Here is a 71,862-nt window from a genome sequence, read left to right as displayed (position 1 = left end):
CTATAAAACGTGTTCATCATTTCGCACGATCACTCACGATCGGTACCGCCCTGGTCTTGACCAGCCCGGGGACGCTGAACACCCGCACCCACAGCACGACCACAGCGCCAAAGGATGCAACGTTGCAGCTTTCGATCCACCGTGCTAGTGCTGACGGTCCTTTGGCTTACCACCCGGCCCGAGCAGGTGGCTAGTAATGGAGACTTTAGCTATTTCTACGGCACGATCGCACCGACGGACACGCTCTGCGCAAAGAAAGTGGTCGGCATCGGGACCAAGACGCCCGTACAGGTGGATTACAGCAGTCAGGTAGGTAGCAGCACGGAAAAGATCCCCCCCTTCTCCCCCCCCCATCACCATTAATAATAGTAATAATGTCTGTGCGTGCGTGACAGCGCCCGATAACAGCTGTCAGTCTGGATGCGTCGAACGTGGCGTACCAGGGCTTCAATGCGCTCGTCACCCGCGGTGCCATCGGCCAACGGGGCATCACGTTCAGCCTGAACGGGCCCTGGGTGTTGCCGTACTACATCGAGCTGGACTACTACTGCCGGGCGCCGGACCAACCCTGACCGACCTCAACGAACACCCTCGCGTCCGGCACACAAAGCGGCGATGGGCAAAAAGGGGGTCCGGATGGATGGCGAGTTTTTTCTGCGAGGATTTTATGCATATCCCTCATTGCTGCACCAGAAGACAATAAAAGGATGCCATAAATAAATCGCTCAACTGCAGATGCAATTGTTAGTTAAAGTCCGGCCGTTCGTGCGTCGTGCCGTCGTGGTCGCTGCAGTCTTCTGTCGTCCATTATTTGCAGTCCCTCACAGACTATCTGGGGCAGCAGGATGTTTGCTCCCACCCGACGGTGTTTTCTGGGAGGCGCTTTTTTTTTCTCTCTCTCTCCCATCCGCATTTCCTTCCTATCGTATGCAGATGCAGTTTCCCTTGAATGTGCGTGGTTTGCTTTTGTTATTTCCCTTCGATCCCAATGGCTGGTGTCCTGCATTATGTAATCCCGTTTTAATGAATACCGATCAACTTTGACCCCGATTCAGGTGCACTCGTTGCACATTAAGCTGGGGCCGTGGAATGGATGGGGGTTGATCCTGACCGGTAGCCGGTGACCGATGGTCAGATTTAATTGAATTGTGGTTGGCCTGTAAGTGGTGATGGTTGCTGCAATTCGCGTTAGAGTAGCATTGGCTTTGGTTGGTGCGATTGATCTTGGTAATTAGATGAATTAATCTTGTTTAGGTACAGGTGGATTGAATATTAATTGACTTACGAATGGAATGGCTGGCGGCTGGAATGGATGAATGGGAAGGAATTTCACCGCTAAGCGAATCTATTGGGCTTGTGATATGTGTTGGGTTAAGTTGTCTGATGTGATGTTTGCGATTGTTTTATTAATGGATGTATCGTATTGTCATAAAAAGCTGTCATAATTTATTCGTTTATTTATTTACTTAATTGCTATGTTAAATATATTTTTGAGAAAATACCGATCCCTTCTTAGCGGGGGGGGGGGGGGGGGGGGGGGCTGAATATCCAACATTGCTGTATCAATAAGTCCAGTAAGCCAGAAATGGCAGGCATAACCTAAGTAAGAAGTCGTTTGGCAAAATAGAGAGAGAGAGAGAGAGAGAGAGAGAAGTCATAATGATATACACAATTACAGTATAAAATATAAAATAGATAAACAAAAGCTGTAGCAACAAAAGATAAAAAATCATAAGACATAGAAGTTGAAAACTCCATTAGAGTTTGAAATCAAAATTGAAAATCAAGAAATTTAGAAGAATGTATTTAATGTCCATAAAAGCAAATATAAGCATAAACAAACGACTAAAAAACGATTAACTGAACTGAATGAGAAAACTGATTTTACTAGTGGAATATTTCTAAAATTTCTCAATTATTCAAAAAATTATTTATACTTCGCATTCCATCTCATGTGAACAAAAAATGAACAAAACTAAATTCGATGTTAAAATGTTTGTAATTTTGTACTCTAAACAGTACACAAATTATTTTGATTTTCGAAAACAAATACAACGCACAAAAAAAGAAAGGAAAATCATTTGCAACAGTGTGCATCGCGCTCTGGTGTGTTTGTGTGCGTGTTAATGCATTGAAGGGGAATTTTAAACTTCCCCTTGCAAACTGGGGCGAAACAGATGAGTTACCGTGTGTTTCGAACATGCTCAAACTTCAAACCAACCCTTATTTTGCTAGCTATGAAGGGGTAACTTCAAATCGAATGCTGAGTGCCAAGGGTGCTGTTGGTGATAGTGTGAGTACCCGTCAAAAGATGGCGCTGGCAGGCTGTGTAGAACCTTCGCTCACCACTGTGGTATGATAAGATGGAAGATACAAAATTAATAAAAGAAGCTGTACAAAATTAATTTATTTATTTACCCGTACTATTTTAATAATAATTCAAATGTACTCGGAATGTGTAAGCGGAATCAGTTACCCGCATACGCTACTCTTCCGGAACGGTCAACCGAAACGGCCGGACCCGAAGCACTCCAGCGCTCTCCAGCGTGTCTCCATCGTTCGTCAAGTGTGCTCCTTGACACCCCGGTTTTGGGTGCCCATCGGCACAACATCGTAAAAGTTGGAATACATTAGCATTAAACCCTACTTTGTGGGTTTCGCTGACGTTGCTGCTGCTGCTGCTGGTGCATAAAAATAAATTACACCCGGTTTGAGGCAGGCCAAAAAACCTGCCGATCGGTGGCAGCCGTCCAGCGAAGAAATATCACCCGTGTATCGTTAAAAAAGCATTAATACACCGATCGTTCGTCGTCGTATTGTTTCGCGTTTTATGTCTTCATTTAGAGGCGCACTAATTGAAAGCATATCCCACAGATGATGGTATGCGCAGCACGGCACGGATCTTTCGGCGTGTTAAAGTGCAACGCCGCAGAACACGCTTCGGTTTCGGGCAGGCAAACACCAAGCGGCTAATCTGGTTTTAATGAGGTGATCGTTTCTTGGAGCCGCCGCCGCCGTGTGGGACATAAATCGAACCAGGCAGAGCGATAAGCGATCAATATGTTGCGCTATTAAGCGGTATTAATGGGAGGTCAGCATGTGTAGTGCGACGTGCGCGTGCTGCATTTGGCGACCAACGGCGAGAAGGTTAATGAATATTGAAACGACTCTATAAAACTTGCGTGTAAAAGGGTATGACATGATCGTTGTTTTCCAGAAGAAGAAAAAAAAGAAGGTGTACCGGGACAGCGTGACCTCAAACACCTTTCGATGTTTTAATGTAGAAATAAGTAGAGTTGCATTTTATGACGACTGCAAACGGAAAAGATCCCTTAATATTCTTTTGCACTAAAAAAACACACACACACACAAACATCTCACTTTATGAAGATGTAAAGGTAACATTATTCGACTAGCATGTTTACCACTCATTACCACAAGCTGTACCCCGCGTGCAGCAATTAAACGCCTTTACACCTCGCTTAAGCATTTCCGCACGCTCGCAAACACGCACATCGTGTTGCAAAATCCCTTTTGCATTTCACACAAACAAAAACGGCCGACCACCTTTTTCCCACCAGAGCAATCTTAATCCTCCGCTCTTTTCGGCCGGTTGGTAATTACATCCCACAAAAGAACGACAAACTCCGACGCCCGACGCGTAAAGAGAAATAATTGATTCATAAACCGCGTCGAAAGGCATTTAAGAACCTTGACACTTGCCTGCTGCCACCGTTTGCAGGTCCGTGCCTAGGGAAATGAGTGCCATCGTCGTCGAGCTGCGGCTGAAACGCTACGCAAAATTAGTAATCATTAATTAGTGTGAAATTGGTCGTAGCATTTGGCCGACCGGATTCAGGTTGCATGAGCCTGTATGTCCCATGGGTGTTTTTAAAGCGACTGTTTTAAAGGTAAAGCTAGCAAGTGCAACAGGCCAGTGGAGATTATTCACAGTCAGTTTGGGGAGGCCCCACAAGGCTTTGCGTTTTTGTAAATTTATCTCAAAATTGTGCATCATTTTATTTATTTAAATTTTTAACGAAATGTACTTTGGTTTAGTTTAATTATAGTTTTATTTTCAAATCAGGTTATAATTCACTATGACCTCACATTCATACAGTCAAGGGAAGTTAATTAGGACTTCTTAATTTTGTAAAATCGCCATGATCGGCGTTATGATGCAGATATTCATCGAATAGACTAAGATAAATTTTGTTTTATTAATGAACCTTGTACAGAACGGGCAAGCTAATATCTTTCGAGGTTATAGACTCAAATATGAAGAAAAATTAAGTTCATATTTTAAATAATTGTATTATTGTATAATTGTGTACAGGTTTATGAGTCATTCAAACTTATAGCTTCTTCTTCTTTTAGGCCTAACGACCTCTTAGGTTGTGTCTGCTCCACTTCTAGCTCACTTGACTTTAAGATATCACGTAGTTGGATAGTCAGTGCTCACTATGCGGGAACGACCGAGATGGGATTTGAACCTCGGTGCTGCCGTTTCAAGACCACCGGGACCAAATATACAAGAAAAGATCATCTTAAAATGGCGTTTTGAAACCCATGAGTGAGGTTTTACACATGTAACCTACCTTTTAACACTAATAGATCTTATTTCACTCGACGTAAAAAACCGGAAAAACCCACCCGAAAAAAAAAATGGAAAACTTAAAACTTTCCATCAAGAAAAAAGAGAAGCAGAAAAAATGCTTCTAACGAGCATACAAGAGCGTGGAAAACAATTTTCCTGCTGCGAAGAAAAATGCCTTCTCTCCATCGTTCAGTGAAAAGATGTAATGTGGGTGTGGGTTTTCCTTTTTTCCGCTTCTTTCTTTTACCGGTGTTCTTTTTCCTTTTAAAAGAAATGCGTTCAAGCGTGCCAAGCTGCGAAAAAAAAACACACTCATAAATGTGGGATGTGAGCAGCTAAATACACACATGCTTGTCTTGCTGCTTAACTGTGTGCGTGTGCACAAATTTTCTTTCTCGTTATTTTCCCTCTTCCCCTTGGAAGCACTTTCATTCCCCCTACCACCTCTCCTTCCTCCGTCCCATCCCTCAAAACAACCGTGCAGAAAACATCACCTCACGTGGCGAACCGTATGCGCAAGAGGGAGCGAACCAACACTCTCCTCGCAAACGGGTCCGATTTTTCATATGCTTCAGTGAATTGCAATATTCATCCACCAAGGGCCCTGGCGTATGGTGTGGTGTTGTCGGTGTGGTTGGGTCGTCTCGTTTCTTTGCTTCACCACACCACACCACACCCGTACCTTTTTCGCTCCCTCTTGCGTGTTTGCGATTTTCTAAAGGGATGGTTTCATCTTTCTTCCCTACACTGCCTGTATGTTGTTTTTTCTTTCGTTTTCCTTTTTGCAAAGTTTTTCTCCTTTTTTTCTCACTCCTGCATCGCCGTTCCGTGTGTGAGTGTGTGTATCGAAGTAGGCTGTGCAGTTGCGCTGGGGAGTGGGAAATCGGTTTCCTTCACCATATACTTCACCACACACATTCATACGAGCAACCCCCATACACACCGGCGTAAATATGTGTGTGTGTGTGTGCGAATGTTTCGTGGTGAGTTGGGAAAGGACACACCACCTTACAAACCCGCCCTTTTGCGAGAAGAAGAAGCATAAGGTGCACAAGGGAAAAAACATCACAATTTGCCATAAACGGGCTCCTTGGATGTGTTGCCGACACACGCGGTAAAAGAAAAGCCGTGTGAGGGTTTCTGTGTGACGCGTGCTGTGAAGATCATCCACGAGGGATTCTAAAATATTGAGGAAAAGAAAAACAAAGTTCCTTAGAAAGACACACTCGGAAAATTCGAACCAAGCCGGCTACAACTTCCTGCTTATCGGTGGAAAACGTGGAAAATGCACACAGTAACGCAGTAAGTAAACGAGATCGCCGTAAAAATGCGTCGAATGCTTCCTTCCCTTCCTGAGCTGCCAAAGATCGTCGTTACGATTTTCCGGTTGAAGTTTTCTTTTGCTGCTGCATTCTTTCCTGTTCCAATCTATTTTCTTCCCTTTTCCCTTTTCCAGTGGGTAACATCCTTTGGCGGAAAGAGTTTCATGTCTGCCTTCAGTTTGGAGCTACCCAAAAAGGGGAAGTTAGACGGGACAGGATAGGAAGATGGGGGAACAAAAATCGATAGCAATTTGACGCATTCGCTACAAAATGGTATTTTCATATGAAAACCTTCCAGAAAAAAAAAAACGGGGAAAATGGGTAAAAAAAATACACACACACACACATACAATTAAAAAAAGGGAAAACAAACTCGGGACCAATGCTGCTTGTGTGGTGCCTCGTCCTTTGACTTTGTGTCGCGTAGGCAGCAAACAGCAACATGCATCGGCCAGGGTGTTCGGTGTCTGTCTGTCTGCCTTCATCGTACAATCTTCATCGATAAACTGATTTTTTTTGCCGTCGTTTTTCCTTTTGCAAAGGGATTGAAGTTTTTTTTTGTTCCACCGGTAATACGAGATAAGGCAACAAAAATAGACTCCTGGGCGAATGGGAGGGTCGACGTTGGATCGGATCAGGTTGGGTGACCGAGACGACGGCATCGGAGCTACTCCTCGTCCTTGCGATTGTTTGTTTTGTCGGTCGGCGTTTTACGATTGTTGTTCGATTGGTTTTAATCACCCGGTGTCCATTACCCGGTGTCCAAACAGTGACGGTAAATATATGGCAATCGATGCGTTGCGACCGGGATCGGGGAGGTCATCCAATGTTTCCCATGAGGGTGGAATTGATGGTGGGCGAATAAATGAAACAAACAAAAGGGAATTATTATTGTGTGATCATTAAGGCATGATATGCATGGGTGTTTTGAGGCAAGGATTCGAGTAGTATGAGTCTTTTGAGAAAAAAATATGATGAAAGGTTATGAAATTTTTTAAAACATTGTTTAAAGCAAAATTAGAGTTGTGGGTAGAAAGGAGTGTTTAATTGAGGTTTAGTACATCTCTTAGGTTAAAAATTTATGTATTTTCTGCACTCAAGAAGAATTCTACACAAATACAACCGTCCCCATTAGAGCGGCTCATCTGACGTCCGTTGGAGCTTTCGTCTTTGTTATTAACTCTTTTAGGGTCTTCCCGAAATGCTGCTACTCTGTATTGAATGAAAAAAAATATTGGTGAAGGTCCTTCACTAAAAATAGCTCAGAATAAATCTTTGTTGAGGTCATTTGAGAGGATCCTCAATCGATAACGTGCTCACCGTCCAAGATAAATTTTATGTAATCGTTGCTTGTCTCCTGGACGGCTTTGTCTCAGACAAGGTTTGCAGAGTTTGGTATAAAAATGTTCCAAATGCCCCTTTACGTAGGAGACTCTTCATCGTATATTGAAGGAAGCTCTAGTCTCTGGATCCAAGTCACACAACTGTAAAACCTTGAAGAAACTAATCCTCGGTTTTCCTTATGATATTCAGTGGCTTTTGAAGGGTTGTACAACTCCAAGGGTTTGAATAGTTATAGCAATTTCTAAATTCTTCCAATTATTCCCGATAGAAAAAGACAGTTCCTGCACTGTTGTTGCCTTAACTGGACAATATACTGAGAATAAAATGTCCTCAAAAAGTAGTTTATTTTGTATTTGTTCCTATGTTCCATGTCTTATAGATCTTTTTAGAGAGGATATCAAGCAGGACAATTCACTGGAATCGTTAACAGGAATACCGACCTTGGTTCATAAGGCTTGTCAGCTATCCTTAGGAGAGTGAATTCCTCAATCTAGACTGTTCTTCATTGAGGTACTCCTGGATGGTCATATTGAATCCCTTAAACTCTCCTGGAATCCTGGAATGGCAGACTGGTATACTGGACCAGGTGCATGATACTCGGTCTGCCTTCCTTAGGCCTTCCGAATCTCTCAATCCATACTGTCCCTTATTGCAGGATTCCTCGATGGCCTCATTGACTCCTCGAAGCTCCTGTCTGCTTTCAACTTGTACGCTCCAACCAGGTCATGTCGCGTTTATCCTGTGTTACATGTGCCGTATGTCCTATAGCGTTTTCTGTACCGTACCATATTATTGAAACGGTACCGATGGGGCTTACTTGTTTAGCAACATTTCTTTCAATTATTTTATCTTATCCTATACTGTTTACACCTGTCTTAACATTATCAAATTCTAAAGCACGCCATGTCCTTTCCCTCACTTTATCAGCTCACCATTACGTAATAGAATTTCCAACACTGCGCCTTTTTCTGGCATTTTCGTTTCTCGCCCGAACAAATATTGATTCAAGTTCAATCTTGCGTGTTCCGCGATCACCAATCGCAATGAAAAATTGATGAGTTATAACAATGTGAAACAGCACTCGGGGAACGGAACGCAGACAAACACAAATGTACTGCTGGCAGGATAGAGAGAAACCAAAAAATCCACCTCGAACTCAATATTATTTCTACCGCTTCGCCGGCTTTCCATCGATAACGATGAGAAAAAAAATCCGCCGAGATTTCGCGATTTCGCAAAGGTAACATTCCAAAACTCGGATTCGGTACGCCCCAATAGACAAAGGCAACAGCGACGCAAAAAAAAAAATTCATTGTCGGCACAGTAAATTGAAGAGGGAAGCACTTCTAATTTGATTTCTGCTACCATTCACCATGCGGTCGGTTCGATAGCCGGTAGTTGGTTTTGAAAGAAGGAAACCCTTTTTTTGTTCCTCGCTCGTTTGTTTAAATTTTGTAGCCTCTGCAGCAGCAAACGGTAAGAGTTTTCAAATTTTACCAAACTCAACCCGACCCGCCACACGGGCTTAATCGAAAACTTGGATTTTTGGACGAAAAAAAAGGAGCAAAATGTTTCCCCAAATTTTCCACTCGATTCGAAATACTTTTGTGCGTTCATTCGGGTTTTCCTTTTTTTTTTGTGGGTCGGTTTGGTGGCCGGCGTGTGTGTGTGTGAAATGCGCCACTCGAACTGTCACGCCAATAATCCTTTTTATTGGTGAAGTTCGCCACGGCTCGGCAGGACCGTGGGATGTTTCGGTGAGCCGTACGTTTCGCGGTTCAATCAAAATTTATCGATCGTGAAATTTCAATCACAAACCCGGGGAAAAGTTGGACCTGTCCGCCGGCGTCGGGAAAAAGCTCTGCCGTCTCGCGATGGGGAAAACGAGAAGCCATGTTTTTGTTGCCTGTTTCGGGCGATGAGTGGTGGGGGTCAACATGTGGTGATATGATGTTTTAATCTGATCCTTCCGCGACCATCCATTCATTACCCACCCACATCACTACCCCAACTACCTCCCGCTTCAGAGGGAGAAATATTGTCCGCGGTTCCATTATGATATGGCCCGCTGCCGGAAGTAGTTTCTCGTTTCGTTTCCAACGCAGGAATTGATGCACGGAAAAGGGATGTGGAAGAGTAGGGGAAGAGGGTGGAAAATCCCCCATATCTGTCTGGCTTTCCTTTTATTGCCATTCCGACTGGCCAGGAACAAAAGGGCACGATCGATGCCGACTCAGTTTCAATTTGATTTAATGAATATTTCAGCCCGCTTATGACAAATAAAACTCCCACCTGGCGGGATGGTGGTGGTGGTGGTTCGATCGGAGGAGCTGGCGTCCACCTCACCAGGTAATTGATAGCACTTGCATCGATTGGAAACTTAAAAAAATCGTTAGCTCACGGGGGGAAAAACCCCCCCAAAAGGAAATACATGCGGTGGCTGCTGTGACTGATTGGGTCAATATTGACGCGAAACATGGCCCTTTGGGGAAACGTTGTGCGGGAATGCCGTGTCCCTTAATGGTATGCTTTTCTCTCTCCTTGGGACAGTAAACACACACATACACACGTACAAAAGGAAAAACAAAACATGCGCGCGGCGCCCTCGGGCCATGTTGACAACTGGTGTGTGGCAATTGGTAATTATGCCCGAGGTTCGAACCGATAAGATGGAAACGTGCTGAATGTGGCAAAGGATCTGCACGGCGACAGGACGGCCACACGCACGTAAGCACACACTACTTTTGGCCATCGGGCGTAATTGATGCCGTGCATACGATGCCGAAAACATTTTCCTGGCGTCCTTTTGCTCCGTGTCGTTTGTTTGGATTGCATTTGTGTCGCCATGTGGGTCGTTTGTGGCTCAGGAACAGGTGAGACTTGAGAATGGTGTCGAGCTCGGGATTAAGTTATTACATATTTTTGGTTCATTTAAAAGCTTCTCCAAGAAATTTTGGCACTATAATATGAGTTTTTGTTGTGAAGTCACCAAATTTTGTCCTTGGTAATTAATTTATGTCTCTATGGTTTCACGTTTCGTTCTTTCACATAAATATTTGAAGGACATCAATTGTTGACACTTTTTCCTCTTCTTTGGCACTACAACCTCGAGAGGTCTCGGTCAGCCATTTCATTTCAGTCAGTTCATATACGACATGCCAATATCGCGGAACGGTCCGGTGGGTTCAAACGGCACCACCGAGGTTCAAATCCCTTCCAGAACGCCTCCTCGTACGCAGGACTGACTATCCAGCCACGAGTAGATTGAAGTCATAGAAAGCCAGGAAAAAATCCACCTAAAAATACTTCAAAATATTTTTAACATAGAAAAATATCATCGAAAACTATTACAAACTAACAAATAAATACATTACTAAAAACAAAAATTATTTACAAGAAATAACAAAAAAAAAAACAACCAAACTGATGAAGCTGTTGATTCAAAAACTTCCCAAAACAAACAATCCTTAATGTTGCTGTTAGCATCAAACTGGCACAACGCAGCACAACCGATCGGGACAACCGGGATGCGTCCCGGTAAGCTGGAGCTGGAGCAGGAAATTTAAAATTCATTTATCATATCGGGAAATTTGTTTGCTGACATTTTCCACATCACAAGCGGGCACCGGCGTTGCTTCCCATCGCAATTCCCTGCCCAGCCCGCGCGATGTTTTGTGTGTTTGAGACTCCCCGAGCATCCTGTGCTCTTTTATGCGCAAGCAAAATACGATGTGCTGCTGCTGTTTTCAGGACGTTTTCTTTTTGTCGAACTAAGAAGGAAAATCATTCAACCGATGGTGGCGCACTTCCAATGCAAGGAAAATCAGAGAAAGATCTAGCAGAAAGCAGTCGAGAGGAAGAAAAAAACAAGGCAAACCATCCTGAGGGCCCCACAGGCCTGGAGGCGAAAAATGAATGATGAGAAATATGTCTGATGAAAAACAAACATTTTCCACCACGGTTTCCATCAGCATGCCCACTTGCATGCCTGCAACAACGATCTCCCCGGGTCTCGATGATGATGTACGACGTAAATATCGGGAACAACGGATCCATCCCCGGTTCCCGGTTACGTTATCAAACCGGGAAGAATGATGCCTTGCCTTACAAAGGAAATGGGGGAAAATCGTGGAAAATTTACGCAACGAGAAGACAGCCTTTTCCCTGCTCGATCGATGGACGCATATTTGTTGCAGGCAGGTTTGGGGTTATGTGTTCATACTCCCAGGTTTTCCAAAGTCCGCATCCCGAACACACGAACACACACACTGGCACTAATCTGATGAAAATCCAGTCCCAGAGCCAGAACCTTCGCGGGTGAGCCAGTGGAAGAAAAAAAAAAACTTTATAATCTTGTATATTCATTTCGTTTCATTTTTTCGACAGTTATTAATGACTTTCATCCACGGTTGAATGGCGCAACCGTCGTCGTCGGCGTCGTCATCGTCCTGCGGCGGCAACATCCCATCGCGAGCTGTCGTCTTGAAAACGCAAACAAATCTTCATATTTTTCCTTCCTTCCCTCCTCTCCTCTTGTGGTCCTTCCTCCCCCTCTTTCTCCCTGTCTTCCAGTTTGCCCTCACGGGTTGGGTATTTTGGGGGGCGTAGAAATGGTCAAATGGTTTGCCAAACTCGTTGAAAAATGAATTTTCCTCTTGAAGTCCTCCTGAACGAACGAACGCACGAGTCTTCGGTTGGGTGGATGAGCCGGTCGGTGTACCGGGAGCGATTGTTTGGTTGGTGCTAGGCCCACCGGGAGATAGTGTAATGCCTTTTTCTTTGCGCCATGTTGCACACGGAAGGATGATTTACGCTTTTCGCGCGAATATTTATGCGTATTTTTCGTTGGAGTTTTTTTTCTTCATGTTTATGAGTTGAGTGCGATTGTTGGAAAGAAAAAGAAAAGCATGAGTGTCTCATTTTCCATCGGATTTATAAATATTAGAAACATTTTAATGAACTCTTTGCACACCTACACACCTTAAATAGATAAGGAAATGAAAAGTCCCCTGTTATTTTTTTTAAATTTAATAATAAAACATAGATAAAATTGATAAAAAAGATCTTAATCCAGCTAACGTTGAATTGTGTTTCTTCATTACTTCCATCTTTGTTTTTATTTCTTTCGTCATTACAATCAAATTATTATCCTTTCATTAGTTTAGTTAGTTAGAATTTCTAAATGCGGGATAAATTTGTTTTTCTTATTATTTATTCCTTATTATTTTTTATGTTATTTATTACAGTATTATTTATTTTTTCAGTTGAAAAGGCAACAGCTTCCATTTTTATGGTAGGTTTCTTAGATGGAATGACAAACAAAGCTAGTTGGTATGGAAACGGCTCCAGATCATAGGGAAATCAACCACCTTTTAATGTGATGTCTTCAGATGATATTGTCATAGTAGCCGTTGTCCTTTCAGCGCTCTTGTAAGTGCGTGCAATATCAACGGCTACTATGTTAATATCATCTGAGGACATCACAATAATAGGTATTTGATTTCCCTATCATCTGAAGCCTTTTCCGTAGCAACTAGCTTTGTTTGCCATTTCATCTTAGAAGCCTGCCATAAAAATTTAAGCTATTGCCTTATCAACTGAAAAACCCTGTAAATATATTTTTTAAGCAACTATTGCTATGTGACTGAGACTTTCTATAGCAAGGAATAATTTCCGATTTTACCATTTTCCCTCAAGGAATCTGCTAGCGTGCTGCATATGTTTTCTTTATCATTAGCAATGCATCAAGCAATCGATTGCCCTAAACATTATGCAATTTACATTTATGCATATCTTAACCTTTTTCCACTCACCTTTCCTGGGGTCGTGCTGCTTAAAGAAAGCTTCTTCTCAACCTCAGATTCGCTCCTGCCCTTCCAAACCGTTCCTGAACAACCAGGACCCTGTCACTCTAACCATACCCAGGTAAACCACCTCGAACCTCGGCTGGGATGATCATGGGAAAACGGACCTTTCTAGCCAAAAGAACAACAACCCCCTCGGTTCCGGAGGGTTACGTTCGATTTATTGATGCGCATTGTAATGCAAAAATTGGCTGGCAAAAGTTTTTTTTTCGTGGAAGGAACCGGGACACTAGTGAGAGTGTGGCTGAAGCACACAGGCAAACACAAAGCAGGACACAGGCACAGAATGGCATTATTGCAAAACACTCGATTTGTTACGCCTAAACGATTGCCTGAAACGTGAAAAGTCATCGATAAGTGCAGTTGCAGAAGTAGGACCGGGAACCTCGATTGCCCGATCGATTGTCATTATTATTGGGCTGGTTTGGAAACGTAAAGCACACGGGAAATTGCAAACAAGGTTTGTGTTCTGGGGGTTTTTTGGGCTCGATGAAGGTGCAAAGCTATTGACTAACTATTTGATGCCTCACGCAGCAGCTACACTAGGCTCATCGGTCGGGTTTTTTTTGTCGGAAAGGGGTTCTGTTTGTTTTTTACGGATGAAATTTGCATAATTTCTTCATGCCTTCCTAAAGGTCGTCCGGCGGGTTGTGGACTTTTTATCTATTTATGATTTTTTGCGCCCAGATGCATCCCGGGTGTTTGAAGGCTTTGTTTATTTACGAGACGAGACGTTTATGACGTGAGAACGTGGTGTTGTTCTCCCTTTCGCCCGTGTGCCACATTCGATCAGCCTTTAAGGATCCTGACGAGGTTTAACGGGTAAGCGCTGCGGCATGGGAAAATTTCATTAGTTCCGATGCGTCGCGGAGTCCCGAGCCCCGGAACGCATTGTAATTTGCATACTAATATTCGACTTTTTTTTCGCTCTCCACGCTTATGTCCTTTTGTAGAGTTCGATAAAGCAGCACGGTGCGGTTGATACGAACATATGGTCGAATTTGTCAGCTGGAAACCGTTACAGTGGCATGCTGAGCGGCGGAGCACTTTGGATGATGCATCAAGTTTTACTGCTTTAAGTAAATCGAAATTCCGTTCTCTACTTTCGATTCAAGCTGCAAAAAATGTGGAAGCTAGTTTCCAAAATCTAGGAGATCACCGAGGACAATATGCTTAATCATCACGCGCCAATTGGAAGCGGAACTGGAGCTGATAAAGTGACTGCGAGGAAAACGGAAGTCATGGATTGATCAACGGTTTTGCGGGCGTTTGATTGGAACGAGCTTCCTTCCGACGGATGACGGATGTTTGATATTCAAATTTGAGGCATCCGATTCAATTTTGTTCGACTCGTCTAAGAGAATGATACTTTGGGATGAAATTTACCATGTAAAAGTAAGATTCACTGTTTTCCCCGGAATAGATCGGAGTGAAAAGACATCAAAATTGCGTTTGCTCCTGTTCTCAGAAACTCTTCCCAGCACGCAAGACAGATAAAATGCTTATCTTCAAGGAAAAATCGCATCTTTCTCCCTAGATTACGGAACAACGGAAGCAAGCAATCTGATCATCGAAGGCAAAAGAAAATAAGGTGAGATGATCGGGCAGTCCACCAATAAATAATTTCATCCTTCATATGCAAATTCCCACTCTTTGCGTTCAAGGAAAAGAAAGAAAGAAGTCCAAAATCTAGCAGGAACACCCTAACAGTAGCATCAGCCAGAAAACCGGGGTCGTTGTTCTTGCATCGTGCCGCTGCAACACCGATTCCACCGATCGCGGAAGCATAATTTAGTTCCGTCTTTTGACCCTTCTAAATCTTCGTTCCCATGCCGAAGATTCCTACAGTAACGGAATGGATTCAATCACTCCGCATCGTTGATGGATGCGGAAGAAGAAAAAGGTGTTTGGTAACAAAAAAATGGGATCGTGCAGCCGTATGGTTAGATTTGCATAAGCAGTATGCAAATTAGCGAACTGCAGCAGTAGCAGCAACGCTGAGAAACGGTGCCAGCTGATGATGAAGGATGGTCTTATGCTGTTTTTTTTATCGAGCGAGGATCTCATAAGGAACGGAATTTGAATGGATGGGAAGATGTTTTCTGATTGCGTCGCGTTTCTGGATGGATTATGACAATGTGCTTCACTGACTTTTTTTTTTGGCTGCAGTTCAATGAAGGTCCAAAGAATGGGTATAAGCAGTGTTGTTATGGAATTTGTATTGAACGTGTGGTTTTGCGAGTGCCAAATAATGAGAGCGAGTTACGCGGAAATGGGAAAAGAAAGGAATCATTGTCAGATGGATTTACTTTTTTTTTCAAAACACTATGTTGCCAATCGAATTTCGCTTCCCTTTATCCTTTAATGTGATAAGTTGGGAAGGTTTCCACTTCCGGAATTTTAGAATCCTGGATCCAAGTTCCTGGATTTTGGGATCTGAGGTCTCAGTTCTTGGGATAAGTCATCCTAGAATCTAGGAACTTGGGGATTCAGTATATTGGGATCTTCGCATAAGGGATCCAGGATTCGAGATTCTGAGATCCAAGACTCGGAATATTGGGATTTGAAATCTGGGTGCTTGGGATCTTGGAATTCGGGATCTTGGGCTCTGGGGTTTTGGGATCTGGGTCCTTGGAATCCGGGATCTTGGAACCTGAAATTTTGAGATCTTGGCATTTTGGCTCTGAAGATAAAGGGTCCAGGATTCGAAATTCTGAGATCCGGGACGCTTGGGATCCGAGATCTGGGTGCTTTGAATCTAGGACCTTGGAAACCGGGATCTTTGGATCTGAGACCTGGGTTCTTGAGATCTTGAGATCTGAAATCTGGAATTAAGGATCATCGGTTCTGGGATCTGATTCGGAGATCTGAGGTCTTGGGATCTTGGAATCCGAGATCGTTGGGATGTCTTTCTAGTTGTTTTACTTTGTATCATATTTTTCACTGTAGTTTTTAGTAAGTATGGATTATTTAGACCAGATAATTAAACCAGTGAGCATGTTAGTTTTTTTTTATTTATTGTACTGTTTCTTCCTAGAATCCAAAAACAGTAATATGGTCTGGTAATTATTTTATTCCGTGTCTAGAATTCCTTTGTACATACTACTGTGTCCGAAAAATAAAGTGACTTTGCGTTTTTTTCTTAAATGGTTTTTGTATTAGGTCAAATGAAGGTCGTCACCTTTGAAGCAATCCCCTTCCGATGCAATGCACCTCTTCCACCTCTTCTCCCACTCCTTGAAGCAGGTAGAAAACGCGGATGCTGGGATGTCCTTTAGTTCCGCCGTCGCTGCGGCTTCTATCTCCTCGATAGTATCAAAACGATGTCCCCGAAGCGGCAGTTTTAGCTTGTTGAACAGCCAGAAGTCGGCTGGTGCCAAATCTGGTGAATACGGTGGTTGTGGAACAATATGGGTGCCAGTTTTTGCGAAAAACTCCCTCAAAATGATTTCAGGCATTTCGGTACCAGGCGAGACTTCACCCGCTTCAACCCTAAAACATCTTTTAGGATGGTGTTTAACGATGCTTTTGAAATCCCAACACTTTCCGAAAGGTCTCGTATCGTCAACCGACGATTGTTGACAATTAAATCCTTAATTTGGATGTTGTGGGCGTCGTCGGTCGAGGTGGATGGTCTCCCCGGACGGTCCTCGTCTTCGACGGTCATTTTTAAAATCACTGTACCATTTGTATACATTTTTCTTTGACATAGAGTCTTCCCCGAATGCTTTTCGTAACATCCGCAATGTTTCTGCAGCGTTTATTTCATTGCGCAAAAAAAAAATTGATGCATGCGCGCTAATCCACAAACTTGGACATGATCAATATGGACGAAAACACTTGGCGCAGCTCCGAAAACAATTTGTCACTCCTATCCGGGTGGGTTTTGTGACTTGAAACGTGGCAGATATGTCAAAAACATACATATTGACACACGAAAAATAAAAACAAGGAGCTACTTTTCGCGCGCGAAATTTGGCTTCCAATGTCACCTTACTTTTCGGACACAGTAGTATATCGATCCGTTGTATTCATATGCAATTATAGCAGTTGTAATATTTTAGTATTCCATTATTTCTGATAGTATATCCAACTCTACCTCTTCCCCATATACTATCAGCCAACTCTATCTGTTCCCACACAAACACTCTTCAAAGCCATCCAGAACATCCGCTTTAATTTCACCAGCTAATGCAACCCGACGCAAGCCACATTTTAAAATTCACCCGAAACAAACGCCTTTACCACCGGTCTCGGCCGGTTGTTCTCGGCGAAAACTTTTCCTTAATCTCACACCTTATTAACCTACTTTCAGCTTCGAAGGATCCGGGATCGGTAATGACCGGACAGAAGAGGACAAGAGCGCTGGAAACTTTTCACTCACCTCCCTGTAAGTCCTGCTCCCTCCGCTCTCCAGACGTGTAAGGGAAGCTAATTTAAATTTTAACATTGACCTTGTTCCATTCCCAAAGCATCGTGCCGCCACTTGCCAGTGCTGTCCTGTCTGCACGAACATTTCCCACCCCGGGGAAACTTTCTCTTTTAAATACTACGAATTAAAAGGCAGGAGTGCGGGAGAAACAATTTCACTCTCATTTGCTGTGAATGAGTTCATGCCGGTGGTGGGCAGTCCCGGGTGGGAAATGGGATGGTGAGCTGGGTTGCGGTGTCGTCTTCCGGAATGGTCGGGAAATTCCTCCCTACCGCACAGCTTCTTACCATCCTCCGTGCTATCCTTGGCTGGAAGATGTTTCATTAGGGAAAAACTCTCCTCCATCGCTGTCCCGATTTCCACAACCGTACAACTTAATTAATTCCATCCGGCGTATCTTCTCTCCTCGCCGTCCCCGGATGCCTCACCCATCCGTATTACGACGACGAAAATTTTCCATTTTCTTCCTTGGGGGTTGTGCTTGTGGTGGTAGTGTTTTTCCCGCTCGTTAGCCTGTGCGCATACTATTTTGCGCAGTAGCAACTTCTGGTTCCTTAGGAACTTCCGTGGTTTTCCATTCACCAACACCATCGACGAGAACGGGTAAGGAACACATAAGAAAAGTTCCTCCATTCGCCGAGCATGGTTGCTTGTAGTCGTGCCAATATGCTTCACGTTCCCTGGTGTTTGTGTCGGTATGGAAAAACGCCACCCTCCCGTACGGGAAGACGTTATTAAATCAAGCGTACAAGCGAGCTTCATTCAGGCACTAGCACTAATAAGAAAATGCTTTCCACCACAGCATCCGCCCCATTTCCCTCTGGAGGGAGTTTTTGGGCGAAAAATTTTGTAACGTTAATTTTAAATGGAAATTAAAACAGCTGAGCGCTAATCAGTGGACCGGCAACCCTCGCGGGGGAAGAACCCGGTGGGTGAAAATGAGGATGGAGGGCTGGAAAAACCACCACCGACGCCACCGGTCCTAAAGTCGTCTGGACGAGCGACGAAATCTGGTGGCGAAACGGCGGTAGAAGTCGACTCATTTACATACTTTTTTGTTTTGCTTTTATAATTTTCACGCCAGACAGTAAGCGACCGCTCAATGAATGAACGAAGAAAGAAAAAAACCCACGACCCGGGAACCAGATGAGTTTGTTTTACTTCGTCTACTTCTTCCTGGCGGTTTTTGCTACTTTGGGTTCTTTGCGTTGGGTTGTCCGTAATGCCTGTAGACACAATATTAAGGTCAGCTGTGATTGAGAAACGCGCGTCAGACGGTGGCAGGTGGGGGCAGAAAAACTTTTTTCCTTCTAAGATTGTATAATTAAAAGGCCTTGGACCGGGCGTGTTGTGAGAGGGTGGGGACGTGGGCCTGGGTTCGTTGGGTTTTTGCTCCAGTTTGTGCCTGGGTTGTGACCTGCCTCAAGGATGCAGGATTGAGCGGTGGATCAATTGTTGGGATGGTTTTTTTTAATTTTTCTTTAATGCAAGGGGTTTTCAGTAGGAGAAGGCTGATAAGGTTTCTCAATCGATAAAGGGGGAAAAACAATGAAGAACATAATAAAGAAAAATCAATCATTAATAACATTCTTCTGTTTAATTATTAACTCTTCCAATTATTTATTGATTAGTTAGTTAGTTAGTTTGTTTGTTTGTTGGTTCTTTTTTGTTCAAAGTGTTTTAAATCTGTTTGTTTCTTCCGGTTTTTAAATATTATTTTTCTTCTTCGTCTTTTTCTATTTCATTTCTTCCTTTATATTTTGTTCTTCTTGATTGCAGAAGATCTCTTTCTTCTGAGTTCTGAGCTATTAGGGGATTATTTTATCATTATTTTCATCATCTTTCGAGGTTCTAAGCCTTGGTTTATGAATATATATATATATATATATATATATATATATATATATATATATATATATATATATATATATATATATATATATATATATATATATATATATATATATATATATATATATATATATATATATATTTTTTTTTTTTTTTTTTTTTTTTCATATTCTGTGATTTTATTTTGTTATCTGATTTTTTTTTTGAATTTTTTGAGCTTTCTTGTCTTTTATTTCGTATCCAACATAAGCTTCATCATTGATTTTTTATTTTTTTTATTTATATTTGTTTTTTCTAGCATTCCTCCCGATTGTTAATTTGTTTTAATCGTTTAATCTTCTACTTATGGATTTTAATATATATTTTTGTTTATAGAAAAATATTTGTTTGGCTTACAATGTCAAATATTTAATTTAAAATAAATTTTACACCGGATTCAAACATCAGCAAGTATTGAGTTATACAATATGGTAAACTTTTTGAAACTATTTTAAGTGTGAAAACAAGTGAAATATTAGGCAGGAAGTACCAAACATGAAGTTTTTATTAATCAAGGACGGCTCGGTAGAATTGCTTACCAAACGGTAAGTGAATTGATCAGAAATATATAATTAAGCTAAACTAGACACGAATACATTCGATAATTAAATACCAATAGATTAAGGACCCCGTAATGACTATCGGATCTATGAACGCTCTAAGGCATTCATCTAATTATTTGTTCATTAGGCTACCGGCAACTAGCATTGTGGCATTGATCAACAAGTGTATTTATTTATTGCTCCACAAGTGTAAGCCTTTCCTACTGTTTTTTGGTTTGAATGTTAAGCCATGTACCTTAGCTTGGCGTTGTTACACCAACACGTTAACAAATGTCCAGACCAAGTGTTTGCCTGTCGGTAGGGAAATTAGAACGAAAATTTGATAATTTCCCATCCTCGCACAGCTCTCCGCCGGCCACGTTGTTGGCGGTAATTGTTTGTTTGCGTGTGGTTTTGTTCTGCGGTTTTCTCGGCTGGACACAACCGGACGGCGTTTCGGTACCATTTGGTTGGCTGGCTGATCCAGCACGGAATGCTTCAGCCGTTTAATCGATTTCAACGGGGTTAGACGGAGCGATGGAACGAACCTTGCCACGGCAAACACAGAGCTGAAAGCTGAAGTACCAAACAAAATGCCTATTAATCATCGACGGTAATTGGATTTCGTGTGCACAATTTATCAGCTGTGGCTTTCGGCCGGCTTCTGAGTAGAATTTAATGTGTGCGATAATCAACCTGTTTATTTATTATTAAAAGCCCTGTCTGCCCGTTCCCGGGTTGGAAGAACCGATGCTTGGTTGAGCTTCTATGTGGATCATTAAAATGAAAGAAAAAAGAGAATGCGTTACAATGTATGCATTGCGAACAAAGTGTTGTTTTACACGATCAAATAGGAAAGAAAATTTTCCTTATGCTCAAAACGGCACAAAAAACCAGCTTGTAGGTGTTGTTCCTTACAAGTACCAGCCTTATAAATACGCTCAACAAAACTGCTGCTCGCTGGTGGGGATTTGTTGCTGCAAATATTATTTTCAAATCAGAAACAAACAACAAACAACCGTTTTTGTTTGGTAGCCTGCGAGTCGCCCAAAGGCAAGCCGAAAATTATGCGTCACCATGTCAGCCATATTTTCATCTTCATCATCATCATTTTTCCCTGGCAGTTGTCGTCGTCGTCGTCGTTCGGGGCCCATCGTTAATGGGATTCTGGTGAATAAATTTAAAATTCATTGCAATACTGACGCACAAACAAACAGTACGCCCGAAACCGACCGGGGGGGGCTTGCTTCTTCTTCGTTCCCGGTTAGAAGAATGTTCCTTCGCTTCTTTGCTCCCGGACGAAAATTGGACGAAAACTCTCGACGTCGACTATGGAGGAAAATGAAAGAAAATCCGTTGTCCGGCGCAACAAGATTGCCAACCGACAACACATTTCTTGCCGCGGCCGAAAACCTTAAGGCCTCGCTTTTTCTCCTGTATGTGTGTGCGAGCACGCTTACGTGTGGGTTGTATGAAGTATCCCCAGAGGGTGGAAAAGCCTGCCGTTTCCCCCCTACCTGTTACCCTGTTTCCTTTTTTTCCCCAGAAACCTGATCGAGTACCGCCGAAGATGAAACTTTATTTCGCGTTTCCACATCAGCGATTTGCAGCATTCGGCGAATGAGTGTGGCCGTTTCGGTTTTCCCTCCCATGGTCGTGTGTTGCCTACCAGCTTCCCGGAGGCTCGTTACGGGGACACCGTCCACATCCTCCACAGTCCAACCTCGCAAGATACACCGGCGTATCATCCCACTCGGGCCCGCGTAATGCCTTATTGCAGTGAAATTACTTTCCTAAATCATCTTAAAAGCTTTTCTTCCCACAAAACCGTTTGTGTGTGTGTGTTGTTGGCCGACCACTTTCGGTTGCCGACTCCAGAAATGGCCTCCCGTGTTTTGCTGAAGTCCCCTGCGTTCTGCCATAGCTGCCACAAGGAACAATTTTCAAAGGAAAAATCGTTGGCGGCGTACGCGAACCGCGAAGGCTCGTTTTCGGGACGCTAGGTTTTCTAGCGTACCGGATTCTAGCGATTGGCAGAAAGAAATAAAACCACGTGCAACCACTAGCAGCAAGCACATAAAAACAAAACAAAAACCCCAGCCATTATTACGGGCGAGTGTGAGTGTGAAGCTTATCCTTAGAGTGCGAAGGCTTTTCCCAGAGAGTTCAGCCCAGTCGACCGTCTAGTGTTAGGATATATATATTTAGTAAATGTAAGTACACATTATTTCGCACAAATAATAAATATCTCTTATGCGGTGGATTTATGCGGATGAGACTGCGGTTTGGGAGGGGGCATCGCGAACACGCTGCTGCCCATGCAGGCAGCCATTTGTCTTGTGGCTGTATGGCGCAGGAGTATCGCCATGCCGGTCGCCAAGGCATATCGGAGTGGAACAAACAAGAATTTATGATTAAATTTCATATGCACATAAATTCTGATCTTATTTTCTTCGAATGTGGTTGCGCCGTAACGTTTCTTGGGGCAAGAATAATAAGAAAGCCTGTAGTGGATTATGAGCGGCGTTGCTTTAGGCCTCATGGTCGAAGATGATAAAAGTAGACAACAGAAACAACAAGAACGAATTGTTGAATATGTTGTACATGGTTTAATCTTTTTAGTTTAAAAGGTAACTTTATAGCAGCATTTTCTAAAGAAGGGCCTTTAACCATTTATTAGATGTTCATTCTACCATCAATGTAGGATGTATACTTCAAGGATTCAAGAGTTCCAAGGTAGAATTAAGTATTCTTTTATCCGAACATGGCCTATTGAAGCTCTCACTAACCTGAACAACGATAGAAGAAAATGTAAAGCAAGCTCCATAATGACCACGAAAAAGACGTACAAAACAATATCGTCCGACAAGAAGAAGAGATAAAAAGTAGAAAGTTTGAAGGAGAAGTACATTTTAATCATTAAAAAGAAAACCAAACGACATAAACAGATGATAGCAGAAGGTAGAATATTCAGTTTCATAATAAAAAAGTATAAAACAAAAAAAATCAAGCAACCAGAATTACACCATGATCAAAAGTCAAACAATAAGAAAGCAAAACAACAAACCAAACAATAACAGAAGCAAAGCAAAATGAACAATGGACACAACCGCTCCAAAAGAAACAATTCAACGAGAACTTTAAGAACAACAATTAAAAAAATACGGTAGGATATGAAGCCATCCACATAAAAAAGTTATAGTTTAAGAGTAAAAAGGCAGATTAACTGTGACAGTGAACAAGACAGCTTAAGAAAAATTTATACTTTATTGTAGACAGTAATTTTCTGATGAGCTTTTGACTTTCAATAAGGTTAAAACGTTTGCCGAATCAAATTAAAATTAGTGTTATGATTTTGATATATCTTTTTATTATTCAAAGAGATGTTTCTGTTGATTCTGTTGAATGTATTTAAATTATGATTATTTCTCAAAATAGAAAACAGATTATTGGAGAGCTGGTTTACCTATTTATCTTTTTTTTTAGCTGATAGTTGGTTAAGCCTTTTGCCATAAGAGCCATAAGAATTACAATAATTCTAACTCAATACTTTACTTATCCTTAAATATCCTTTAAAATGATTCAAATATCCTTCCCGGCGACTTCAGGAAGCATCCTCTGAGGTTTACACAACATAAGATTCCTTCCACACACTCACACACCTGCTAACGAGGACAAAATTATAATTCGAAAAAAGAATATTTCCATACCAAGGAGAAGCGAAAGCAAGCGAAAACCTTTCATCCTTGACGTGGAACTGCTCCTGACGACGGTCCATTCCATATGGGAAGCTTGGCTGGCACCATTGTTATTATCCTGTTCGGTCTGCTGCTGGCTGTCTAAGAGATATCGCCACGCGGAATCGTGGTCCCTTCCGTGCTGGGGAAGGAAAAAGCAATCTTCTGGCCGCGCTTCGAGACGTGCGGAAAAATGGTGCAATCTAGCGCTGGCACCACAGGCACACGCATATCCTTAACACACAAAAAGCCTTCGACAGATGCGTTCACGCCTCTAGCAGTAGCAGCGTACGGTAACGTCTTTGTCCGGGGAACCAGGCATACCAACATCGCCAGGCGTTTGATACAGCCAAACCGAGGGCTCCCATTTTTTCCCCCGAGGCACCGTTCCGTGGAAAACTCCACCAACGCACGGTTCGGGGTTGTTGAGCAAGGATGCGCGAGTCTATATACACAAGGTATACATAAAATACATGCATAGCAATAATGGATTTATTTTTCATACATTATGAAATTGCTTTTTCGCCATAAAAGAAGACGGTGGAAAGCAGGGGGGAAAGCGAGCAAGGGAGGAACATTGTGCAGGAAAAATATTGAGCTTACCCGAACTCTGCCCATGGCAACCCTGAAGAAAACGTATATTGGAGACGGAAAGCGTCACAGAACGAAGGCAAGGCGCAGGAGGCCATATTTTTCCTTCCCAGCGGAAGCACGAAACCCGTAACGAACTTCGCGCAGAGTTTGTCATGGCCGGGAACAACCGGGAAATCCCTTACGGTGTTCTAGCAGATAGTCGGCAACGGGTCGAGTCGGTGAGTTGAGCAAAAAAAAAAGGATAAAGATTGGTGGCAAAATCGTACGTTGATGCTCGAAAGGTTGGTTGGGAAAGTTTTTGTGCTTCGTTTCGTTTTGAAAAACTCGCTTTGGGAAAATGTTTCGGTTCGGTTGATTTTTTTTATTCCCCACTACCTAGGGAAGACCTTAGGAAGGTGTGATTCCGTTCCAGCTTGATTGGTTTTACGCTTCTTGCAGGGTGGATGAAATAAAAATGCTGCAGTTGCTCTTTTTTCTGAGCATGTTCCCTGGAGAATGTGAGTTGAGGCGGGAGGGTTTTGAATGGATCGTCGATTATTTGTGAAAAATCGATTCAGCAAAAAAGTAAGTATTGAAAAATAATTTGAAAAGAAAAAAGCTTTAAAGAAGATAAGCAAGATTTTGAGAATATTTAATAAAGTAAAGTGAGTAAAGCGTCATACCAAGATACAGGCAAACCAAGTTTCCAAAGAGTGAAGGTATCGCCAAGGGGCAATCTAACCAAAGAAGCAATAAGTAGCAGTTCTAGAGTTCTCGAGAATGTAATGCCAACAAAGAATGAGAAACAAAATTTAGAAGATGATATAACGTCACATATAGCCGGATGCTGCAACTTTCTAGTAAGATTTCAAAAACTAATAAATTCATAAAAATAATAAGAAATGAAAAAAATATAATTCAAAATCTATGAAACTTTCAGCAAACAACATAACAAGAAAATAAAATAAGGATATGAACAAAAAAGATGATTAGAAAGAAAAGGAAGAAGATGAAAGATAAAAGAAGAAAAATGTTGCTCAAAATTAACAAGAGTATGGAATGACAAAATACTACAAGGAAAAATATGAAAAAATAAAGTAAATTTAGAGAGAGAGAAGAAAAATCATAAGGAACCGAACGACAAAATGAAAATGAAATGAAACTCAAGCGAATTAGAAGAGGAAGCATCAGAAAAGTTGAAAAAGTATAATTGAAATTGACAGTTATAAAAAATAACTAAATATAAATAGCACAAACTTTAGAAGTTTGATACGTAAAGCGAGAAAGATACTTAGAATACTTAAAATAAGAAAAGAGAAATGGATGGAATGGATAATAATACAACAAATAGAAGTGAGGGAGAGAAGTTATCTTTCAATATAAAAAGCAAAGCAAAAATTATTAAAATGCATCAAATTTCTTTGCGAATCATTAAATAAAAACTGATAAAAGTAATTTACAGATAGGAAAAGAGCGCTAGTGAATATTAAATATCCTTTCTGTGTACGTAAAGTGATTCTTAAATGCAACCAAAAGCTTAAAATTTATAGTTGACTGAGAAATTACTCTAAATGACTTTAAAAGGCTCATCATGTAAGGTGCCAACATTCTGCCAACACCTAGTTATCGCTGCGCGAAAAAAAGCACAACCACTTAGCTACAAGCTGCACCATTTCAGGTGTGTTCGGCCTGAACTTTCTACGAGCACGTTCCATGAAAATAGCAAATAGCAAGTCAAGCCAATTCGTTCGTCCGTCACTACTTGGCGTTGAACATACATTCCTTCCGCTAGGTCGAGCGAATTAAAAGAAGAATGTTTGCACTTCTCACCTGCAATGCAGCAAGTGGAGCCATCCCCGCTTGCTGCTTGAGAAGGGTTTTCTCGCGGTAAGCTTCAGATGCAAGTCTGAATTAAAACGGTCTGTAAACAATAAAAAACTGAAGGAACAACTATGCGCCACATAAAACATTACAGCAAAAGGCATTTGGTGGAGCTGGTAATTGAATTTCGTACATCACTTTCTCTCGCTAGCGTTCCCGCGCCGCTTTCCGACGATTCGGTGGCAATTTGTTAATTAATTATCCGCACCATCCGGTAGCAGACGGCTCCACCCCACAAGGCTCCACACAAGTATGGGTATGTGGGTTACAGATCGAAAGAAGCAAAAGAAAAAATACACGGTTGCCCTTTTACTGTCCTTCTTAGCTCTGCCCATAAGTTAATAAAATTTCGATCGCTCCCATCACGTTCGGTACAGCCCACAAACATCGATCCGATGTGATCTTGCTGTGGACGTGTGCGTGTGTGTGTGTGGAAAGGTGAACAAGAGCTGTCTAAATAAATGGGCTTCTTAATTGAAGTACGTCAAGGGTAATTAAATTACCATACAGGGCTGATAACCGCTGATCGAACATCGTTCTTCGAGGAGTAACGGTCGCACCGGTGGCCTAAATTTAATTGAGCTGTGTTGGTGTGTGATGCCTGTGTGTGAGGCATTTTTTTTCTACTTCTTCCGATTAATGTTGATAAATGGAGGCAAACAACAACGAAATTGGTTCTACCAGTTCTACAACAAGAAAGACACTCTGGAGAAACGAAATGATACAAGGCGAACGGAAATCACACATTGCGCAACTGTGTCGCTCAGCACGTGCGAGAAGAAAAAGCAGAGTGCTCGACATTAAAGCAACAGATATTAATGTAAATTGCAGCAAATTGCAGCATGGCCAGGCTGCTTATTAAGGCGAGGTGCAAAGAAATAAGGCTTTCGTTAGAAACACTGGCCCCACTGGCAAATGGAGGGGGTTTGAGGCTTGTGTTTGCCTTCCGGGCTCAAAGCGCTCAGAGTCCTCAGGATGCCAGATGCATGAAGTGTGTTTCCCTTAATGATGTGAAGATAGGAGTTTTGTCCCTGCAAGAAGAATATGGAGTGTTGAAGAATTGAGTGATGTTCTTCTGAAGCTCTTGTGTCTTATTTTACTCTTATTGAACTTGTTTTTATGATTTTATTATTTTTAACCATTCTTCATGCTTTTATTAAAAATTTAAACTCTACCACAATTTATCCTCATGTTTCACCTGTTTGCAGTTTTTTTTAATTACAGCCAAAAATTATAACCTTGTCAGGGTTGCTCAGGGTGCAGTCAAACGATTAGTCGCCGCGTTGAATTATTGCTTAACAAAGTGAGTTAAAATATGGCTTTCCCCAGGAACAAAGAAAAAAAAACTTGCAACAATCAGAATGCACCCGGACTTTGGTACCGGGTTGATGAATGGGAGTGATAATTTCATGGCCTCGAGCAGGAAGGATTTTCGTGGAACTCGTCTCTGTGCCATCAATCCAGTTGTGCGTTGTACGGGCATTAATTCTTGGACGGCCTGAACCCTTTCCTGACGATACATTGATACAGCTTGGCAACATCTTGTCGCGTTGCCCGAAGATTCGCTGTACCGTCAGACCGACTGGCAGGTTCCCTGACTTCTTGACAGTGGGCTATCCTCAGGTTTGCCGGAAGCGAACCGCACAGTTGCGCCCGGGTGATAAATGTTTACTAATGAAGACAAGAAGTATGTCACCTGTCAGCGGAGTGGATATTGTGGTGAGGCTCCATCCAGTTGTTGGAGCTCAGCAGAAAGAAATATCCCAATTTTTCGGTTGATGGCACGCTGTAAACATGGGAGCTGCATGCATTAGTAACAAGCTTTTTCTTTATTTCAAGTGATGCACCACGTCGGGCTTTTTTACGGTTGCTCCCGTCGATCATTTCAAACGCATCGGCTTTTTTGTTGTTGTTAAGCTGCACACAACATTTTATGAGTTTTTTTGTCGTTGCGACCCTGGAACGCGAATAATTCGAACGAAAGAATTTGTTGGAAACAACGTCGGGCCGGGGCTACCCGCGTGTTGATGAATATGCGATGAGGAACGCGCACTCTCGAGTGCGGCCCGTAGACCTGGAAGGTTTTCGGTGGTTTTTGCCTCGTAAAACGGCGAAACGATTGCTTTCATCCTACATTAAACCAGACACTTTATGGTAAAGCGTAAAGCAGCATTTTACAGCAGTTAAGGTGTATTGCGGTGACTCTGGTTGCGAAAACCTGTGTTTCGGTGTCAGAAATGCATGTGCTGTGCGTACTTGGCTGATGTGAGGCGCTGGACGTAGCTTATCGTTCCGTGCCGATTAACTCCCCGTACGGTCCGTGCCTGTGTGCAGAATGGATGCAGAATTTGATGCAACTGCTTTTAGAGGGCATGTTGTTAAACTTTTGCTGAAGACATTTTACTACCGATCGTTTAGTGTGTCTTTGTTTGTCGGTTTTTTATGGCAATGCCACGGTAAAGTTAAGAGGCTAATTGATTTTACATATTTAGCTTTAATGCTTTGCATTTGCTGTTTTTTTATGTGCCCGTAATGTATGTGGTGTTTCTTTTCTTCTCTATTTTATGTTGCTTTTATGATTGTTGCTTTATGTATGTAATTTGGCCCTTGTTTTCTCGGGTTTTTTGTTGTTGAATGAATTTATTTACAATTTAAAAATTCTTACAAAAGGTAAACATTGAAACCCTCGAACAGAAGTCTCCAGCCAAGGCATCAATATAAGAGCTGCCTAAGAAACCCTTACGGTTCTGTTATTTATTGTACTTGCTTATTTGTTCACCGTATTGTTTAGCTGTTTTTCCTCCACCCAAAAGCTGAAAATAATCAACTACGATTCGAATCTCTCCACGATCAACTTCACAACTCCACATCTAGTTCCGTAATGATCCGACTGCACTGTGTAACTGAAAATAATCAACTACAACTTTTGCAGCTTTCAGTTTCGGCCCCGAACACAAAACCGTAGCCAAACCGAAAAACAAGAAACTAGTCCACCAAACAGGAGACCAAAAGGTAACGCTATAAAATATTCCAAATAAACTCAACGCAGCGTAATCAATTCGACATTCCGGCAGAAGGGAAACGAAGCAAAACTGTAGCAAAAGCGCCAACCGTTACTCACGTTTCTCGAGAAGCTCGAGGGGCAGAAAACCCCGTGCACTATTACAAAACCAAAAACTTACTTCGTTTGGAGTTTATACCAAAAAAGAAGAATGGAAGTACAGAAATAATTTCCCAAACCTTCAAGCACACACACACAAAACCCTCGTACCTAAACGATGAAAAATCCGGCTCCCGCCAAGTGAAGGAGCTGTACGCGAAAAAGGATCAGGCTGTCGATAGGCTCGACGCAGTGTACTGCTTTACTCGTGTTTGCGTCTCCCCAGTTGGGGGGGAAAAACTGGCAAGGGAAAGAACTCGCAACTCCTGTACAATATCGCCATCATTATCAACAATAATTCACCACCTCACTAAACCCCACGCTTCTGTGCTCCTTCTTCGGCGATCCGATTCGTAGTTAGTCCTGGGAGTCCGGAGTTTTCCAATGGATGGAAAACTTATTCACCTTGTAGGCTACAGCTAGCGAGAGAGGTTCCAATGGGAAAAGCAGCAACAAAAAAAAAATAGCGCCAATGTGACTCGAAACTGGGTAGAAACCGTAGGCGCATACCAACGAAACACCTCCAAACCGAACCGTAACCGGAAGGCTTCAACGTGAGTGGTTGCTTCAGCCCGGCCATGTTTCTTTTTTAACACCCCTGAAGCCCCTTCACCCGGTTCATCTCCCCATCCCTTATAACCCCTTTTTCCACCATCCTTGAGGACTACGAAGTTTCCACCACCGTCAGGCCACTGGAAGTTCATATTTTTCCTCACTGGATTTCAATTTAAATAAGGCTTTCTGGGATGGGGGGGAAAGTTTTGCGCATGGCGTCCGTGAGTCACCAGTGGGAGGCATCAAGGGGAGTGCTCGAGCTGGAGGACTGGGTATGAAACGAATCGCGACCAACTCTACCCTGCTTCACCGACTAGACGACTAGGCAGGCTCAGGTCATGAATGTCGGCAACATTCATGGCACCGGTAATGACATCAGGATATGACGGCTCGTACATTCCCTGGGCCCGGGTAGTTTTGCAAAGAAAATAGGAAGGAGGAGAGAGGGGTTTGTACCTTCCTCCCCAAAAAAAAAAAGTTATGGATAAAAAATGGGGAAATCTTCTTCCAATTTTTTCCCCCAAAAACGCCACTGACAGGAAATATTCTCTCCAGATTCAATCCGATCCAATCCAATTTCTTCACCCCGGGGTCCGTGTTCGGCATGAAGGATGTACCGTTGCGTTTGTCCTCTTCTTCTTCTTCTTTCTCTCACCCTCCCTTCTGTGTGTGTGTGTGTGACAAGCGAAGCCTTTTGCTTCATTTGTCATATCGTCGGGAGCTGCTGCACCTGGAGCACACGGCGTGGTGAGGGCATCCAATCATCTCGCTTCAACCGTGCACCGCGTTTTGGATCCCTACACCGGGCCGGGAAAACGTGTCCGACTGGTCTCTGTGTGTCGAAAGTGTGCAAAAAGTGTGACGGAAAGAGAGCGAGAAAAAAAGGAGAAAACCAGGACTAAACCATGAACTAAAAAGCAAAATTGTACGATGTCATCATAATTTATAAGAAACGGGAATTTGAACGTGATTCGTCGGTTTTAGCTGATTTCAGGTGTTTCTTGTGTCCTGCATTCCCGGGGCGTTGGTACCAGAGCGCTTTCCCTCGACAAAAAGGCGGTTTCTTTTTTTTCGTTTCGTTTTCTTGTTAGAGGCATGTTTCTATCGGGGCCCATGCCTCCGAAATGTTCCGGATGTCCCCGTAGACGCAGAACAGGCTCGCTCAGGTTCGTTAGTACGCATTTGAGAGGAAAAAAGGGCCTTCTCACACCCCCGCAACGGTGCACGGAAGTCAGGTTTGTGTTTATGGGATTTATCTATATATTTTCTTACCCAAAAACGGAGTGAGTAGACCAAGTGGAGAACCGGGGAGGAAACGCGTAAAGATGGGGGACTAAGTTTATCAACTGATTGAATGACTCTTCATCGGGCGCCCGGTGTTCGGATGTGATAAATTTGGTGATCGAGTTGCGAGACAGCAAAATGTAATCAAATTTAGTTTCCGTGCTGGTTTTGCCGGGACCGGTGAGTGGGATTCTGATTCTGTTCTGATTTGATTTAGCCGACAAAAATAAACTAATAAAAAATTAAAATGGCACGCTTTTTTCCTTAAAATATTGTTATTGGTTCTTCAGAGATGAAAATCTTTTTTAAAATTTATTCTAGGAATTGTATCTAAATATTCGTGAGTGAGTTCTGCAATAAGAGCTATGTTTTGGGGCAGTCCAGTAGCTGTTGGTGATACCGGTCTTCACACGACTGGTCCGGGGTTCAAATCCAATCTGGTCACTGGCTAGTAAACCATGATAAGGCCAACATGTCTACGAAGGTCATTAAAACGATCCAAGAACAAGAAGCTGTGTTCTAGCTTTATCCGAATGAGTGTTCGATGCCAGCGTTGGTTATCTCTTGAACTGTATTTTCTTATCGCTAAATATTTGCTTGGCTAGTTAGTTTATAATGACTTAGAGTAGTTAGGCTACTTACTTCTCTTTTGGTGAAAAATTGAAGTAATTTTTTTTTTTGTGTAGGAAACTTTTGTAAGGGTCCAACGACATGTCAGTAGGTTGAGAAATCGGTATTACAATGATTGGATAGTTTAGGAAGGAAGATCGAATAAGGAATCAGTAATACACTCGCGAAACATAGCTAGAACCAAGCAAACGTAAGCAATCGAAGCCTAATTTTTTGGAAGTTTACTATATTAAACCTACATTCATTTTACCATTCTTTCTACTAAACTCCAACCAAGAGGCGATCCGGATGCCTAATTTTATTGATAATTATTAGCATTCCACACACACCTACTTTCTCTCTCACTTCATACTAACCACCACAAAGGCCACAGCTTTTCCCATCCCATTAGCATCACCACTAAAGGTCGGTGTGGTCGCCATGAAATGATTGTGTTAAAGACGACATGATCTAATCCATGCGACGCAACCGGAACGCAACCACCGGGCCACCACCGAACGTGGCTACCGCCCAAAAAACCGCTGGCAGTTAGTTATTTATTTAACCTAGTTAGTTAACGTCACCGTCGGTTGCGTACGGGCTGACGGGAAGAAGAAGGCACCAGAAGGTATAAGGATTCTAGCACCGTTCCGAAGAAGGATGCCCTAATTTAATTTTCGCTCACTTTTCTCCATTAGCTTTCCGCGGCGTCGTCGCTCGGTCGGTAAACGGTTGGCTGGTTGAAGTTTCAATTTTCATTTCGTTGCTGGCTGTTCGCTGCGCTGTTTTCCGCGACCCAGCAGAGTCACTTCGGGCGGGCGTCACTTGACTTTTATGTAAAGCAAACAAATTAAAACAATTTCCAGAGCCAGTTTTCCACCCAGCCCGTTCGCCTGGTGGCCGTGTTGTTTTTCATCGTTCGCGTTGCGCAAGTTGCAGTTTGCTTTGAGTTCGAGTTACGCCAACAACCTTCAGGGCTTCGGGGAGGTGGTTTTTGTTAGTGCTGTCCAGTCAGTCAGTTCACTTTTTGTCCCGTCAGTCTCAGCCATTCGACCAGCTCCGGGGAAAATGTGCTGGCGGGTACATTTGCCCAGCGAAAGGAGTCAAACGGTCGGTCCACACCAAACCAAGGAAAGGAATGTAGAAGAATTCTTTTAAGTACTTTGTCCCAACCGAAGAATAAGACCGCTTCCGGCAGTGACGAGTCGACTGCCAGTCGGACTTTTTAACAGCTGCTCGGAAGCTGCTGCTGCTGCTTCTGACCTCCTACAGCCCGGCCAGCATGATAATGATGCGCGCTACAAAAAGCAATTAATTTCTTGACCTAGGACGCTCGGCCTCGGCAAGACGATCCCACTATCGCTTTCCGTCTCGGAATGCCGGTTGACTCATTTTCCACTTTCACTTTTGATTTTACGTTCTTTCGCTTACTTACTTACTTCACTCGTTCGCTTCACGTCCTTTGCATGGAACATTCATTTGTACTTGGACGTCAGCTTTCCATCGCCGCCTCGCGCTTTTTTTTTTTCTCACCCTCACTCTCTCTCTCTCTCTCTCTTGCCCGGCGGGTAACTTTTCGCGTCATCAGAGACGCTTAAACTTAAACAATTCCCATTTTCTTTCTATGGTCAGGCTTGGGACACGCTGCTTTCAAGGACACAGCACGAGAAGGTGGAGTAAAATCACATTAAACGTTTGGCTGGCGACGGGATGGGTTTAATGAAAGTCGAGACGTGGAATGGTTGTGCTTTAAGATGCGATTATTTATTGATTATTGATTTTTCGGGCGAGCGAAGGGAAGTGTTTCATTTAAAACTCGGTGAAGATTTACAGAACAAGACCTTACAGGAGAGTTCAGGATTCGATGGAAAGAAATATGTTAGAAGTATTGATTCACGGCTTTATTTCTAATTAAAGATCTATTGTAGAAAAGTAAATTCGATTGTTGGATGATGTGGCACGAAAAAATATAAATTTATGGATTTCAAGACTCATTAAAGCCAAGGATATTATTAGAAGTTTAGATTTTTTAAACATTATCTTCTTAAACCTATGGTCTTCTTTTTTAATTTAATTTAATTCAATTTTAATATTAAATTGTTTTAAAGAATTAAATACATCTGAAGGATTTGTAAAGGATCGAACCTCGTTGCTTTAAATTATATTCATTATTCTGTGACTAAGAACATTAGCGCCTAATAGTATGAAATGTAGCAAAACGGCCAGGCTGTTCTTATTGAATGAGAAAAGTATGCAATCTGCGCAGCATAGATCTAATCTAAGGCGTAAAGGAACATTGAGAAGTAATCAAGGACTTCAAAATACCTGAGATATTTAAGAAAAAACTTAAGTTTTAAGTCTAAAGAAAAGTCGAGATTGAAGTGATGTTTAGTGTTGCTCTTAGTGTTCCGAGCAAATCCCAAAATATTTGAATTACATTTAAACATCTATTTTTATAAGTTTCCGTTGGCAAAAATTTTCTTACCATACTTAAACACAATGCCGTATTCCTGTTTTTGAGGCCCATTTGAATCGTTATTAACATTACGAAGAATAAAAAAAGACAACCCTCCCAGGATAATGTTTTTCCTATTTTCATTGCAGCTCCTGTACACACACACATATCCTCCCTGTCCGTGCCGTAAAACTTTCCAATCGCTACGGTTCAGCGTCAGCCAAGATCCAAGAAAATCCATAGAATCCATTCGTTATCCCGAAAATGGCAATTTTCCCAAAGCTCCAGTTGCCTCCCCCCCCCCCCCCGACACAAACCCTCCCCCCCCACAACATTCGGCCGGCAAAACCGTTGAACCATTTGAACCCTGAACGCAATTTTCTACTCTCTCCCATCACCGGGCGGTTCGGGCGGAAAGCGTACGAAGGGACCGCCTCGAGAGACGCTAACGCCAATGGAAATCCGTATGCTCGTTAGTTCAGCCCGCGCGGCCCTGTTTTCCCGCTTCCGTATCATAGGTCGCGCGAGTTTTCCCTAAGATTTCCAGATAACAAGAACACACACATACATTGTTGCTAAGATTCAACGCACACACACCATGATCAGGAACAGTTTTCCTTGCTTGCTGTCTGTCTGTCTCTCTTTCACAATCTCACTTCACTGTTTGCTGTTGGTGTTGGTGGATCACTAATACACTTCCAAAGTATTTCGCTTAGGGTAAGAAAAGTTGCCAAGGAAAGGTGTGCGTGTTTTTTTTCCTGTTATACTTTACTCTCAATTCCTTTACAAACTTCCCAAGAGTGTGCGTGCGTGTGTGTGAGTGTGCTATCTCACCAACACACGTTCACAATTTTCCCCTCCAGAAGACCACATTTCTTAACCACCTTTGCATGTGTGTGCAACATTGAGAAGGGTGAGAGAAATGTTTGTCTGTGTGTGTGTGCGTGACTTTCAAAGGAAAACGAACCACTGCATCTGTGTGTTGGTAATGGCGAGCGGCGAGGGTGAAAAACGGCTGCTCGGGCGGAAAATCGGTTTTGCATTGGCTTTCGTGCACGAAATGGCCGAAGCATGGAATGGAAGCGTCGTTTTCTCGCCGCACCCGCTCCTTCTCTCCCTTTCCCCACTCCGCACTGCTTTTCCTTCGCCAATCAACCACCAAACATGGCACACTAATGAACTGCGTTTCTGCCAGCAGCAGTAGCAAGCAAACATGGCCACTTGTCTTCACGATCTGCCGACAAACAGACAGCGCAACATAATTAACGGGTGATTCGGTAAATAATTTTCACTTTCTACGGTCACCTAGACGACCGAGCCGGAAGAAGCATCCTGACCTCGACCCCGAGCGAGCACCCACACACACCCACACACACACACAACGACAGCGAGTAGAAGTATCCTTCCTCTTTTGCCGGGCAGCATCGGTTAATGACTTTTTGCTCCGCTTGTTGGGTTTTAATTTTGCTCCAGTTTTTCGCCGCACCAGACGATACGGTTTCATTCAGACAGAATGATGTTTTATGTTAATTAGCACGTCTGGTGGTTGGGATGGGTGGGTGTGGATGTGGTAATTAAAGCCGTAAACTTGACCTACTTCAATATGAATGCAATCGTTCGGGTTTTTGGTTTGATGGAAAATGGACCGGCAAACGGGAAAGGAAAACTGGTGTGAAGCATCAATGGGAGTTGGAGAGGTCAATGAAATAAAATTAATTTTACATTAAAGTGGATGCTTCCGTTGGTTCATTAGTACGTGTTTGAAGCTCTGTTGTAGAGTTGGAATGTTACATGGAACAGGCAGGAAAATCATGGCTATTCTCAGATAAGTTGGTTAAGCACAGGCATTAGACTGTTTTCCTTCTTATAAAATTTGATACTTTCTTTTACAGATTTTTTTGTTTAGTTCGTTTGCTATGCTATGCTATAATGTATTTAACAATGATCGATCAGCTTCTATCAAAGTCCTGAATGCTTCATATTTTTCCTAATGTTTCATAATCTCTTTTGTTACAATTAGCATTTACAAAAGTAAGAGCAAGTTTAATATATTTCTTTCTTTGCTCATATTTTTTATTCTAATTTTACATGTTTGAAAACCTCTTTTTCTATCTTCCTATGAAAAAGGTAGCAACTTACAGTCTACAGCAAGTTTTCACGAAGTTTATTATCGTGCTGGCGGCATCTTAGCATACCATTTTGTATGAAGTTTTTCTGTGTTTCTTTATAAAAATAGAAGCAAAACCTTTCAAACGCGAAAACAAGGAAAAAATTTATGAAAAACCCTTGTTATTCAATCTCAACATCAAGATTTAACAGTATTTAAGCGGGAAAATCTTTGTTCGAATAGTCTAAAATCATACCGACGGGAGATTCACATTGTTTAGAAGTCATATTATTCGATGAAACCGAGGCTGCACGGGAAAAGGCAACATAACAGGGAGGAAATGCCTTGTTCATTTATTGTGAACTTTTAGTAATTTATCTGTAAATTTTTAATTTGTCAGCTCAACAAAAGTTTTAATATTTTCACAATGGGTTTTTTTTTCAATGTATCTTCCTGTTCAACTAGCACTTTTTCGTGGTTTTACTCTCTTTTTATATATGTTTGGTTTTTCTTTTATTTATACTTTAACTTTGATTTTATTTTATTTTTTGTTCATTTACAGTTCATTACAACTCAATACGAGTTTCATTGGACGTTATGCAGTATTTTTTCACTTTTCACTTCAAAAAGCTGGAAGTTTTAGGAAGTTATCTCGTTTTCGTAAACATATTTACTTAAACAATTTATTTTATAAACCTCTTTTAAATCGCTTCTCTTCACTTAATTTACTTTTTTGTGTATTAGAGACCTGGCCTGGCCGTATTGCACATACTAAATTCTTTAATCGTTTTCAATTTCTTCGCCCGATTCCAATTATTTTTCCTCTGTTCCGTTTTTCTTGTCACACTTTTTCACATGTAAAACACTTTCACAGATAATAATTTTTTTATATTACCCAAAGCTGCACTAATTATTTTTTTCACTGTTACCTCAACACTTTCACTTTCACAACCACGCCACGGAATGTAACCGTTTGAGGAAGCCGTCGCTCATTAGTGTCGCATCCACAGCAAATCGTTCGGTTCGTCTGATCGCTGATGCTTTCGAGAACGCTTCCGTCGCTTGATCTCCGCAACCCATCAGCCAACCAGCAAAGCCTTGCGCCGACTGATTGAGCAACCATCAGCCGGGCGCGCCGGATTCTGACGATCTGCGGATAGTCGGCCAACAAACCCAACAAACCCCCCCCTGGTGCCGACTCGAGTGGAAGGGTTAATTTCACTGCAGGGCACAGTGTACCCGTCCGCCGTCGCATCCCATCGCTGGTGCGAAGCTGGCTGGTTAAAATAACAATAAGTTAAGAGCGAAAAAAAAAACACCAGGTCCAAGGCTAAGAGCCGCGCCGGGATTGATGTGGTGACGTGAAGGTGCGGCAAAAGAAAGGAGATTATGCCCATAACCCAACGGACTACCGGATGGACGGCTGGATGCAGCATAAGCATAGAAAATTGGAGGAAGCAAGCAAGCAAGCGAGCAGGAGCATAAAAAAACACATTTCGAATGTAAATTAGGATTCTCACGCGCAGCATTTCGGTTGTGCTTCCGCATTCGGTACGCGATCGCGATCCGCGCCGGGAACGATTTTTGCATAAATAATTATTTATTTACATCCGCTCACCATAGAACACCGGAAGCGAAAGGACACTTTGGATGTGTGTGTGTGTGTGTGTGTGTGTGTGTGTGTGTGTGTGTGTGTGTGTGTGTGATTCCAATGGGGTAAAAGGGCACAATAAAAGGTAAGAGGTAAGTGCTTATGAAACACCGAGATTGTTCGCATTGTTAGCATTATGGTTTGGTGTGAGGGAAATAGAGAGACATAGAGAGAGAGAGACAGAGAAGCGCAACCGACGATCCGCTTTAACCCTTTCGTATTCAGTGTTCTCGTGTCCCTGTGTTCGTTTTTTGATTCGATTCCTCCCGGAAGGATCCGTACACCAGACGCCTAAAAGCACGGCAGTGGAATATCAGAATTTATGCAAATGAGCAACCGAACCCGTACGGCACACACATTGGGTGGCACATATTGTGCCCGTGGAACACCGTGGTAAATGCTGCTTGCGCGTTCTGTGTGTCTGTGTTTGTTCCTACCGAACGGAGCATAATTTCATTTACAGCGTGTGAAACATTCCGAGCGCCGAGGATGATAAATCGCGGAACGAAAGCGGCCAGCATTATGACAGTCGGCAAAAGCCTGGAACAGGATGACGGAGATAAAAAAAAGAAGTAAATGTGGTACCTTGAGCCCTGAGTACTGTTTTTTCGCCTCCGGTTTTCCTTTTTATTCAACCCGTTTTATGTGATTTATGCAAATGACGCTTCCATCAATGTCGATAGCGTGGCGGATTGGGAGGATAAAAGGATGATGATGCTGCAGTAAGCGTGAGACAGTCCAACTGCATCGTTCGAGTTGATGATCGAGTGATCACGATTGCTTTCCGTTTTAAGTGTCAAATAAGGCACAATTTCTATATTTAACTTTTATATTGTTTAAAATGGGCAGTAGCACACAGATTAGAAGAATAATTGTTGAACCTTAACTATCCTGATGGACTTAACGTTGACCTAAACCAAAACTTTGAGCTTAACTATTTTAACTTATTTAACTAACTCACAGGTTGAGCACTAATTTGTAAATTTATTTCAATAACCAGTAAAATATTTCAATTCTTCTTCCTTGGCACTACAATCTCGAACGGTCTCGGCCTGCCAATTCTGGTTTTCAGTGACTTGATTTTACCCGTAGTAAAGTAGTCAGCCCTACGTACTGAGAGGCAGCCTGGATGGGATAACCAGAATGTTTTAATTTCAGCATCCTCAGGTTGTAGGCTTGATTTCTAAGGCAGCATGCCAGTTTTAAGGAATTAATCTGAACACCTCTTAGTCTCGTCAATTTTGAAGGCCTTGTTGTTCATTTTTAGGCAGAGGTCTTGAATATCTCGCTTAATCTAAAGAGGAATATGGGATATTTCAGGCATTAAGTCCTCTTTCAAGTATAAGATATTCTGAAAATAGTTCAAAAGTGGCCAGTGAAAGCTTAATTAATCGTGAAGGTAATATTCGTTGGGCCATTCCCATCTTCATACAGTAGGATTGGGGTTCAATTCCACTTCACTATTCAACTACGAGGTATCATTAATTATAATAAGCCAGAAATGGCAAACAAGAGATCGCTTGGCTAAGAAGGGAAAGATCAATATTCCGTAGGTATCTGTACTGCGGTCTTGAATTCGTCGTAAGGTCCAAAGTGAAAAATAAGACCATTGTTGAGCAATTTTCTTCAAAAATGTATACTTTGTCCAAAATAGGAATATGACTCTCAAATGCTAAAAAAATGCTGTTTTCTAGAGCTATATAAAAAAATTAGCTTGAGTTTTTGTGCTACTATGCTACCAATGTCCAAAGTCCACATTATAACTACAAGAGCTGCTCGCTCCATTGACCCTTTGCACTAAGTTTAACGTCACATTAAAAACCCATCGTTTCAGCGAAATGGCTGTGTTTAAGCGCATTTGAATAAAAATGATCTATAAATAAGTTTTGGCCCCAACCGTATCATCAGCAGTTGTTGATTCACACGTTCTTCGATGTACCAGCTGTGGTATCGGGCGCAGCCTTTCCAGGCCAACCCAAGACACCGGTAGCCGATGGGCAAAGCAACAACAACCACCAGCCAACTTCCCATTGCGCTCGCTAAGAACCATTTCCACCAGACCCATTAAGGGCTAAAAGGACAAGAAATTGAACGATAAATTGAATTCGGAACGGTTTTACTTGCTTACGGCCTTGGAAGCGAACGGGCAACCGGGCTAAAAAAACCTCCCGATCGTACGTGTGTGTACGGCAAAGCTAATAATTACAATTACATTAATGCCCGGGCTGTCGAAAGAAGTGCACGGGTATAATTTTTATCAAATTATCCAGATGAGCACACGCATGCCTTCGAGTGGGGTTTCGTGTATCGAGGAGCTTCCCTGAGCTTCGGAAGGGATTCGTGCTGCATCAGTATTGCTTAGGAGAAGGAGAAGCACCGAAGTTCAGCGTAAAGCTCGTAGGGATCTTTCACTGAGCATAATCTTTCATCGCCGTGCTGCTAAACGTTAGTTGCGCAATGTTGTAGCTTTTTTTTGGAAAGAATTGCTTGCGGGAGTGTTCTGATGTGGGTTTCGCGTTAGTTCACGTGGATGATATATTGTTTTCGGTACACACACACACATACACCCAAAAACATCCACCGAGCTTGCGGCTATACACAGGTGAAGTTTGTTCTCCTTTTAGTTTTCTTCGGTTGCTGGAAGTTTATCATTTGGAGCATGGAGCACTGGACACTAATCGAAGCAAAATCTTGTCCCGCGGGCACGTTGGAATGAGGGTTCTAAATTCGTCGCATGGTGATAGTTCTTGTTCGATGGTACTTCTAATGGCAAGCAGATGAGTTCGTGCAAGCCGCTGCATGCTATATTTTATTCGCAAATTGGCTCTTAATGTCGGGCAACTGCTTATTTCGGTACAATATATGTAGGGGCCGTTTAGGCGAATCTCTTATTTAGGAGGAGGATGATTTATGATTGAGCTTTTGTTTCAATAGGGTTGCCTTCATTTGATTGCTACGATGAACTAAATACTTTCACAATCATATATTTGTTGAACTTAAAGCAATTGGAAAATTACTGGCAACTTAAACTTGCCTGCTATAGCTAATGGAGGCTTAACCAGTTAGACCAAGCAGTTGTTAGCTTTAATGATATCATGTGTTTATAGATTATTTGGTTTAAAACTATCCAAAATTTTATAGAATTCACATCAAATGTTTCCTCTTACTTCTTAAAAAACTATTAAAAGTGATAGAATTGTTAATAAGACGCGTGACACAATTGCTTTTCTAATGATTGCTGATGTTTTTTTTCTTTTTCAACATGAATACTAAAGTAGCAATACTTAATAACTATAAACAAAAATCGATAAGGAAAGTCTCAAGGCTAACCTATTCGTAAATTACATGAAAAGAGCTCAATAGTAGATCGGATTTGAATAAAAATATGTATATGACTTACAATGAATAAACTTGGGAAGAAAAAAGGGGAGAATCATTTATCCTATTATTAAAATAATCAATCTATATCGTTAAACATACCTTCTTCTCGCTACATGACCATATTTTCATGTAGCTATTATCAATTAGCTTCATGATTAAAATCTCTTCCATAAAGTCCCTGTCCCTACCATTACACCAACCAACTTTCAAAAGCTGTTCCATTATTACAAACACACCCAAAACAAAACACGAATCAAAAAGCCTTCAATTGCAATGGGAGGAAAATTGATAATTGCAAAATAAATAACATTATCCCACAAGCAACAAGCGCTGTTGCAACATGCACCGTACCGTGGTGCATCTAGCCTGGCGTACGACACTCCGCAAGGTACCGAAACAAAAATCATCACCCATCAATAACTGCACCCGAAATTGGGGAAGGGTTTTGCGCTTGCAAAATTTGCATTACAAAGCAAACAAGCACTAGCCGGGTACAACCGAATGCACCCTGACCACACAAAAACATTCGCACACACTTGGCGGAGAAAAAAACGCTTGCAGAACATCATTAATTATGACGGGGCTGGTGGTAATTTTTGCACCGTCCCATCAAAAGCCAGCAGGTTGTCGGCCGTTACACCGAGGGGTGAATATTCTTTTCGGCGGCTTCCGCTTCCGGGATTCCGAAACCGGATGCCGTACCGTGTTGTTTGGTTGGAGGTGCTGGGATTTCTGTGATGCGTGGTGTGTGGAAACGTGTTATTAACGTTCTGACTGTACTTGTGACAATCGAGTAATTGGTGGTTTTGGGACTTTCATGTTGCTCAAAAGAAGCGAAGAATGTAAAGGAACAATTTTGGAAAGAAATTCTACTTTTAAGAATATTAAAACAGAAAATCGACACAACTCTAAGCAGCACAGGAGACAAGACTGAGTTATAAAAAAGAAATATCTTGTCTGGTGTGCTCTCTTCTATTAAAATACCGAAAGCATGTACCATTACCTCCCAACTTGGTACTAGAACATGAAAGAAAACAGATCCAAATTAATGCTAGCAAAACGCCACAACCATAAACTAGACATTAAACGGCTAATTTTAACTTCAATTCTAGCGAATCCTTAAAGCAAAGGGATGGTTAAGACACGAAGAGAAAAAAAAAACTCACCACCACCCCGAGGGTGATGAAGCGGAAACGGAAATGAAGCATTGAAGCTCCAAACACGGCGTACTCGAAGACGGTGGCTGTGTTTCTAATCCTAATTACATTCCAATTACAACAGCAGCGCTGATCTGTGGCAAATTTTCAGCCACCATTAATTAGAGGTTTGATGATTTCTTATGTTATCAAAATGTGTGTGTGTAACGGTGTCTTGCTTAGCATCAGCCTTAAGAAATAATAAAATAGCATTTTGACTGTATTTTCTTTAGAAAGATCCCCTTGAAAATCTGTTGAGTAAAATATCTCCAAGCTAAATGAGCGATAGCGCCCTCTATGTTTGAGTAGGGAAAGCACCGTTTTTTTCACCACTTTCTACCGTCGTGGTTAGCTTCGTCCTTTTCGTCCCTTTTCAGCATTTCAACTACAGCCAAACGAGGGTAGTGAAAAAAGAAAACCAAACAAAACAAAAAAACAGGGATGGGACAAACACAATGAAAAAAAAACCCCTCGAATCCCTCGTTTAGAATGTCACCGGCAAGGGCGACACAGCGCACACACGACCGAAAGAGAAAAAGCAAAGCAAAAAAAAAGACCACGGTCTAACGGGGCAGGTAACAACGACCAGCAAGACGGCAGGAAGAATATAATCGTCCTTGCGGTACCTATAGGACGGTTAGCGTCCTAGCCCCACCCCTAGGGTAGCAGTGGAAAAACCACCCCTTAGCAAGGTGGTGCGCTGTGGTGAAGATGCTAGGGGATGGCAGTATTTTTGCTCTCTCCTTAATTTTATTTCTTGCTCAATGTTCTCGTCTTTGGTCGGCGTGCGTGCGTGTGTGTTTCCTTTTGAATGTGTATCGACTTGGAACACGCACGCTGCTGGCGATTTTCTTTCATTTGGCGTTCCCTGGTTCGGTGTTCTCACTGTTTTGGAGTGGGGCTCTGGGGTCAATTTTTCTTTTCTTCTTTTTCTGGTGACTCGAGTTCTCTTGTTGTGTGCCTGTGATCCACGTGCTGGATCGATGCGGAATCGGACAGGCGCTTATCTGTCGTCGAATTTATAAATAAATAAGCCCGACGTTTGAGTGCCCAAACTAAAAATGCTACTTTTTCGGGGCGTGGGTAATAAATAAAGCATCGCATTTATTTCACAGCGCTTTGCGTGTGTGTGTTAGAATGCCTTGGTAAGGTATGCTGAAAAGTTATCATTACGCGGCACGACAGCAGGCGTCTTTTGCTGTTGGATTCCCCCGCGAAGATGTACATCGGTGTAGAACGTTCGAAGCAATCGATTGCTACGGGCATCGAGAGGAAATTACAAACATAAATCGAAGAGGCAACTGAAGATTTCATGATGCAATAAGTAGCAATTTGGTGAAGTTTTTTTTTTCTTCGAAATTGCTGTTCTTGAAAATGTTGGCTAATGTTTACGTGAGTGTGGCTTAATTATTTAATTCATGTGTGTAGCACATCATAAATGTTAAATGAAATGACTTGCAAGGGAATGATTAGAAAAGCATTGAAGTTTGTAATTAAATTGAAACAGCAATCAAATTTCTTCCTTCTTTTTCATATCAGTTATCTTTTCCTTTTGTTTGTTTGATAGCTCATGTACTTTTATTAAATTTTCATTGTTTTAAACACTGAATTAAATTTTTATTATATTGATTGCTGTTGTGTAAAACTTTTGATTTAATTTGTTATTTAGTTTACTGTTCGATGCGAAATTAACTAAAAAGAAGGGATTTTTCGTGCATTAAAGCCATGCCATTTTTTATTCAATAACGAGTCCTTATTGCTGGGAGGTTTTCTGATGGAATCAAACAATCTCAGAGTAAAATATTGTATATTTTTAAGTTTTAAACTACTTTAATGTTTACAAGAAGTTTTTTATATGTTCATCTTAATGCTTATCACGATTTAAATTATATCATCATACAAAAAGATATATTTCTAATAATATAGTATTTCGATATTATTTCTGGTGTTTGTTTTATTTCATCGTTTTTTGAATAATTTTACATAAAACTTAGTTTTGTTTTGAATAAGAAAAAATTGAACGTGTCGCCAAAGCTTAGTTTTACAAATTCTAAATTTGATTTATTTTTTTAGCTCATAGTTCATAAAACATTCGATTGCTTTTGAGAGGAAAAATGTATAACTTCAATAACAAAAACACCACTAATTCATTAATTTAATATTTTTTTATCATATTAAAAAATGTGATCGGGCTGGCCGCATTGCTATAAAATTTATATTGATGACTGTCAATCATCATTCCCAATTTATTCCTAAAATAAAGAACTTTTTCGAAACAACAAGCGCCTCATATTTTATTGCTCTGATGTAATGAATAATGACGTTTTATAATTTTAATTTTCCATTAAAGGATCCCCCAGTGTCAAACCAAATCTCTGCTCTAATCGTGCCTTATGCCTAATTGCATCTATTATTCGCACACGACAACCTGTTGATGCACCACTTTTCCCAGCCACCAACAAGCATCAACGGCATTTATATTGATTCACTGTGTCCTCATTTCGCAAACAGAACCCCTTTTTTATCGATCGACCTAACTAGGGCACCGTACGGACGAGTGTCAATTTGTCAAATCCGGTACGGTACGTCACGTATGCGATTATTTCGCATCACTGCATCACGAGAGGGGCGCTTTGCGCTTTTTGTTGCAAAAAAGGACGGGTCGGCAAACGAGAGCAAACAAACAAACCACCAAACCATTGCTAATCCTGTCAAAATGCACCATTGTTGCACCCTTGGCGTGTGTGATGCAAGTGGCAGCTCTATTGATCGATTTCGGATCAGATGACATTCGGATGGGAAAGGACGCCACGTCGCTTGACTCTCGGATATGGACACAAACAAACACGGTACGTTGATATGGAGAGAGCTCTTATGTCTTATGGAGGAGCACAGTAAACGTCACAGTTGGCGTACAGTTTGCCGGATGCCGAAGTGAGCACGATGCTGGTCAGGGTCGTTGCACCCACACCACCTCCGACGAGTTGCGCGTCGAACGGATGCAGTAACAAGTTGTTGTAGCAAATGACGTAGGTGATGGCGGTCTGGAACACAAACACAAACGAATCAGCAATTATAGCACCTCCCAAACCAGGCTCACTGGCGCGATTGCTCCCTTACCGCTGGAACAAATGAGAAGGTGCGCGTTGTGATCGGTGTGAGCGTTTTGACGGCGACCGTGTTGGAGAAGCAAATGGTGCCGGAGAACGCACCGTACGTGATCACGTTCGGGTAGTTGAGGGCTTCCGGTGGTTGGGCTAGTACAAGCGATAGGCTGACCGAAATCACCAGCAATCCGATCAACAGCCAACGGACAGTGCCCGCTGACGACCCGGGACACATGGCGGCAAACTGTAATGAGCAGGACACTCGCGATCGTACTGACGTGTGGTGAAACTGTGGGAATCAGTTTTATATCGCTGAGGGATCGATCGGTGAAACTGTGGCAGAAGTAGGTTGATTTGGTTTGGAGAACTCTCACTAGTCTCTTTTCGGATCTCGTCTTGAGAAAGGGAGTCGTAAAGAACAAGGCTTTGAGGATAGCTTCCAGATCAGTATTACAACTTGAAGTAGTTCTATTTTGTTATTATTTTATTTAAAACAGTGGACAAAAACAACTAGAACCACAACATCACCAGCAATAAACTTTCTCTCGTCTCTCAATCCGCACACCATCGTCCTCACGCTCGGAATTGGGTCAGTGCAAGCAATTATACGCACGTGGCTGACGTTCCTTGCACTTGAACTCAGATTTGGTTTTTTGGAAGAGAACCATCGTTACTTGTGTTTCCCCGCTTTCGTTGCTAATTATAGAACACCAGCCCAAAATTCAACCGAACGACTGAACCGGTTATTGCGACCTGCAACGCTCGGAGAATGTCCCGGCAGCCTGATAAGGTTGTAATGATTTGAACAGGAAACCGGACTGAATCCATTTCAACCTCAAACTTTCTCAACCTTATACTCCGCAGTAAAATTTGACCGTAGCACTTAATGGTCCACCGTGCTGCGGGCTGATGGCAATGGAAGTTGCCGTGCCGCTAGTACCGATGCCTCCACCAGTTATCTGAGCGTTGACGGTTGAGTGGGAAAATGATGACACTTCGATGTATCGCACTTTTAACGCTGGGTCCTGACGATGAGATATTAGTTGCGGTTGAAATTGGTACTGTAACTTAATTTTAATATAATTATTTGCAGTACAGTTGGCGTGTAGGAAACTACACGAAAGTCGGGAACTAAGCTCTGTCTGTTAGATGACACGGATGCAGCATAGCAAACGGTTAGGCCGGTGTTGTACGATCCGAAGGTGGACTGGCTGGCAAACGTACGAGCGGCTGGTTCGATTTGTTGAACCTTGTTTCCGAGGAGTAGTATCAGCAACTGCACCCCTATTCTGAGCTCCATTTTTCGGTGGGATTAACTTCTTTTAAGCACAGTATGCGTTGATTTCCGCGTTCAGTCGTCCACCGTAGTCGGATGCAAGTGCAACACTGATCGGTCGCGCAGAATCCATGTTGATGCCACCTTGCACTATGCGGGCCGAAAGTGTGCCGGACGTTTTGGAGGCTACTGTAATGTATCTCACGGGCATCTGGAAATGAAGACAATTAAAAATGGTTATCACTTTTAATGTTCTATGTTACTTCCAGAACTGTCTTACTTGTGGAGTAAAGGTGACGACCCTCGTGATCGGTACTAAACTGAATACGTTCGCTTTAAGCGTGGTGGAATAGCATTGCTTTAAGCTAGCTTGCTTCGTACCAAAGGTCACAAGAGATCCGAATTTCGCCTCCGAAGCGCAAAACACCACCAGAACTTGACTGAGAGTGAGTGAAAGAAGCAAGGCGACTCTCGATTGTTGCATGGCTGCAAGGCAAATGGATGCAACGTTTGTGCTCCGATTGGCTTTTATATCGGAGATTGTTTAGAGATTCCTAATGAAATAAAATTCTCAATTATATTATTATTTTAGTTTATTTGTACAAATCCTTATTTCATACTGCTTCCAAACTTTTAATTTTTGCCAAAAAATATCTTATGCTCCACAGTAGATCCGAACGGCCACATTCAAATGGCCACCGTGCACGGACGAAACGACAATGTTGGTCGGCGTTGGATTGGCCGTACCGACACCACCGTTCACGATCTGCGCGTAGAACTTGTGCAGACTGGGCGACGTTATCTGGATGTATCGTACAAGCATTTGTCCGGTCTGCAAGAATCGAAATGGAGGTAAACATTCACTGTACCAGTTGTGGTTGTAAAACTCCTCATGCCATCTTACCGTTGGGGTGAAGCTAAACGTGCGCGTTAGTGGCGTTAGACGAAACGCTTGCGAGTTGATCGAGTTCGAGTAGCAAATCGTCAGCGTGCTCAGGAACGAACCGAACGTAAATTCTGAGGCAGGAAATACGGTCCCCGTTTGAGCACGCACAGAGCCAACCAGGAGCGTAGTGGTCACCAATATCCCAACAAGGATCGCGGCCAGCGCTCGCACCGAACCGGTCATGTTGTGTGGCTAATGCAGTCGTCGAATGGCACTAAGCCGGAGCGAGACTCTTCCGGTGCATTTTATAATGCTGCAGTGACCGATTTCGTTGACCTCAAAAAATGGCAACCCCCTGTGCGAAGATACGGCGACCGATAATGATGATGTTAAGGTGAAGAAATTGTTATTTTGCTCCCGTTTTTGTGTTGTTTGTGGAATGCATTTTTGGCTGACCGGTTTGTTTCGGGAGATGGCTTTCGTTCGTAGAGACTTGGTGTCCGGTGGGCAGTAAAATTATGTGAATTGATGATTGCTGATATCACGGGTTGAGTTGCACGGGTGGAAGGTATGCAATTATTAGCTGATACAATCATTATCGCACGGTTTCGCCCGCGGTTCGTCGCTTGTGATGTGATGACAGTTTTTTGTCCGACTGCCGAGAACTGTCTGTCTGGTGTAAAGACTGCTTTGTGTCTTTGGAGGGAAAGTTAGTGTGGAACGAAAATAAAGCAATTTGGTGGTACCGTTTTGAGAAATGAATACAGATTAAGGTGAGCCATTAAAGCTTAATAACTGCTTATTATTTACTACTTGATGACGAAGAGTTCTTTAATAGGTAAATAAGTGCTGAATTAATTGAAGTCTCTGTGTTTAATTAATGGAATTTTTTGGAGCTTTTTCGGAACGAGCAAACCTGGATAGAGTTTCTAGTTGATGGTAAACAAAAATTTTGGAATAGCTTTTTCTGACTGGCGAGGACCTCAAGAAATCCTTTGCTTGGATTGATTGATGTTGAAGAGAATTAACAGATGAGCTTCATTGCACTAGATGGAATGCCGAAGACCAATTCTTCAGAATGTTTTTCAGACTTGGTGTAGAATTTTTCGTTGAAAGGAGCGCAGTTTTAATTATTTTCTAGTACAAAAATCCTCCTTAAAATCTGACTTTAAATCTGATAGTATCAGAAACCCTGCCAAGCAAGATAACTTTCCTGAACAAAGAATAAACCCCCTCAAAAGATATCAGAAGACGCTCTTTGTAATGACTCTCAGTATTAATCTTCCGTTCGGAAGAACACATTATTGCGACCAAAATTGAGGATTGTGCACAGATTAGTTTCCATCGCCATCGTGCAGACCGGCGCTTGTGAAAACTTTGTTCGGATTTGTTTTTCCTGTTGCCTGGTTTGATTTATCCATTTTTTCATTTTTTTTGTGTGTTTCACTACCAACAAGATGCCCTTGACTAAATCTTCTCCAAGATTTCGAAAGATCGGCTTTGCACACGAATGAATCTTTTTTATTAATCCTCGGTTCACCGAGGTTCAACGATTCACTGTTGGTTTTTTTGCCATGTCTTAAGGGTAATTTTTTTTCTTTGGGTCCGGTGAAGAAGCGTCTTCAGCACTCAAAACACACGCTAATTGTGTCTTAGATTGGAAATGATAAAAAAGAATGGATGAGTTTGATGGAAAACCGAAAATTCCCTCGGCTGCTCCCCGGATTTATTGTTATAGAAACGCAAACGGCCGTCTTTTGACGTTATATTATACTTTTCCTTTTATTTTCCTTCTCAGTTAGGCATTTGGTGTGTGTTTGGCACTCAAAGCGAACCCACCCACAAATGACTGGCCACAAAACGACCCATTCCGCTGGGTCACTTGTGCCACTTGTGCCGCTCGAAACTCGTGCTGGAACGCATACGAAAGAATTCCAATTTAGCGAGGCAGGCAGCATTTGGAAATTTAATTTAAATACGAATCTGCGTCGCGTTTTTTTAATATCCGTGTGTCCACCGACGCAAATTCCCTGTGGATCGTGGCGGTGATGGTGGTTGCTAGCCGGTTGGAAATTGGCCATTGGCTCATTGAGCACGCACTTACAGAGCGGAACCATTGGTTTGGGGCGAAGAATGTAGCGTCCTGTGTACGGGTGTAATCGGTCGTAGAGCACGTTTAAAGTGCTGCTCTGCAGGGATTAAGTAATTAATGAATTATAAGCGATTGTGAATGTGGTATATTTGATGAAAAAATGGTGAAATTATTGGCCCGATCATCGGTAAAATGAGAGAGAAGCAACGATTTGCAGATGATTTAAGTTCTAGCGCCTAAATGTATGCAAAGCCTTCTAGTGGGTAGAAATATTTATACTATAGTAAGGATTGAAATATTATAGTTAGAGAAGATTAAAAGCAAGATTGAATTGATAAAATACTGCTCGATTTGTTGAAATATCACTTGACAAAAATTAAATGAAATAAAAAAAAGGAACGGACTTTAAAATAAAACTATAACAAAGGACTATGATAACCTACCAAAGAAGCTGTATATTCTGTTACAAGAACATTTCCTAAAGCTGTGAAATCTTTTGGTATATTTGTAAGATACTTTAAATTATATTATTTGTTCTATAACTATTTAATTATAAAACTTTTTATCTTTTTTACAGTTTAAATCATTTGTAGTTATTGCTTTGACATATTCTATCGGAGACTCTGTCCCTGCTTCCATTATTTTTTTCGGATGCTTAACTAATTCATCAAATTGGTATTATAAAAAATCCCAAATTTGGATTGTCATTATTCTGTTTTTTATAAGTACAAAAAATATCTAACACAAAAAGACATCCTTTCGAGAGCCTGAAAACCTGGACGCCAGCGAGACGAGAAAAAAAACACACACACACTCTCGTTTCATCCACTCAACGAGGTAAGCTTCAACGGTTTCGGAGGTAATTTTCATATCATCAAAAAAAGTTACACAACAGCAAAAAAAACTGTCCGATTCCGTTTCCCGCCTAGGTAAACCTACCCCAAAACGGGAACCACCGTTCGTTGGTCCAGATGTCGCTCCTTTGCCAGCGTGCCCGGCCATCGAACCTGAAAGGTGTACAGCAAGCCGGGCTCGAGGATTGCTTTTTTTTCCTCTCGTCCTGTTATCCATATCGTTTGTCGTCTAAATTGATATCCTTCCCCATGAACGGGCTGCCGTACACTATCACGAACAATTTAAATAAACAACGTGCCCAGCCGGTATGTGGGAAACGTGAAAGGGTGCGTCCTCATTGTTTTCTCACATCTGACGTAAGATAATGTAGAGAGCCAGCAACCAAGCACTGGCAAAAAAAAAAATCTTCTACCATGACCGGAAAAATGAACGACAACAGATCTAGCCGGAATATATAAAAAAAATCTGTAACACAATCGAACAGGACCAACCAACGAAAAAAAAATGTACATGAGCATAGTCCAAACATCCCTTTTCCTTCCTTGAGGCACGTTAGATTTTAAAGGACATCCGCTTGGCTGTGTGGCAGACACACTCACGAGTAGGAACGTACCCAGGCTTGCATTAAGGAAGGTTTAATGGAAGTTTTTTTTTTTTTATTTGGTTGTTTCGCTTCTACCAGGCTCTAGCCCGTTGGAAGTTAGGAGCACGCACACGCGTTTTAATCCACAAATAAATTACTACTCATCCAGTGGCAATCATTCCGTGGACGCCACGTTCCCGGATATGCAGATGACGGTTGATTGCGTTAGTTGCGTGTGCTGGGAGAGAGAGATTTTTTTTTTCTGATGTCTGAGTCAATCCTGTTGTCCCTATTTTAACCGTTTGAAGCTTGGAAGGCTGAGGCGAGGGTTTTAGAATGTAACTGATCTGGGTAACTGATGCACAGGGAGCAGCATTATTTTAATAAGTTCGTACATCTCTGTAAGATCAGTTTTAGAATTTTAAGATCACATGGAAATGATCGATGTTTTCTCCTGCAGTTTATTATTAAACCTAGCACGTCTTTAAGGGCTCCTTTCCCTTGATTGCTGCCCTATTCATGGGACAAATTACATTTTAATTAACATAAACTGCCACCACCTTGGAAGCCGACGAACAAAAGGCGACTTCATAAAATCCTCGTCGTCCGCGAACCCCTTTCGGCATTGCTTCTTCCTCGGGAACCGATCTATAAATCTTGGTTCGAACCATTTTCTGCAAGGTGAACACGTGAAAGTGAAAGTGCACCCTGCTGCTGCATCCCTCTGCATTCATATTTAAATGCATCTCCTCGCTGTAGTTCCGGGCAGTGGCGTTCGTGCGGAAAGGTTTTTGTACATTGGATGAGAAGAAATGAGAAGATGAGAAAAAAAACGGAGTAAGAAAGGGTCTTCAGGATGGGAACATGACGCAGCAAAGCGAACACCAGGACCACTTGGTGCTGAGACACGAAAGAAGGATCGGCCGATGCCGATTAATTGAATATGTTAATTCGGGTCACGTGAAGGAAGCGCCCGTGGTCTAAATCTGTTTGGACTTCCGTTTTCGATGCATGAGAAACTGTGGATGGCGAAAGAAGAAGCAAAACAAAAAAGCTGCCCGGGAACTGTACCAACTGTTGGGTTATTTCCGCGGCCAAAATGGAAGAACTTTTACTTTCTTTCCCGTGCTGTGGGCTTGACGGACGTGTACGCGTATAAATAAATCACTCACTACGGTGCTGCAGCTGATGGCTGATGATGGCAGGGCCTAGAAGCCTGCAAGACTCCCCGTTTTTCAGGATGGTAATTTATGTGGCAGTTGCTTGACGAACCCCGGATTCCACCTAGTCCACGGGTTTTCCAACATTACTGATTACCTCCTGACGCTAGTAATGAGCGTCTTGCTACCGACAGAATGATTCCAGTCCGATTGTGCGTATAATTCCTGTGAGGAGAATATTACAGCTCGAAGGTTCAATTTGCTCGGATTGCTAAGCAACAGCTGCCCGGTCGGCTCTGGGCATCAGCGAAATTGCGTAACGCCTTTCCGTTGTGAAGAACTCGCTTCCTCGGGGGTGTGTGTGTGTGTGCGTGCGACCATAATCGGCTGTGGCTACTTTTAATTGCAAAAATGCTTCTTTCGGTTTGCGGTCAAGAAATCTGGTTCTGGTTCGTTTTTTTTTGTTGTTTGCTGCTGTTGTTTCCTGAAAAACAGATGTTGCTAGCGTCCTAGGGCGCTTATTTTGTTTCCTTGTGCACGGAGCGATCCAAGACGGCAGGAGACAACACAAGGGAAGATTGTATTAAACAAGGATTAATCTACAAAATGGAGCAAGTTTTTAATCGAATGCAGCAACTGTGGGTAAATGATGAATTTAAATTGAGCAAATTAATTTCGTAATCAGGAGCTTGTAGGGGTTTACGGTGTTGGATGACTGAATGCTTAATTGGTTTTTAAAACCATGGAAAAGCGTATGAATTATTAGTACGTTGAGGGCAGTAAGGTTATCTGAATGTCGTATATTTGATTGCACTATTTTTGTGGCAGATTTTGACTCACAATCCTCAATTGATTCTATCCAAATAGTTTGACACCCATGATAATCAACAACTGAAGACAGATCTTCACTTATGGAAGTGTATCTGAGGATCTCACTCAATTTTGAAGGATATTTTAGATACCTAAAATTAAGGACTCCTAAACTTGGAACTCTGATTATCCAACTACATAGTATCATTAAGTCTGATAAGCCAGAAATGGCAGGAATGGCCTTACAAGTCGTAGAGCCAAAAATGAATAATTTTGGAATTCCTAGTCATCTTTTACATAAATAATTTCTTGAAACCCGGTAGAAGGAGTTCAAATAGTACAATTATAATATTTGGATACTGAAAATAAGGATCAAGCGAATTAATTCAAGGGAAACCAACAACTGGACAAAGCATCCTTATCTTGTACTTGGAGAACACACCATGAATAATTCAAAAATTACAAAGAACATTTGGGATAATACGCGCAATGATCTATCTTCAATCCATTTATTCGTGACTTAATGTACAATTCCAATTCTAATAAGAGCTAAACGTTCCTAATCTTTTGATAAGTATCATACCATGTCTTGTCTCCAATAATCTGACAAAACCGTGAGAAAGTGTATTGAGCGATCCTTAAATAGAACCTGGCCCTTTGGCTGAATCGTAGCAGAGCTAGGTCATTTATAGCTTAAAGATGACCAATTCTCTACACGATGATCTATCAAATGAAGTATCTTAATCCAACTACGAGTATATCTTGCTTCAAGAACTTATATAAAGCCTCTTATCTTATTTTCAACCGATAATCCCTTTAAAACTTTAAGAAGAGCGAGGAAAATTCGAAAGAGAGCTAGTAAAAGTGTATTCGTATTAAATTAAATAATGAAATTATGAATTAAATTATTACAAAATTTAGCTAAAATATTTCAAAACTCCAACGCACCTGTTGTCGAATGTGAACTTCATTACTCAACCTGTCAAACCGTACAAAAACCGGACCCATCTCCCATAGCTTACCCCGTGCAATGCATTTATTCACCAGCCTTAACAATCTGTTTTCCCTCGCGATTTTCTCGCCATCCTTTCTCCTTTAAAATAGAAAGCCTTCATAATGATGGGATTTGTGGTGCAAATTACGGTTGCATTCCATTATGCTCCAGATTCACAACGCTGCTCTTTGTGCGAAACAGAGGTTGTGTAAACAGAAACGACCCTTTTTCGCTATTTTGCACCGGCTGTGATCAACCAACCCTCCTGGCCCGTATTGTTGAGGTTGAGGACTTTAAAGGCTGCTATTGTACAACTGGAGCAAATGAGGAGGTTCCTCCGCTTTTGCACGAACCCTTTTTTTGCGTACTTTTGGCATTGTTGTGCTGTTCCTTTATTTGCGCACGCATATGTCACCCGTGTCCTTTTTATGTTGTTGTACTTCCCGGCGTTGAAAGGGGTAAGGCTAGGTTTGTTCTTGAGCTCTGTGCGTACACTGATAACCTCCTGATTGCTGATGAAAGGATCTTGATTTTTTGCTGTTCTGATCGCTCGGGAAAACGGGGAATGATGAGGAATGAGATAAGAGCGTGAGAATATGGAACGTGGTGCAGCTTTCCTTGTCATTTGTCACACAACCTTTCCAGCGTGCCAGGACGGACGTGATCTGAAGTAAATTAAGGGCAGAGATCAATTCGTGTCCCGCATACAAGCCTGATCGTTGCAGGGATATTCACCATAAAGGGATAGAATTTGAATACGACGGAAAGTTGATCCTTCTTTTTGTGTTGCTGTCCTGGAGTGTAAAAATTTCCTCTACCAAAGAAAAGGACCGTATAAAGGTAATCGATCTCAGGTCTTGAAGGTAATAAAAAGAGATACGGTCCAATTTCGGCTGGCTAATCGGTATCGGAGAACCTTATTTTCTGTGTGAGATAAGGTAACGCTTGCAAGAGACGACATCGGGATTAGTAAAAGGCACATCAGACGCATCGAAATGGGCATTTATTTCGATAAGAAATGGGGACAGATCTAACGAAAACCGGGCTTTGACTGAGCGCTAACAAGGACCTAGGATAATCGCACGAAATGGCGCAAAATCGGTCGGCCATTTTTTGTCGTCTAAACTCTCTGCATGCAAATCGTACTGCTCAATTCCACTTTTTTATGTCGTGAGGGGGACACAGAACTTCGATCGATCCCTCTCAGTTGTTTTTTTTTTTTCAACATCTCACACACCAACCATCGATAGAAATACTGCTCGAAATCAACATAAAACGAATAACACAGCCCCAGACATGAGCGAGGGTGACTGAATTCACCCTCATAGGGAGGGTGACCACCACCAGAACAAAAAGAAGAAAAAAAACCGTGCCCAGAATATCACCCTCGTAAAGGTTGTTTACTTTCGCGGATTAGCATACGGTTACCGGCGAAGGGCTATGGTCGTGGTTGTATGGGTGTGAGGCCTTCCTGAAACTCGCCAAGAGATAGTGGCCATTTTTTTTCATGTTAAATTCTTTACTGTCATTTTGAGCTAACGGGAGGGTTCGGTTCGGCTTCCGGTGAGGGTGGTTGAAACAGTAATGGCCGCACACGATATTTTTTTCTGTCGCTTAAGCTGTCCCCTTGGTACACCACGGTGAGATAAGCGAGTGGTGATGAGTAGGAAAAGCGGAAGATGCTGTTCGCTTGCTGATGCATCGATCGATCGAATTTGTGCAAATATTTGTTCAGTGAAAGTACAAAACACACAAAGCGAAAGGTGTGTTGTTAAAGTGAGTTGATCAGCGAGCACGCAGTGATTTTGATGCTTTGAGTTGTTCAAAGAGGAAAGTTTAGCGAGCGGATTAGTTGCTTTTCTTTGCATTTGAGGGAATGTTTGCGTTAATAAGTTATCGAGTTCTATACTGAAAGAAGAACGGTAAGGTATTTGCTGTTTCTGCTTTTTCTTTTATCAGACATTTTGAAAGATTAGAATGAAGTCTACAATAGCATGAGTTTTGGAAAACCAGATTAGATACATTTAAAAACCTACATAACTTACCAGTCGCATTCTTGTTTTGCTTCTGAGAGTCCTCTTGTGCGTTCGTCTGACAACCAAATATTACGACCTTTCTGGCAAAGTTGTCTTTATAGATTTGGTCGCTCAGTGTCAGTCGCATGGCATGAGCAATACTTATAAGACAATCAAACATAAAGAAAAAGAATAGTGCAAATGGAAGAAATAGAAACAAAATATAGAGGAAAATAGATTAAAAACAACAAATAAAAGAGGAAGAAGGAGAGCAACAGTTCTCGCAAAAGATGCTCATTTATTTAAAAAAGCGCTTGATTTCGCTGACAAAAATGTAGTAGAATGAAAAGATATAAATTTAAGACTCGACTTTAAGAAAAGGGAACCTTTATTCTCTTTTGATCTAATTCTAATTCATCGAGCTAATTTATCAATCCAAATTTATCATTAGGCAACCAATAATTATTATGCCGAATTCAGCCAGCGATTTAGATGTAATTCGACCTATTTGGGGTGGTCCGGTGGCCGAGGCGAAAACGGCGCCGGTCTTATCTCGGCAGGATCGTGGTTCAAATCCCATCCAGACCGCCTCGTCGTATGTAGGGCTGACTACTTTGCTGGTAAAATGAAGTCACAGAAAACTAGAAATGGTAGGCCAAGACCTCTACAGGCTGTAGTGCCAAGAAAGAATAAAAAGTCTAAGTCGAAAACACAGGACTGACAATCAACTCATGAAAGTTAGAAAAGGATACATCTCGAAGTAGAAAAGTCATAGAAAGAGTTGAACTTTATATTTAAAATTTGAACGTATTGAGTCAAGGAGAAATTTTGACTCATGTCTCAAGATGTGATTTATGACAGAGTTTCTTTGTGAGTGGTCTTTATTTTAACCGAAATCCTTTAGATACTCCTAATACTTCATTCCTAATAATTCATCCAATTGCGCCAGGTTGGAATGGCATGCGGATTGCCTTCATATTAGGCGCGAGCAGCACGTGTGGCTATAACATATTGTGACTGATTTTCTCCATTCCAATTACTGATTCTTTCCTCGTCTTATACTTCCGATATTTCTTTTCGTTTCAGCAATGTATGTTTAAATTGAAAATAATCAAAAAAGCCTTTTAAAGCTCCAGCACAAGTTTCAATTATTCCCTAGTCAAACAAATATTGATCTTTTGAATGTTGAACTGCCTGAATCTTAATCTTCCTTAAACGGACAAGTGAACAGTTCCTTTTAAATTGTAAAATTTGTACGCAATATCGATACGTATTAAATTAAACTCCACTCATTTATCGTTCGAACGTCACCATGCAAATCGATTCTATCGATACGAATGCCTACGTTCGTACATATTGGTTTGATCAACCGTGCCCAGCATATTTTACTACCATTCCACACTTTCTTCCTTCACGTGTTGTTGCTTCGGCATAGCCGTACGCAATCGGTTGGCCGAACGTGTCAGCTGATAAAAAAAGTAATAAGAGCCTTTATTTATGTCATTCACGATTTTGGAAGTTTGAGCCCCAAACAAACAAGAATCTCATTTTTAGGAAATAAATAAAATACCACCACCTGTCCACATCTTTCTTCGCCATCCCACCCAAAACCAGTCACCGATCTGATCACCGGTATCGAAAATCAAGGACAAGGAAGCTCAGTCGGGCCAGGCGAAGCAAAATAACAGCCATCGCACACGCGGCTGACGTTTCACTCCACGCGGCTGGAAAGCAAACGTGAACGATTGAAAATGGTTTTCGCAGAAAGTGAGTGCCTTTTCTGTGGGGAGGGAAAGCGAATGGAAAAGGACGGTGATGTGCACCGAAAACTTTCCACCTCGCGCAGCAAAATCGCGCCCCGGCAGTAGGAGAATAATAAATTTCCCTTAAATTAGATAAATGACATTTTTCTCCCCGGCGTGTCCGCTTCCTCCCGGCGCGGCATGTTGTTTTGCGTACTTGCGCACACAAACACGCACACGCATAAAGATGGAAAAGAAATGGTGGACGACGTTTTTCGGTTGCCTCTGTCAATGCCTACCAACCGCTTTTTTGCCATTTTCTTCGCTCGGAAAATGGTATGGAAAGACTGGGTGGGAGGGTGATGAAAGGGAGCAGGAACCGAGGGGGGAGAAGAAATCGTCATTAACCTGACGCATTCCAGTTGGTTCGGCGTGCCATACTGTCCCACGCGCCAGCCGAGTACCAACCGTGAGCCAGCGTATATTTTCGATCGTGCCTGATGGATATTAAAAATAATACTAACAATACGCATTATAATATTTTATGTTTATCCACCTCCCACATTTCTTCCCACCCACACCCGCCCCCCCCCCCCCACCCTCGTTTGGTCCTTGCAGTCTCGTCAACAATTTTACCGATGGTATCACATTTCAGTGGGAAACGGTGAGATTGGAAAATGATGGAAATTTTTGGGCCCGTCCTGAAGGAAAAACCATCCTTAACTGTGGCGCTGTGTGTCGATGCAAACAATGATTAATTGTTGTGGCACGTGATCAATTACCGGTTGTGGTGTGGTTTTGTGCTGTGGTGATGTGAAGAAAAGCTGAGCTGCACGAAGCAAAAAAAAAAAAACAGAGCTGGAGCCCAAACACCATGTTTCAATAAATTTGATCGCCTATCGCTCATTGCAGGATCGTGGGAAGTGTCCGAAAAGATGCCACTGTTCTCGCTGGGTTTCAGGGGCTCACGTTGCTTGTGCTTTTCTTGGGGAATGGAAATTGGTTTTTAAGAACAGCGGTTTAAATTAAATTGAAAAAAAAAAACACTGAGAGTTGCATAATAGAAAAACGGATTGATATATGGTTAGATTAAGTTATACTTTAACTTTACATGAACCAATTCTAAACAGAAAAAAGTCGAGGAACGATCTAGTCCTTAATGTATGAAATAATGCGGTACAATGAAAACCTCAATAGCAGTTTGGACAGAATCAGTCGAAGAAATTAAATTGAAAACATGTTCGTACTATGAATTTTATCCCAGAGCAAGACAGATCAGACAGGATCACTTAAATCCGCTTCAAATTTTTTCAATTATATAAAACATTTTAAACTCCCGGAGAATATCCTTAACATCTTGTAGGCGACGAATTCCCGTCACTAAATACTGTTTAACGACGCTTAATATGAAACAGAAGCTTACGAGGATGACCGTTCGGCTTTAACTCTCGGGGACTCATTGTAGAGATCCAGGAGTGATAAAATCCTTCTGGAAAGGTGGAAAGTATTCTAAATGATATGGGCATTGGTATACAAAACTCGTTGTCCATGCCTGGTTTGAAGTCGCACGTATGACAATTTGGTAGAAAATATACTTTTGATAATCCATTTAATAGATTTTAAACTGAACTTTACATCAACCAATTGAATTTATTTTGGGAAATCTCTATCGTAAGACCCTATCACTACCAGTCTATGGCCAAGACAAAGTTTGAAGTGATCATCAAAGGTTAAGAAATATTTATTTTTCAGTCAATCATGGGTAAGGTCTCACCTCTCCGAATATGCTCACTGCTAAATGCTGTTTGCTGAATCCTGGGAAGGTAAAGCAAAGTATGCTTATTGTATCTAGAAATCAAGCCAATTATGATTACCCTTCGAGATATGGCCATTTGAGCTTAACAACCAAACAATCAAAAATTATTTCATTCTCCAAAAATCTTGATAGTATGTACTATGCGATTTGGTTAAAGAAGTGGAAGTTGACTAATAGGCAGTTGGCAGAAATAACCTTATAAAGGCTCAATATTTTGAATTTCATTTTCATAAGCAGACTATTTATCAAATTTTGTGAATAAATGCAAAGAAAATGAGCACTCGGAAATTTTTGAGGCATACATTAATAAAGTCTTAACTATATGGAATGGAATTGATCTCTTTCCTAGCGCAATTGAAAACCCTTGGATCAAGATTGCGTAGAATCGATAAACGCAAACTATTACTAAAGCTCTGATAGGTTTTGATATTCAATGCAAACTGCATTGAATATAATTGAGGGACTGCAAGTAAAAACATAATGTAGAGTTAATTTAAGACTGTATTTTTTTGATCTATTTAAAGATAGAAATTAAGCAATACGGCCAGGCCGTTCTTTATGAATAAAAAAAAAAGATATAAATTGATTTAAACATGGCCAGAATTCACCAGAAGATAAAACCATAGCTTTCTATAACGATTATTGTAATATTAGGCCAAAAGGATACTAGAAGTCACCAACGTTTTCAAAAGATTTCTCATTATCATTTCTCACTTCTGAACATTTAACTGAAAAGCTGTGAAAAGGGACTGATTTTTTAAAAAACATCCCCAACCTTCAACACTACACCTGATGAACTTACTTGGTTGAAAAATGCTATCTTTACACGTGATAGGAAAAATTAATCATCATTAAGCTGGTCGCTGGTTTACGTTAAGAAAAATGATCGTAAAATTGAATTTCATGCAAAACCTACCTTAACGATCCAGAACGGCCGGTTTCATCACTCCACTCGGAACGAATGCTCAGCATGGGCAGGATGTGATCTGTCGAAATAATTATCCTGTCAGAAACAGACTAGCCAACGACCAAAACAAATAGGCGAGCGAGCCAGAGAGTGGAACACAGGAATCACTCATCCATAGCCACTGGTTTTCGTGAACGGGGGGGTTTTCGTGAACAGTTCTAATGGGAACACCCCTCAAAACTTCTCCCAACCATTCCAGACTCACAGTTTGCGCATCTTCCGCGATGCACACAAAAAAAAAACTCCCCAGCACATTTTCAAAACCAGATGCCTACCTTGTCTGCACCGGATCTTACCACCGAAGCAGGGGACAAAAGCAGTCCCGAGAATCCGCCGAAAAAAAAAAGATGCACGCGACCATAAATGTGCGGTGTGAAGATGCTTACACTTTTCCACACTTTGGCGACTCATTTGCCTAAATACATCATCCATCTTGTCCGGGCGGGCTAGAGCTGCCGTGTACTGGGGTAGGGCCGGCCGGTATTCTTCAAACTAGCGAATGACCTGTCTCGGTGATGCCTAGCCCGATGGAATGTCGGATGGTTCGGAACCATCGGGAACCCCTTATGGCAAGGTTTCTTTACGCCAAAAAAAGAAAAACCGAGAACCGGGAAAATTAAATTAAGAGACGCTATTTTTCTTTCGCCCGTAAACGGTGCATTTGTTTTTCATGCCTTCCGCAAGAGAGATTCTGGGGGTTCGGACACCATTAAAATAAACCTGTCCACGGGGCGTATGGTTTGTTTTGTTTGCAGTAAAATACTGGCTCGAGATTGGAGTTTGTTTTTTTCGTTGACCACCATCAAAACAGATCTGTTCCATCTGACGGTTCCTTCAACCTGCAAGCTCCCAGTTGTTGCTCGTGAGCTTTCGCGTCCGGGGTTTTTCGATGGGAACGGGGGTGAAAGAAACAAACCTTCCAAACCACGTTCCGTCTGTCGCGAACAGGCGAGCGAACGAATCTTCTTCATCAAATGAATGCATCATCATTATCATCAAATAGAACCGGCGGCTCGGCGAATGAGGGCAAGCCGGAAAAAGCTGGGCGGCCGGGTGGCCACGGGATAGCATAATTATTTGTCAAGGAATTAGAAGGACATCATTTACAGCTTTGCAGAGGCTCAGACAGACAGGAGTACTCGGACCGACTACTGGCCACCGGGACCGTGAGATGGGATCGGTCCGTCAACAAATTGGAGTTTCGGAGTTCCCGCCATTGTTCCCGGGGTATGGTTTTGTGTTTCGCTCATTACAGTAAGCAGTAGGTATCGTACACATTTTCGGGAAGGGATATGCGTTAGCCGTCTAGCAATATTTACATTTATTTAAGGATAGGTGAAGAAGTTAATAGAAGAAGAATGCTTATAAAAATGTTGGGGTTACAGCAAAATCAATGGATAAACATATGGACATAGTACCATAATTGTGGACAAACAAATATTATGAAAGAGAAGTTAAAGTAGGATACGAAGATGTTAAATTTCAGTATGTGCAACTTAACGAAAAAGCCAATTGATGACAGTAAGAAGAATAGAAGTAATATGTAACAAACGAATAGTTAAAAAAAGTATAAAAAATTAGGCACAAAGTTTATTAAAAGATAAAACTTAAAGAAAAATAGAATAAAACGATCCAAAACTTTAATATAAAGGAAACACTTTATAGCAAAAGAAGAAAATTGCTAAACAAATAAATAAAAAGGATTAAAATAATAAATAAATAAATAAATAAATCTAGATCGTCAAGCTCGCACTCTAAATAAAGTAAATATAATATAGAATAAAGAAACACAAAGAGAGTAAAAAAAAAAAACAAAATTAAAAAGGATCATTTAAAATGATAATTGAGCAGCAGAAAACTGTAGAGTGAACGTAGAAGCACCTGACAAAAAAGACTTGGTAACAACAAGAGATAACGCTTTACTAAACAAACTGATAAATTCAGGAAACCTTTTCTTAACGTTAAAAAAGTGCTGGATAATGGTAAATGGCACAATATATATGTAAAAATATAAGCACAACTTTACACATTAAGGTCATCTTAATCATGATCTCAAAAGTCATCCACTCTTTTTTGTCACACGCAAAACCAAATTTGTCAACCATCGACGTTCGTGCCATTTTTCTACGGGACGATTTTCGCGCTGAAGCGAGCAAAAATTTATGATAATTAAATTTCATCCCAAACGAACGCGACACTAAGTGAGGTGACGCAAAACTGTCGATTTCTGCACGAATTTGTGTGCGGTGATGTCGATGGCGCAGTCCAAGGCAAGATGGTTCGCCAACCAAGTGGCACATAAACGAGCAAATTCATCAGTTTCCGTGGCAAGATCCACCGTGGCAGGGATCACCAATCGGAAAGAATGTAATCATATTGATTGTTACTTCTTCCTTTTTTTCGGTGTTTATTATTATCAACTTCCTATCCGGCTCGAGTTTGTGTGTCATATCGCGCGTACTTACAGCTTCAGCGGGTGACAACTTTTTGCGTGGTGAATAATTTCGGTAAGCGCATCAGTTTGGCTGTGATGTTGCTGTGTCGAAAGTCACGAAGGCGAAGAAGTAATGATGGCAGTGCGTATTTCGAGTGCCCAGTCGTCGTCGTCGTCAGTGATTGAGGGTCCTTTGCCGGTTGAATTGATTATTGTTTATTCGATGGGTTTGCCGAGTGGGAAAATGGCCGATGTCGGGGGAGGACCATTTTTGATGAGCTTTAATTGGCTCTTGAAGCCTGATTACATCACTCTTTTATTGTATTTTTTTTCCTTTGGATATCAAGGATTAACAAGTAACGTCGTGGCTTTGTAGTATGATTTGAATTCTTCTTTACAGTATCATATTAAAAAATCAGCTTCTAACCTTAAATTCTGAATAATTTTTATCTATTGAGAATGTTTAGACCATGAGTTTATGCCCAAGGCATTCACCATTAAGATTTGCCGCGCACGTTATCCGCCGGAAGCATGGTGCAAGGATCATTAAAATCCACACGGATGGGTTGTTTCTGGAGAGGTTTGTTTGGTGTGTCCTTTAATTGTTGAAGCTGTCGGGCATGGTTCACCTTCTTTACTGTTGGTGCGAGTTAAAAACTTTAAACCTGGAAGTGCTTTTTTAATCTTTAATAAATTTCAAATAATTTTTCTATCACAAATAACAATATTTATGTTCTTTTTTTTTGCCACGAAGCAACACCACACAGCATCGTTCCAAGTAGTTTCGATGAAATATTTCAAGAGCATTTTTCTTCTCTCAGTTTTGCTACTCTCCACTAGATGGCGCTGTACCAGTAGTGAGTAGCATTGAAATGTCCTTACCGGTTCAAGCATAGATAATCGGTAGAAAATTGCTTAGCCAGGACACAGTCATAGAAAATGAAAAGCTTACCGGGAAAGTGAAAGAAGAAGCTAGAAAAAGAGATGAGAGACGGGGTAAAAAGCTTACGCCGGAAGTGCATCGTTGGCAATGGGAGGGGTTTACTGTATTTAAGAGCGATTTCTTCTCTAGATTCAAATTCAAAATAATCTAATCGGGATTTAGTTGCATTTTATTTTTTCGCATATTTTTACTTTAATGCTACCAGTTCGTCAATTGAATTCAACTTTTGTTAAATAAGCTTGTATAGTTCTTTTTTGACATCGAGTTATATCACTTTTGTCTTTATTTTTTCGTGGAAGATGTCTTTCTGGTAAATTAGGTAAGTTATTTGATTTTTCTTCTACTTTCTTTCTTTTCTCTTCATCTTCTGCTAAATTTGTTCTCCTTCTTTTCCTTTTTTCGGTATGTTTTCCATATTGTTTTCTTCTTCCATGACAACCAAATACACGGTCTTTTATCGCCTTTGCTGGATATTTTATCTAATTTTAAGTGAATTATACTTTACCTTAGGGGTTCGGTGGTCAAGGCGATAATGGACGACAGGACCAGGGTTATAATCCAATCGTGATCGCTTCCCCGTAAGTAGGACTGACTACTTTACTACAGGTAAAATTAAGTCACAGAGAGCCAGAAATGGCAGGCCGAGACCTCTCGAGGATGTAGTTCCAAGGAAGAAGAATAAGATACTTTATGAAAAATATCAGGAAAGAAATTATAGACATTTGTTCGATGTGTGAAACATGATTTTTTATTAGAATTTTTACAATTTACATATTGAAACTCAATATTTCATCACTTTGATTTCGACTTAGATTGCCTAACAGGAAGTATTCAGAAATGTAAATTGGTTCTTTCAACTAAAGTCGACGTGTTGTTACATTTTTGCTGTAAGCTTCTTGTCTTGTTTTAAATTTATCAACTAATAGTCCTTGATGTACATATTGAGCTCTCCCTTTGACCGACTTCCTAAACCAGCAAAAGATTTCCCTTTCCTAACCGTTCTTTAAACACCTGTGGGCTTTCGGAAGTATTTGTTAAAAGGGTTGCTCCGGTTCGGTTCGGGTTATCCGCCTCTAAGCATGCCTTTATCTTATCCTTTTCTGTAAAACCTCACGTGCATCCCTTTCTTAAGTGTAAGCGTCTCCGAGCGCCAGGAAACACAGCAAAAGGCAGATGAGCTGCGTAACATCTTCAACCTCAACAGCTCAACAACTGAGCGTGCGCACACCCTTTCTGTTAGATATTCCTGTTCAATGGATGGAATCGAAAGGGTTAGCGCATAAATAATGTGCGTACGGTGAGCATCTTCGTTCTGGGAGAGCAACACTCACAATCGATCGTAGGGCGAAGAAGATGAACATCAAGGAATGAATAGAAAGAAAAACCCCTTTCCCGTGATGCAAGATCAAGGCCAATGTTTGATAGTCGTTTTTGACTGTTTTATCTTTCTTGGGCTATGCCAACCGAGGCCTGTTGCGCGTGTTGTAAACCCTTTCGGCTACGCAGGTACGCTGCGCATTGATGATCATCCTGCAAGAAGTCAGCACAACCCTTTCGTTCGATCGTTCCCTTCAAACCCCGCTTTCCCTGTGTGAGCCCGCGCGATGAGATGCGTTTTTCTGCAACCGGTCTGCAACCCGAAGATTATTGCCCTCCGGTTGGACCCAGGACACAGCGGTCCTGCTGAACCAATCGAACGTAGGCTTTTCGTGAGAAAACTCAATCGGTTCGCAAATTCGAATGTCAATAACCCGATCCCGTACGCCAACGGCTACCCGTGATTTGCATACAATTTCCACGGTGTGAAGAACTGTTCTGAGCCGAGCCGAAGGGATACTGTGGTGGTCGCGTTGATTGAATTATGCTCGAGAAATTTAAATCACAATCGGCTCATGCTGCGTCACTTTCGCTACGGGTTGAACCTCGCGAACCTGCGCCCGAAGAATCGGAATTCCCGTTTTGTGAAACTGCGTGTGGAGCGGGGTTGGGCATAAGGCGTAGTTCTTACGCTCCGTCAGGGGGCATATGCAAATTTGGCACCACACGCTGGAAGTCAGTGCACTCTGAAGCGATGGCAAAAGGGATTTTTTCCGAGTGCTGATGAGTGCAAGACGTTTATGGTTTAATCTAATGCAATAAATTAAAAACCAATGAAGGGCGTATAATACAAATCTAAAGGTATTAGAGCCGTCTAACATAAGTCTTTATAAACACAAAATAGAGGGAAAATTTATGTTTTTAAACTTAAAACTATGAAACATTTAAAAAATGATCCACTTTTATAAGTATAAAGCTATTTTCTTTTATTCTTCTCTTTCCTAAAGTGTGCATTTATCATCATTTTGTTGTTTTACATTCTTATTTTTTCATTACCTCTTTCTTCTTCGTTTTTTTTTTGTTGTTATTTGTTTTATTTGCTTACAGTTATTTATTTTCCAATTTTAACTACTTTTTATACGATTTTTCCTAATGTTTATCTGAAGACGGCTTTGTTGGGAAGCTTTCACAAGATATCAAGACCTTTTCGTTTTTACCGTTTTTTTTCCTCGTACCTAGAACTAAAAGAAAGTGTACGCTTAGGCTGCAAAATGTTTTGCAATTTATCAAGTTCATTGAACTTCACATCTTCTATCTTCCCGGGGTTGATTGAAGGCAATTGTATCAGCAGCATTTGTTTCGTTCCATTTACTCACCCCTCTCACACGCACCAAGATCGCCCGAAAGCCGTAAAACTTAATACCTGAACTGTTGCACATTAATCATATGCAAAATCCAACCACCAGTACAATCGTGGCGATAATCTTTCGCCCAAAAAGTGTGTGAAAATTTTATCTCACAACGAAGCGCAACAAGCAGCAACGAGCAAAAGCGACGGGAAAGGGCTGAAGTCAATTCGATACTTTCGATTTCTTTGCAAACATCAAGAAGCGTACAGGTATGAGGTCCTTTTCCGCAGAAACCCATTTCGGAAAGGAAGGATGCAGGAAGGAAAAAGAACCGAGCAAGGTTATGCAACCGGTCTATGCGATTGTCTATTCCAACGGCTAGAAGCTCGAGGGGTTCGAAAGTGCACCATAGCATGGCATTGCACCGGGAGCACATAAAAAAGGGGTACGGCGTGTTCTACAATAGCGAAAGGAGCGCACGGGCAACCCGCGGAATAATATGCAAATTAATTACATTGTACGCGCTGGGATGCGTACCTGGAGTTGAAGGTTTTTTGAAGGTTCGCTCGCTGAACGGATCACGCGGGAATAATTTATTTAAATTATATTCCATTCAAACTCGATCGATCGGCCCGAACCGTTCGTTCGGTGGAAGATGATGCAGTTTTTCAAAGAGACAGCCGTTTGGAGTCTGGCATGATTTATGCGTTAATTCAATTAGGGTAGATGGTTGATGGAAGTACTTTTTTTTGTTCAAGGTTTTGGATGTCCTGACAGTAGGCCGGTGTGTCAGCTGCCGTACTTTTCGGACGGGATCGATCGTAAATTATCGAAGCTTCCATACCGTTGAAACTCTATCCTGTGACGTTTGAGTCGGTTTTGACACAGTTTAATGGTGTCGTTCGGGCGCATCGGTGTGCGTTATCATTCAAATGAAGGAAATTGAAAATTATAATTAAAAATTGAGTCCAACACAGTACTTTATTTTCTATTTATTTATTTCTTTATTAATTACTTTATATCCTTACTCTTAATTAAGACGGCTCGTAGTCGCTTGATAAGCATTATGTATAGTGATGACAGAATTTTCTGATATTCTCGAAACAAAAACTAATAGTCTACAAGCAGCCAAAGACCAGTTTCGTAGAGTTCGTTTTCCTAGTTAGTCTTGGAAGTTTGCTAAGCCTTTGCAATGGGTAGAATTTATAACTTTAAATATGTTTTTTATTGTCTAAGTTTTATTTTAATTAATTTATTAGTATTTTTGTAGGTTATTGATAAGGTTTCCAATTTTTTATCTTTCTTAATTTTGTTATAGCATGCCGTCAACAAAAACGATATTCTAAATATTTGCAATAACTATTCCATTCCATTCAAACCATACCCGAACTTGTATCATTCCCTCACCAATTTTCCATCAAATTTTCTACTCGATTGACAAAACGGCATCCATTCCACTGAGCTGGCGCCAGTGATCTTACCGTTTATGGGAATTGTTTTGAGTGAACCGATAAAAAAACGGACCCGAAAAACAACACTCCGAACGTTATTACGCGAGCGCGCCGTTCGGTTCCGTCCGGGCTTTTGACGTTGCGCTTTCGATCGAAAAATTGTTATTTGATTGTAACCCATCCACACCCATCCTGTGTATCCTTGCCAGTATCACTCGGTGCGTAGGTTGTGTCACCCGTGGCAGTACCAGGGTAGCCACGGTACCAGCCATCGTTGACATGCAGCGACATAAAATGGAATGTAAACTTCAAATAACTGCAAATCAAATTACCATAAAAAAGGAGCTCACATCACATCGCATCCACGCCAGTCTTTCCACTCCCAGATTATCGGTACAGCGGTACAATCGGAGGTACCAGACCAGAATGGGGAACCATCGGTATTATTTTACAACCCAGCATCAAAATCATGTTCGAACTATAAAACAAAATAGCACGAAAATTGTAACCGCCGAACCACGATCAAACCCCTTGAGCTGGTTGAGTTGCCTTTGGAGGGCTAGAATGATGAGCGCGCGTGTGTGTGTGGGTGTTAGTATCCCATTTTACTCCTCTTTCCTCTTCTCACTTTTCCTCAACAGGAATAGGGATGCTACTTTGGCACTTTTATTGCCATCAATACTTTTTTTCCGCGGAATACTCACATACCGCCCGAACCGAACGAGCATCCGAAATTATGGTTCATGTGAAGCGTAACCCGGCAATCCGGTCTGATCACTGGAATGTTGGAATGGATAGAAGGATGGATTGTACGTCCTTTCTTCCCAAATATGTGCGTCATTTTGGGGGCTTTGACACTCTGGGCCGACTTTTCTCTTGACGTGAAGTGTACTTGAAATCCATTTCCTACGCGCAGGAAACCTTGACGCCCGTTGAAAGACGGCGCACAAGAATAAGAGCCCAGCCCGTAAAGGAAGTAGCAGCAATTTGTGGTATACGGCGGAAAAAGCCCGGTGGAAGCGACTGGATGTTTTCCACCGGTTTTCGCTTCCACCACGACCAATCCTTTCGGGTGGCCCCCAAAACGGCGTCGTGGCAATAAAGTGTAATATTTCATTTCGCATCGTGCAACATAAAACATCCATAAAACACCCGAGGAAATGACGAAAAATATATCACATTGTCAGAAGCAGGCCGGTGCCGGTTGTGGAAACTTGTTGGAAGGAAAAACCCCCGCGATCCGTGCGGTAGAAAGGCAAAAGGGTTTTGCGACACACACACGGCGCACAGGCACTGTCACGACGAGAAGGATCGATTCCGGGCGCAGCAGAAAGAAAATGTCCTTCCAATTGCTCTCTCTCTGCCTCGCTGTGCCTGTGTGTGTGTGTGTGTGTTGAATTTTCCTTACCGAACCGAACCGAACGTAAGGAAAATTGTGCCAAAGTGCGTCTAACGCATGTGCTTGCGCGGTACGTTACTTTTTTGCGGGAGGGTGGTGGGGGGGTTGGAGTTGAAGTTTGAAGTGAAGCATGGTTGTGTCAGCTCACTTTATTTCATTTCTAATACAGAGACATCCCGCAATAACTCACGTACCGTACAAGGGTTGTCGGGAAATAGTGGCCTTCCCTGTGCTTTGTTATTCACTCCATACAGCCTGATGTGTGTTTGTGTGTATGTGTGCCTATGCAAATGTCACTCCCGTGCACATCAATTCTCTTCCACGCCGTACCAAGCCGCGCCAAGGAAAATGCGGAATCGAATGAACGGAAAAGCATCAGCCGTGTACAAATTTGATTGGGAATTACAATTTCTCAATCAATCATTCGCCATCAATTCGATATTGGGGAGGCCGCTGGGTTGGGTGGGATAGATGATGATGGATTCACTCGAAGCAAGACAAGTAACGTTCCACCGGCGATAGCTGCTACCCAACAAAAGGGCTGGCTTTTCCGCTGTGGCTTCTGAGCAAAAGGAAATTGTCTTACACCAACGATGAAATCGACACGAAGTCCTTGTCTGTCGGTTGTAAGGAAAAAGGAAGAAGGGATTTTATTTTACAACACTTTTCTTTTCTATTTCACTATTCATATCACTCCTGGAAAAATCCTTTCTAGTATTCCAAATTCATAATGGGAAAAAGGAGCAATTTTGCCCTTATTTTCTACTCTTAAATCACTCAGTGATGGTGTCTCACCATGTACTTCACTCTAACAAATAATCTTTAATCACTAATTAACAGTAAAAAATCAAACACTTTACCACTTTAATGAGAGACGTTATTCATCACCCCAACCCCAATTGAGCCACCTCTTTTCTTAAGTCAGCGGAAAAACAACCGAGCCCAGGACGTGGGTGAAAAACTGCCTTTTTGCCACACAACCACAACCGATGGCGTTCCGGCGGAAGCTAAACCGTAAATGAATTGCGTTGACCGAGGTCGGGACTGCCCGGCATTTCCCGAAAGAAAATGAAGTCTCCCTTTCCCCTTGCTGTCTCGCATTTTCCTTGAGCCCCGTCCGTCGTCTGCCTGATTGCTAAAATTTGATGCCAGCAAACCGTTTTCGTCTGTCTCATCGCTCGCATGTGTCTGCATTTAACGAACGCACAAAAAGGAAAAAGGTGGGAATACCGACCCAGTCCCCCCCCCCCCCCCCCCCTCAGCAGCTCTACTGTTCCAGAGACACACAATTAACACATTTTCATTTCGGAACGGGCCGTTTTCCCTCTTACCTGGCAGGCGAAAGGCGCACTACCAATTTGACGTTGAGGTTGTAATGGTATTCATTTCGTGCAGAGATCGGCTCTCTCTTCATTTTCATTTTCCCGCAGATGTCTCTCTCGAACACTCTATCTATCTCGGTCCGTTTTGCCGGCCGGCTGCTTAAAACAACCTTCAATAATTATGCCCTCGGAACATCGGCACTAGGTTACTGATTACTGCGCTGCATTAATTCCGGCCTGCTGGAGTGTGGCTTCCTTTTCGCTCACAGCTGCTTTCTCGTTCCATCGTCGCGCGGTCACGTTTTTCATCCTTTGTAGGGGTGTGTGTGTGTGCGTAAACGGCATGCACATAGCAATGGTAAACCAACACAAGGGAAAGGCGATTTTCCTTATATACTTCACTCACGCTCACCAACACAAGCCGAACGGTACACGTGGTTCTGCTCGGGGGATTCTTCCTCCCGTAGTCGTAGGTTTTCCCTTGCTTTCGCTTGTTTTCCACTCGTAAAATGTGTATAACCAAAACACGCAGCAGCAGTGCAGTGATGGCGTTGCGATGGGTGGCTGGGATGCGCATGCGCCCGGATTCGTACGTTCCTCGTTTGTGGCGGTGTTTGGCACGATGACGATTTTTGCATTCCGTGTCCGTGGTAGAATGGCCGGAAAAGTGAATCCTTTCTGTCATTTTGCAATGTTGGCTGGCAGAAGGGTTTAGCAAATGATGATTGGCTGGAAAATAGTAGTGTGATGAACGTAAATTATAG

At 41.9% G+C, this 71,862-nt stretch overlaps 4 protein-coding genes across 4 annotated transcripts; 1 reads left to right on the top strand and 3 right to left on the bottom strand.

The window, feature by feature from the left end:
• The first annotated feature begins 55 nt into the window (after positions 1-55).
• On the top strand, positions 56-714 carry LOC118512735. The gene is made up of 2 exons (XM_036057598.1): positions 56-309; positions 396-714. Exons 1-2 carry the CDS (start codon positions 115-117, stop codon positions 570-572), a joined length of 372 nt encoding a protein of 123 aa, XP_035913491.1. The 5' UTR covers positions 56-114; the 3' UTR covers positions 573-714.
• Positions 715-44,879: 44,165 nt separating this feature from the next.
• On the bottom strand, positions 44,880-45,948 carry LOC118512734. The gene is made up of 2 exons (XM_036057597.1): positions 45,701-45,948; positions 44,880-45,624 (listed from the first exon to the last, which is right to left on the bottom strand). Exons 1-2 carry the CDS (start codon positions 45,920-45,922, stop codon positions 45,460-45,462), a joined length of 387 nt encoding a protein of 128 aa, XP_035913490.1. The 5' UTR covers positions 45,923-45,948; the 3' UTR covers positions 44,880-45,459.
• A 987-nt stretch (positions 45,949-46,935) lies between these two features.
• Positions 46,936-47,447, bottom strand: LOC118508797. The gene is made up of 2 exons (XM_036048515.1): positions 47,244-47,447; positions 46,936-47,174 (listed from the first exon to the last, which is right to left on the bottom strand). The coding sequence occupies exons 1-2, from the start codon at positions 47,445-47,447 to the stop codon at positions 47,010-47,012; spliced, it is 369 nt and encodes a 122-aa protein (XP_035904408.1). The 3' UTR covers positions 46,936-47,009.
• A 171-nt stretch (positions 47,448-47,618) lies between these two features.
• LOC118508796 lies at positions 47,619-48,097 on the bottom strand. The gene is made up of 2 exons (XM_036048514.1): positions 47,868-48,097; positions 47,619-47,795 (listed from the first exon to the last, which is right to left on the bottom strand). The coding sequence occupies exons 1-2, from the start codon at positions 48,090-48,092 to the stop codon at positions 47,619-47,621; spliced, it is 402 nt and encodes a 133-aa protein (XP_035904407.1). The 5' UTR covers positions 48,093-48,097.
• Positions 48,098-71,862: the final 23,765 nt, after the last annotated feature.

This window comes from Anopheles stephensi, chromosome 3 (assembly GCF_013141755.1).
Source record: "Anopheles stephensi strain Indian chromosome 3, UCI_ANSTEP_V1.0, whole genome shotgun sequence".
Taxonomy (NCBI): Eukaryota; Metazoa; Arthropoda; class Insecta; order Diptera; family Culicidae; genus Anopheles; species Anopheles stephensi.
This window is presented reverse-complemented; position numbering and strand designations above follow the sequence as displayed.

Excerpts from the sequence above, each read along its gene's own strand:
- LOC118512735 (XM_036057598.1), top strand. The coding sequence starts at position 115 with ATGCAACGTTGCAGCTTTCGATCCACCGTGCTAGTGCTGACGGTCCTT. Across the intron at positions 310-395 it reads AGGTGGATTACAGCAGTCAG|CGCCCGATAACAGCTGTCAG; the intron begins GTAGGTAGCAGC and ends CGTGCGTGACAG.
- LOC118512734 (XM_036057597.1), bottom strand. The coding sequence starts at position 45,922 with ATGTGTCCCGGGTCGTCAGCGGGCACTGTCCGTTGGCTGTTGATCGGA. Across the intron at positions 45,625-45,700 it reads CCTTCTCATTTGTTCCAGCG|ACCGCCATCACCTACGTCAT; the intron begins GTAAGGGAGCAA and ends TTTGTGTTCCAG.
- LOC118508797 (XM_036048515.1), bottom strand. The coding sequence starts at position 47,447 with ATGCAACAATCGAGAGTCGCCTTGCTTCTTTCACTCACTCTCAGTCAA. Across the intron at positions 47,175-47,243 it reads TCGTCACCTTTACTCCACAA|ATGCCCGTGAGATACATTAC; the intron begins GTAAGACAGTTC and ends CTTCATTTCCAG.
- LOC118508796 (XM_036048514.1), bottom strand. The coding sequence starts at position 48,092 with ATGACCGGTTCGGTGCGAGCGCTGGCCGCGATCCTTGTTGGGATATTG. Across the intron at positions 47,796-47,867 it reads CGTTTAGCTTCACCCCAACG|ACCGGACAAATGCTTGTACG; the intron begins GTAAGATGGCAT and ends CGATTCTTGCAG.